At 50.2% G+C, this 55,814-nt stretch overlaps 2 protein-coding genes across 2 annotated transcripts; one reads left to right on the forward strand and one right to left on the reverse strand.

Moving 5' to 3' along the window:
- Positions 1-21,282: 21,282 nt before the first annotated feature.
- Positions 21,283-37,579, forward strand: LRRN2 (leucine rich repeat neuronal 2). The gene is given in 8 exon segments (XM_054294517.1): positions 21,283-21,535; positions 35,272-35,737; positions 35,739-36,119; positions 36,121-36,714; positions 36,716-37,120; positions 37,122-37,216; positions 37,218-37,444; positions 37,447-37,579. Coding segments are annotated over 7 exon segments (2,133 nt in total). The 5' UTR covers positions 21,283-21,535; positions 35,272-35,428; the 3' UTR covers positions 37,569-37,579.
- Positions 37,580-39,583: 2,004 nt separating this feature from the next.
- On the reverse strand, positions 39,584-54,089 carry MDM4 (MDM4 regulator of p53; the record flags this gene model as incomplete). Its single annotated transcript, XM_054294516.1, is given in 15 exon segments — positions 39,584-40,543; positions 40,998-41,492; positions 41,495-41,605; positions 41,608-41,649; positions 41,652-41,708; positions 41,711-41,822; positions 41,824-41,898; positions 43,293-43,382; positions 43,877-43,956; positions 43,959-44,022; positions 45,761-45,924; positions 47,619-47,642; positions 48,273-48,344; positions 49,086-49,148; positions 54,040-54,089. Coding segments are annotated over 14 exon segments (1,138 nt in total), but the record flags the coding sequence as incomplete, so codon positions are not given.
- Positions 54,090-55,814: the final 1,725 nt, after the last annotated feature.

Here is a 55,814-nt window from a genome sequence, read left to right on the forward strand (position 1 = left end):
GCCTCTGCTGGGCATGTCAGAATTCCAGCTTTTCCCGCAATTCCCGCATCCCCGGCACTGGGACCCGGCCGGGAACGGCCCGCGGTGACTTTGGGGAGTGCTCCTGAGCCATGCCAGGGAGCTGACCTTGAGGAAGGAGCTCAGAGGCAGCATTCCAAAGGGAAAAGCCAAACCCACCCGAGCCAGACGCACCGGTTTTAGCAGGGATGAGGTTTTTTTGGCAAAACCTCCGTTTTCTCACCCAAACCTCCTCTGGGTGCGAATGCGCGTTTTCCCTGCTCCCTGCCCTCCAAGGAGCACCTGAGGCCATGGAAAAGGGAGGACCCCGCTCCATCCCCGCTCCATCCCCGCTCCATCCCTCTCCCCCGGGCCCCAGCGCTCCCTCCTCGCCCTCCTCATCCCATTCCCGAGCTCCTCGCGGCCGTGGAGAGCCGGGATCCCAATGATTCAGCACTTTCCCCGCTCTTCCCGGTGGAGATCGATCCCCGGCAGCGGCTGCGGGAGGATGCGGATCCCGCGGCCGCCACTCACCGCTCGCCGCCGGGGCCCATCCCAAGCCCAGGTGCGTTTTCCCGATGGATTTTTCGGGCCCAGGATGTTCTTCCGGAGGGAAGGCGACAGGAAAGGAGCGAGGCGAGTCCCCCGCAGAGCAATCCGCCCTCCCCTCCTGCTCTCGGCGCCCCAAAGTTGCGCTGTCACCCCAAGGTCCCCACCCGGGCTGCGCTCCCCGTGCCCCCGCACTGCCACCGCGGGGTTTTGTCACACGCAGGGACACGGAGCCGTGACGTAAGAGCCAAAATCCCATCACATGCCCCAGCTCCCCCCTCCCGGGGTCCTGACAGCAAAAACCGGCAGGTTCTGGGGGTCAGCGAGCGGGTTTAGGAGCCCAAACCCGCGCTGAAGATGCGCGGATCCCCCTCCGTGCGCATCCCCGAGCATCCCCCGAGAGATTCCCGCATCCCGGCGCGTCCCCATCCCGGTTTGTCCTTACCCGGAGGAGCTGAGGTGGCCGCAGCCGGGGCTCGGTGCGGGCTCGGTGCGCCGCACTGCGCGCTCCCGGGCGCGGCCGCGCCGCACTGCGCGCTCCCGAGCGGGCGGAGAGCGAGCGCGGCCCGGCAGCGGCAGCAGCGGCAGGAGGAGGAGGAGGATGAGGCAGGGAAAGCAGGGAGGAAGGCACGGGCTGGAGGGGAGGGGGCAGAGCAGGGGGAGGAGCTCATTAGCGGCGCCCTTAATGAGCAGCCGCAGGCGCTCAGCGCGGGGCTGAGCCCTGCCAAGGCTGGAGGCGCAATCCGGGGATAGAAATGCGAATTTTGGGCAAGGAAAGGAGGAGTTTGGGTCACCCCGAAAAACTGACCCCTCCTAAAGCCTCGCACGCAATTCGGGTACAGAAATGCCAATTTTGGGCAAGGAGAGGACGAGTTTGGGTCACCCCGAGGGTGCGGAGGGTCCCTAAGGGCGAGGAGCGGCCCCCGGTGCTGCTGGAGAGGAGCGCGAGTGGCACCGCGAGGCTGGGGGAGACATCGGCTGCTGGCGCTGGTGACAGTTGGTGGCACTGGTGGCACCGGTGACACTGCTGGCATTGGTGGCACCGGTGGCACCGGCGGCACTGCCGGAACCGGCGGCACTGGTGGCACTGGTGACACTTCTGGCGCCACTGACATTTCTGGCACTGCTGGCACCGGTGGCACTGTCCCCTCGTGTGACCCCTCGGAGGTGACCGAGCCCGGACGTCCCCGCAGCCTCTCGGCCATCAGAGCTCTCGGTTTAATTAAAGCTCCCCCCGCCACTCCCAGCGAGATTTGTGGCCTCGCCTTCCCGGGGTTTTTTATTGAATTCCCGATTTTCTGCTGAGGCTGCAGAGCTGGGATTGATGGAGGTGAAATGTCTGGGAGCGCCAGAGGGAGCCTGGGTTTCGTCTCGCTGCTGGATTGAATATAAAATATGAAATATTTGATTATAGAGATGGATTAATGTATGAATTAAATATATCGAATGTGCCAGTGGAAATCGTGGAGTCAGGAATCAGGGAATAGGTTGGGTGGGAAGGGTCCTTAAATGGATCCAATTCCATGGAATTGCATTCCATGATCCCAGGTTTTTCCACCCTGCCCTGGGACACTCCCAGCCACAGAATTCTCTGGGAATTCCATCCCCACCCTCCCAGGGAAGGATTTATCCCAATATCCAACTGAACTTTCCCCTCATTCAGTCTGAGCCCATTCCCCCTCTCCCTGTCACTCCTTCCCTTGTCCAAAGTCCTTTTCCATCTTTCCTTCACTCCCTCAGCTCCTGGAAGGCCACAGCTGGATCATCCCAAAGCCTTCCCTTATCCAGATGGATCAATCCCAATTTCCCAGCCTGGAATTCCAGCTGAGGGAATCTCACCTGAAGGGGTCTCACCTGAGGGGGCAGAGGGGCTGAATCCGCCCCCTCTCCTGCTCCATTTTTATCCCAAAAATCCATTTCCAGGTCTCACCATCCCATGGAAATGAGGGAGGAATTCCCGGGGCAGAAATTCCATGGGGATCCCTGCGTTTGTTGGATCGCCAGAGGGGGAAAAACTTCCTGGGGGGATGTGGGGACACAGCTGGAAAATCCAGGTTTGGAAATCCCAATTTCTCTATGGAATAACAGATCCAGGGAGCAGCTGCTGGGAAAGGAGGGAGATAAATCAATCAGGAATATTCGGGGATGGAACAGAGTTCCAGACACCCGTGCCCAGCTGCTGGGAGCTGGGAAAACCAGGGAAAAGCCATGGGGAAAAACAGGGGAAAGGCAGGGGGAAAATGAGGAAAAAGCCATGGGGAAAAACATGGGGAAAACTGGAAAAAAAAAATGGGGAAAACTGGGAAAAAGCCATGGGGGAAAATGGGAAAAAACATGGGGGAAAATGAGAAAAAACATGGGGGAAATCGGGGGAAAAAACATGGGGAAAATTGGGAAAAAGCCATGGGGAAAATCAGGGAAAAGCCATGGGGGAAAATGGGAAAAAGCCATGGGGAAAACAGGGAAAAAGCCATGGGGAAAGACAGGGAAAAGCCATGAGGAAAACTGGGAAAAATCAACGGGGAAAACTGGGAGAAAGCCATGGGGAAAACCAGGAAAAAGCCATGGGGGGAAATGGGAAAAACATGGGGAAAAACAGGGAAAAAATTAGGGAAAACTGGAAGAAAAACATGGGGGAAATTGGGAAAAAGACATGAGCAAAACCAGGAAAAAGCCATGGGGGAAACTGGGAAAAAACATGGGGAAAACCAGGAAAAAGTAATGGGGAAAAACTGGGAAAAAGCCATGGGGGAAATTGGGAAAAACTCATGGGGAAAATCGGGAAAAAGCCATGGGGAAAACTGGGAAAAGCCATGGGGAAAACCGGGAAAAAAACATGGGGGGAAAAAAAAATCATAAGGAAAACCAGGAAAAAGCCATAGGGAAAATTGGGAAAAAAACATGGGGGAAACTGGGAAAAACCAAACCATCCTCAAGGATCAGCAACAAAGGACAAAAAAATCCATGAGTTAAATTTGGGGACGTTTTTCCACGGATGTCACCAAAGTCAGGGATCTTGTCCCTGATGCTGCAGCTTTGGGAACATCAGATTTCACCAGGCTGTGCCTTTTCTGCCTGGATCCTGCTGGATTTCGGGTGGGAGAAGGGAATTTCACTCCGGAGCTGCCTCTCCAGCAGTGCTGACTGCTCCTCCAAGATGCTGATCCCAGAGAATTCCAGAGGGATCCAAGGACACACTGCACTTCTGGAGATGCTCAAAACCTTGAAAAGCTTTTCCCCCCTTTTTTCCCCCCCTTTCCCCCCCTTTTTCCCCACTTTCCCCCCCTTTTTCCCCACTTTCCCCCCCTTTTTCCCCTTTTCCCCCCTTTTTCCCCTTTTCCCCCCTTCCCCCCCCCTTTTTCTCCCTTTTCCAGTCTTTTCCCCCCTTTTTTCCTCTTTTTCCCTCATTCCCCCCTTTTTTCCCCCTTTTTCCCTTCTTCCTTTTCTCTTCTCCCCCATTCATGGCCACAAATGCCTGGGAAGGAATTAAAATATTCCCTTTTTTTGGGGGGCAGTTTCAATGGAAAATCCCATCTGGAAAAGGCCACAGCCCTCACAAAATCTGATTTACACCACAAAAAAATCTGATTTGCACATCACAAAATCTGATTTACGGGGCTGAGCTCTTTGGGCTGTGAGCCAAAATTCCTCATTTTTCCATGTGGATACCTCTGGAAGAGGGAGAGAGCAGGAGGAAAAACTTGGAATTTGCTTATGGAGGAAAGAAAACCGGGATGTGTCTCCTGGCCTTATTGGAGCAAGCAAATCTGGTGTAAAAATGATCAAAACTCCTCAAAAAAAATAGTTGGAAAACACCAAAAAATCACATAAATGGGATGGAAAATGAATCCTGAAATTCCAGATTTGTTTGGGACAAGGAGGGCTGGGATCAGATGGAATTTCAGCAGGGAAATCCCTTCCCAGATCCAGCCTGGATCTTCATCCTCACCCCAGACCCTGTGGAAGGTCCCTTCCCTTGGCTTCTCCCTGGAGATTCCCAGCAATCCAATTATCCCAGTGAATCACGGGATGGAAAAGCGGGAAAATGAGTTCCTCCAATCTCTTTGGGAAAATATTGATCAGCCTGAAAGCCTTGGGAATGATGGATTTGTGGGGAGGCTTTAGGGACAGATGGTGATGGATGCACATCCCAGGAACTCGGATTTTATGGATGCACTTCCCAGGAACTCAATTTTCATGGACACACATTCCAGAATCTTGGTTTTTATGGATGTGCATTCCAGGAACTCAATTTTCAGGGACACACATCCCAGAATCTTGGATTTTATGGATGTGCATCCCAGGAACTCAATTTTCATGGATGTACATCCCAAAATCTTATTTTTAATGGATGCACATCCCAGGAACCCAATTTTCATGAATGTACATCCCAGAATCTTGGTTTTTATGGATGCACATCCCAGGAACTAAATTTTATGGATGCACATCCCAGAATCTTGATTTTTATAGATGCACATCCCAGAATCTCAGATTTTATGGAGCTTCTCCTGCCCCAGGACACGGATGATCCCATGCAGGAATCCTGGGACACGGAACTTTTCCAGGAAATCCACAGGAACACGGGCAGAGGGGTTTGGCCTCATCCACTGTTTATTCCATGTTAATCCAGGAATTAAAACCTGGATTGGGATTTAGATTAACTCATCCCGAGTTTCTTATTCCAAAAAAAACCCAGCACAAATTCCAAAGTGGATTCCCTTGGGAGTAAAATTATTGGAATTAAAGGAGAGGGGATTGCTCCTTTCAGTGATCCAACTCCGGAGCTATTGGAATTCCCAATCCCAGAGGATGGAAAATCCCTTTTGAAATTCCCAAAATTCCCAAAAAGTTGCGGTTTGGGGCTGCCCGAGGTCGGGGAGTGCCACCTGCTGTCCCCGCCTGTCCCCGCTGCGGGGATTGATCCATCCCAAATCCCAGCACCGGGAATTCCCGGCCATTCCCAAACATTCAGGATGGGAAAATCATCACCTGGAAAAATCAGGGATCACAAAAATGTTCCCTTCATCCCACTGGGACAGCAGCAGGAATTTCCTCCTGGGAAAGGAGGAGTCCAGGATTTGAAAGGAGCTGCTCAAAAAGCTTTGGAATCTCGGCATTCCTGGAGGTATCCAAGGAATTCTTGGATGCAGCCTCAGGGTGGGGATCTGGCACAGGTTGATGATCCTGGAGGGATTTTTCCAGCCTCAGGAATCCGGGAATTCTACACGGCCACAGCTCCTGGATTCCATCCCTGCCAGGGTGGGATATCCAAAGGGAAAGACCGAAATTCCCAGGAGGGAGAGGCTGGGATGGGGCTGGAACTGAGCAGGATTTGGGAAAAGGAAAATCACCCCAGGGAAAAGGGAAAGAATTCCAGCAGGGCAAGGTCGGGGAGTGCAGGAAAAAGGGAAAAGCAGCAAAGCTGAGCTTGATTGTTAATTAAAAACCTGCCTCTAATTAAGGATATTTAAGGGGATGATCCAGAGCTGATCCCATGGCAAAATTCCCGCTTGGATTTGATGATCCAGAGCTGATCCCATGGCGAAATTCCCACTTGGATTTGTTTCCTGGGATGTGTCCGGAGCGTTTCTGGAGGAATCTTTGCCCAGGCAGGCTCCAGGAGAGGAGAAGGATTTGTTGGAGGAACTGGAATCTCTTGGATCCTACAGGAATCAGAATTTTCCTAGGAAAACAGGCCTGGAAAATCGTGCTTGGGAAGGCTGAATCCATCCTGGAGCCAATTCCAGGATCCTCCTTCACCACTAGATCGCAGCACATCCCCAATTTCTGCCTCCAGCGCATTCCCGGGCAGGGAAAAGGAGCCACTGGAACATCTTGGAATTAGTGGAGCAAAAATCCAGGTGGGAAATGGTGCGGAAAGAAGGACACGGCCGAGAACATTCCTGCCCTTAGGATGAATCCAACCTCCGGGAATTTCCTGGATGGGCTGGGAAAAAATGCCCTGGGCAGCATCCAGTGTGTCCAATTTTCCTTTTTCCATGGGGAAAAATGCTGGAATGGGATCACTGGGGTCTACTGGTCTCCCAAAGTCCTTGGGTAAACTTGTCAGCATTCCCAAAATCCCAGCCCTTGTCAAAACAACAATCCCTTTGGGAATGCTGAGCCCTCTCCTTGGAATTTGTGAGATTTGGTGGCCACAATCCTGGGAATGGCTCCAGAATCCCCCTCCTGTGGGGTTTTTTTGGGATATTTCTCCCATTTTTAACCCAGCTCCCATTAATCCATCTATTCCTCAGCAGGGAGTTGTATCCAGCTCCAAAATTCCATTTATTCCCGTCAGGAAGAGGAGAAATCCCAGGACATCCCTCAGTTAATAAAATCAACATTTAGAATATCGGGGGTTTATTCCCTTTTCCTCCTTTCCAAGTTGATATTTGGAGTCATTTCATGGAAAAGCCTCCGTGATTCCAATCGATCCCAACCCCCTTTCCAGCAGAACCCACGGAATTTAAAACACTTCCAGCTCTGCCTTTCCCTCCGGAGGAAGATGGGAATAAATCCTGGGAGCCAACCATAAATCAAAAATTAATCTCCCCGAAGTGCCCGGCCTGTCCCGATCCCTCAAACAACAAAACAGCGGGAATTTATCACGGGAATTCATCCCGGTGCCTGCCAGGGGAGGATGGATGAGGGTGGAAAAGCAGGGAGTTAAAAAACATGGAAAAAAACCCATGGAAATCCCGGATTTTCCAAGGAAAATCTGTCCAGATTTTTGTTTGGATGGGAACAGCCCCGCAGCCAGCAGAGCTCCAAGGAATCCTTGGATTTTTTTGTGGGAATTTCGTGGGAAGGGGCAAAGGGGGAACAAAGATTTCCATGAATTCTCCGAGGCTCTCCAAGTGTTTACATCCAAGGAATATTTTTCCAGGGTAGGAAGCAGAGGAAAGCCCCAGGAGCAGCTCCGGAGCTGCACCTTCCTCATTCTCACATCCCAAATCCCAATGGATCCATCCCAAACTCCGGCAATTTTCAAGCTGATTCCTCTGAATCCCAAAATAGCTTTTCCCTCCCCACAATTCCCAGCCTTTTTCGCTGCTTTTCCTGCAAAAAATTCCTTTTGATCTTTATTTTTCCCTTCCCTCTCTTCAACAAACGAAACCCCAACTCAGCAGCAGGAATAATTCCCACTGGAATTGCTCCGGGAACCTCTGGATCAGGATGGAGTTTTCCATCTCCTAAAAAATAAAAGATGGATGAAGAAATTAAAGGAATTTGTTAAAATAATTCCCTGGAAGTGGTTTTGGAGTCTCCTGGAGCGTTAGGGGACAGCTTGGACAATTCTCCCTCAAATTTGGCTTTTATTGGAGCTTCTCCTCCTGTTTGGAGCTGGGATTTTTGGGATGCTGCTCCCAAATATTGGAATATTTTAAGGAATGGGATTTAGAAAGTGTCGGGGCTCGGAGGCTGCCTGGGTCATTTCCAAAGGATCCATCCACTGCTTCCATTTCTTTACTTCCCACCTCAATTCCCACCAATTCCCATCCTAATTCCCATTCCTTCCCACTCATTCCCACTCCTTCCTGCCCATTCCTACCCCTTCCCACTCATTTCCCTTCCTTTCCACCCTTTCCCACCCATTCCCACCCTAATTCTTACCACCCTAATTCCTACTCCATCCCACTCATTCCCACTCTTTCCTGCCCGTTCCCACTCTTTCCCCACACAAATTCCCACCCCAGTTCCCACTCATTCCCACCCTAATTCCCACTCCTTCTCACTCATTCCCACTCCTTTCCATCCTGCCCATTCCCACTCATTTCCATCCCTTCCCATTAATTTCCCTTCCTTTCCACCAATTCCCATCTTTATTCCCACCCCAATTCCCACCCATTCCCATGCCAATTCCCATTCCCCCCCATCCATTCCCACCCCAATTCCCATCTCTATTCCCACCCCAATTCCCACCCATTCCCACCCCAATTCCCATTCCCCCCCATCCATTCCCACCCCAATTCCCACTCCCTCCCTTTCATTCCCACCCTTTCCCACACCCATTCCCAAGGATTTCCGCGCCACCATCCCACGTTAACCCTCAGAGCCTGGCACGTTCCTTTGCTGGATGCACAAACACGAACTCATTAGCAGCGCTAATTAGCAGCTCTAATTAGCGCGATGCTCCAAAGGGAAGGGAAATGAAGGAGAGGCGAAGGAAGAGACGGAGCAGAGGGGGGAGAGATTGGGAAGGGGGGGAAAATCAGGAATACAAAAGGCATGGAGAGAAAAGACCGGGATGAAAATGGAACCGGGGCTGTTCCGTGGTTCTGCTCAGCCAGGAACAGCTCCAGGAAGGATTCCTGATATTCCCAATATTCCTGATATTCCCAATATTATAAATATTCCCAATATTCCTGATATTCCAAATAATTCTGATATTCCAAATATTCCCAATTCCCAGCTGGAGCTCAGCATTCCAGGGAATTCAAACTACCGAAGAGGAGTGACAGAGAAATCCTTCCTCTCTCTCCTTCCCTCATCCTCATCCTCCTTCCTTGTCTTCCTCCTCTTCCTCCTCCTCCAGATACAAAAATCTGGAGTATATAGGATCCAAATTCCAGCCGGGATGGGATGGGATGGGATGGGAATGGGATCCATGGGATGGAGTGGGATGGGATCAATAGGATGGAATGGGATGGGACTCATAAATTATGGGGTTGATGTTTTCCCTGGGTTTTTTCCCTGTTTTTTTCTTTTTGTCCTTGTCCCTGTTCTTTTCCCCTGTTTTCCCTGGGGTTTTTTCCCTGTTTTTTCCCCATTTTCCCTGGGTTTTTTCCCCTGTCCTCATGCTAGAGCTGCTCCAACAAAACCGTTGGAATGACAAACGCTGCCCTCGCCTGCGATTCCGCTCACGGCGCACGCAAAGGATTCCTGACCTCAGGACCCTTTTTGAAGGCATAAAAATCTTTATTTCCATCCCTCCCGATAACTCCACAGCCATCAGGGCTGTTAATTGCCGAAACATTCCAAAGGTTGACAGAAAATTGCTGGAATATTCCAAAGGTTGACGGAAAATTGCGGATCAAGGGCTTCTCCCGCCTCGCCAGAGGAATAACTGGGGACCTGGAGGCTGCCCCACGTGTCCCAGCCCAGCTCATCTTTCTGGATTTGGTGGCTCGGTGTCACAATGAGAATGTGGATATAAATCAGTGGGAATGAGGCAGGGAATGGGAAAGTTGGGATTTTGGGATTTACGGCATGGTCTGTGATGTCCACAGGGGTTTGGGATGATCCATATGGACACAGATGCAAACGAAACCAATCCTGTGGCTTTATTCCAAATAAAAAAGCCTCCCATCAGGATGGCTGGAAAGTGGGATTTTCCCATTGCTCCAGACCCTAAATTGGTCCAAAAAATCCCATTTTTTGGGGGAAATTGGTTGGGACTTAATTAGGGAGAAAAATTGCATTAATAAATCTAATATTTCGCCCTGAAAATGCCTGTCCCATTGGATCAGGGCTCTCTCCTGCCTTTCCTGTCGGATTTGGATTATTTTCCTGCATTTCCTGTAGGATTAGGGCTCTTTTCCTACTTTTTCTGGACCCCCCAGCAGGCCTGGAGTGAGGATTTGATTCCCAACCGGAATCTGAGTAGCAGCAAATCAAGGATTAATCAGGTGCTATGAATATCAGCGTCCCTCTCCCATTCCCTTCCAGCAAACCTCAGGATCTGCACATTCCCAAAAATCCCCTCGGATCCCTCCCAACCTCCCTTTATCCACCTTTTCTCATTCCACATTTTTCCACGGGAAGAGAGGGGGAATTTCCATTCCCAGTTCCCGGGCACTGTGGGTTTAACAGGTGGATGAACTTCCCCAGGCTCCTCCAGGTGGATGAACTTCCCGAGGATATTCCAGAGCCCTTCATTATCCCGGAATTCCTGGTTTCCTGCATCCAGGAGCCCCTGGCGTGGCCATGGCAACTGGTTTTGCTTAAGTGCAGCTCGAGAGCAGAGTTAATTTTAGATGAAGTGAGGAGGGAGCTGCTGCAATCCTTGGATTTCTCCTCCCAGAATGATTCCCAGGAATTCCTGCACCACGGCAGCCGCCTAAACTTCATTATCCAGGGAATAATTCATTATCCGTGGAATTACAATGAGGTTTGGGTTGGGAGGGGCCTTAAAGATCTTGTTCTGACCCCAAATTATTAATTTGTGACTGATCTGTGGAGTTGATCCTGAGGAAAGAGAATTATCTGTTATTCCCTCAGTTCAGGGGGGACATTTTGGGGCTGGAGCGTGTCCAGGGAAGGGATGGAGCTGGGAAAGGGTTTGGAGAATCCTGAGGGAGCTGGGAAGGGGTTCAGCCTGGAGAAAAGGAGGCTCAGGGCGAGCTCTGGCTCCCAGCATTTCCCAGTGTCTGAATTCCCAACATTTGTCAATGGGTGAATTCTCAACATTTCCCAGTGTCCAGAAACTGAATTCCCAACATTTCCCAGTTCTCAGAGCCTGAATTCCCAATACTTCCCAGTTCTCTGTGCCTGAATTCCCAACATTTCCCAGTTTTCAGTCACCAATCCCCATGAAGGAGCCAAATTTCTGCTCCGTGAGCTCCTCCAACTCCATTTTTTTCCATTCATATTTTGCTGATGGATTTCTTGGCTCCCGTGCGGGAGCCAACAGCCAAATCCAAAGGAACTTTTGGAGAGAGCTTTCCAGAAAGTGCATCCAGAGCTGCCCGTCCCCAGCAATCCCAGAGCCATCCCACCGGGAAGGGGAAGGGAGGGAAGGAAAACGGAGCCAGAGCTCGGAGTTCATCCCAAAAAATCTCCTCCCGTGCATCTGCTGCAGGAGTCATTCCATCATTTATTTTTAAAATCCAAAGCTGCTCACAAGGAAATTTTCCAGGTGAAATTTGTCCATGGAATTATTTTCTGGGAGGAATTGTCTCCATTCCAGCCTTTCCTCAACAAATCCGAGCCGGTGCTCGGGATAATTCCATGGGAATAATTCCATCCTGAATGGTTTGGGAGCATCTCCAAGGACTTTCCATGAGTCCTGAGCTTCCCAAAAACCCCAGGGTGTCGTTGGATGCATGGAGCTGTCTCTTCCCAAGGAACACTCTGCAGGATTTGCCCTCATTAATCCTCACCCTGTCATTAACCACAGCATTTAATTAATAAATTAGCATCTGGTTAGGCACGGACAGGACGTGGATCAGCAGGAATGAGTCTCCTGAGGCCGTGGATCTGCTGCAGTGTTGGGAATACCAGGCAAGGACAGGAAAATCCCGTGGGAAGCGGCGTGAGATGGATCTGGGATGGTTCCACTGTGATCATCAGCCAGGATAATTCCTGGGTTCTGGAAAAGGAATCTTCACCAGGAGCTGAAGTGCCAGGACACAGGGAATGGCTTCCCACCGCCAGACGGAAGGGATAGATGGGATATTGGGAAAGAATTCTCAGCTCTGAGGGGCTGGGATGGAATTCCCTGAGGAGCTGTGGCTGCCCCTGGATCCCTGGAATGTCCAAGGCCTGGTTGGATGGAGCTTGGAGCAGCTTGGGACAGTGGGAGAGGTTGGGGGAGGAATAGGATGAGTTTTTGGGATCCTTCCTGCCCAACCCATCCCAGGACAAGGCCATTCCAGCCAGGAATGGAGCCTGGATGCATCCCAGTTCCAGCAGCAACATTCCCGTGCTTCCATCCCATTCCTGAGCTGTCACCTCTCCCCTGAGACCTCAGGATGATCCCAGCCAGGATCCCAACCCCATCCCGGATTTGGGATTAGCAAACAGGGGATTTGGGATTTATCCCTCTCCCTGCTGCATTTACAGCTCATTTCCCTTTCACCTCCGGCTTTCCTGGGAATGCTCTGCCGGTGTTACAAAACCCAGGAATTATTATTCAAGGGAAGGAGTGGGAGAGAGGCTCGAGATGCGAAGCGATCCTTAATCATCCCCATCATTAGCTAATTGCCGGAGCCGAGTCCATTCCGAGGAGAACATGGAATGCTAAATTTAGACGGAGCAACGGGATCTATTCTGGGGGATTCGTGCTCTCCCCGCCGCGGATTCTGCCTCCCGCTATTCCCAGGAATGTCAACACCGGGGACTGGAGTAGCAGCGCCAGCCTCGCCTCCCGTGGGCTCCCAGCAGGAGTTCCTGGGAATGTGGGAATGCGGCAGGGCCTGGGAAGTGGCTGGAAGGAGGATCCTGATGGATCCTGCACGTGGATTTTTGGGGGGAAACGTGTTCTGTGCACGGTTCTGATGGTGCCGTGTCCAAAAGCACCTTGGGATGGGATGGGATGGGATAGAATGGGATGGGATGGGATGGGATGGGAGGGGATGGGATGGCATCCATGGGGTGGGATGGGATCCATGGGATGGGCAGGACAGAATCCTGCCCAGTGCTCCACTGGAGAGGAAAGTATGGATCAATTTTCCTCCTTTTCTGGGGTCCCAGCCTGCTAGAATTCCTTCTTCTCCTCATTCCCTGCTCCCCATTTTCAGAGCCGTTTTCTAGGTCCTCCTGGAGACTTTCAAATGGAACTCCAGCACCAGAGCTGGGATTCTCCCACATTGATTCCTGATTCCCATTATCCTCCAAGAGCAGGGCTGGACTCTCCCACACCCATCCCAGATTCCCATTTTTTCTATCATTTTTTCCTATCATTTTTTCCTCCAAAGGGCAGCAAAGCCCTTTGGAGAGGAAAGGCCAATGAAAGGGAAATGAGGGGGAATGAGCTGTAAATGGAGCAGGGAGAGGGATAAATCCCAAATCCCCCATTTGCTTATCCCAAATCCGGGATGGGGCAGCAGGAAAGGCAGCAAAGCCCTTTGGAGAGGAGGTCAAAGCAGGATCTCCCACCTTGATCCCTGATTGCCATTGTTTTCCATCGGCAGGGCTGGGATCTCCCACACCCATCCCTGATTCCCATTTTCCTCCCAAAAATTTGCCTCCGTGGCCACGCGCCCTCCTCTCCCTGTTCCCCCACCTCAACCCACACATTCCCAATTTTTTGGGAGCCTGGCAGGAGCTGCGCCGCCCCTTCCCCTCACACCTCCCATCCCTTTGGATGCTGCAATTCCCGGGAAAACTGACAGCATTGGAGGGGGAGGGGAAAAGTCAAAACTTAATAAGACATTAAGACAACAGATTCATTAAAAAGTCGTTAATCCCTGTCAGGAGCAACTTTAATTAACAAATGCCAGGAACTGCGGCACTGCCACCGCTCCTGTGACCACCTGAGTGCCACTAATTAAATGCCAGTTAAAATTCCCCGGAATCTGGCAGCACATTTTCCGCCCGCTGCCAAGATTTTCTCCGCAGCCTCCGAGTTCACCTCGTTTGTCATTGTCCTCCCCGTGCTGGATCAGGGGGGTTCTTGGAAAACATTCTCAGCTTTCTCCTCCCCTTCCCAAGAAAGGCTGTTTGCTTCTCCACGTGTTTTTTTGCCAAATTTCAGTTTCTTCCTGGATTTTTGGAGCTGTGGGAGTGTTGGCTGTGCTGTTTTCCATGGAATATCATCCTGCAGGCGCTGGGATAAGGTTTAGCAGGAGATGTCCGTGCTCAGGGGCTCAATGACCTCCCTTCCAAACCATTCCATGATTTTGGGAAGATTTTCTTCATCCAAGACTCCTTCAGCATCCACAGCCAGGAAAAATCCTCATTGCTCCTCCTGCCCGTGGGTGACAGCTCTGGTGGGACCCTCATTCCCTGAGGATGCTCCTTGGCCTTCCCAAAAATCCCTTGGGGAGGAAATGGGGTACATCTGCCCTGTTGGGAATGTTGGGATTCCCTTCCCTTCCCTTCCCTTCCCTTCCCTTCCCTTCCCTTCCCTTCCCTTCCCTTCCCTTCCCTTCCCTTCCCCTCCCTTTTCCCCCTTTTTCCCTTTCCTTCCTTTTTCCCTTTTCTGTTTTCCCTTTTTCCCTTTCTTTTTTCCTTTTTCCCCCTTTTTCCCCCTTTTTCCCCCTTTTCACCCCTTTTTTTCCCCTTTTCCCCCTTTTTTCCTCTTCCCCCCCTTTTTCACCCTTTTCTCCCCTTTTTCCCTTTCCTGTTTTCCTTTCCCCCTTTTTTTCCCTTTTCTCTGTCCCTTTTTCCGTTCCCTTTCCCCTTTCCCTTTTTCCGTTCCCTTTCCCCTCCCTTCCTCCTCTGAAAACATTCCCAAAATAACAGGATTTCTTTCCCCACTTCCTGCCGACCTCTGTTGGCAAAATCAAACGGAATCGATTTTTCCACAGGGCTCCCGATTTCCCGGAGCCATTTTCCCTCGCCCTTTGATGTGACGATCCAAGGTGTCCCCTCAGCTGCACAAACTCCTCATCCATAAAATCCACGGCATTCCCACGCTGGGATTTACATAACGGGGACACAGGAGGCATCAAAAGGAATTGGAGATGAGGTCTAGGAGTAATTACGGATCCCGTGGAAAAAAGGGAGCGGGAAGGGGGGAACATGGCAAACACTGGGATGTTCCTGTCTCTCTCAGTGAATTTCTCCTGTTTTACCCCAAAATTCCAGCTCCAAACACCCCAAAGTGTCCCAGTTTTCCTTGGGAGTGGCAGCAGATGTGCAGGGACACATCTGGAAGGAGCATCCTGGGAGAATTCTTGGAATGTCACCAACCCAGCACAGGGGGCTGAGCCCCAAGGGGGGACAGGACACAGGGTGGTTCTTCCCGAGGGGATTTGCAGCTGGATACAGCTGGAAGCGCCTGGGATACTCCAGTGCTCCCGGAAGGGAATGAGGTGATGTTTAATCCCAGAAATCAGAGGATCACTCCATCAAGCTCCTCTGGAATTTAGGAAATGAGTTTGGAAAGCATTCCCAGCATCCAGCACCAGGGCCTGATCCAAATCCATCCACACACCCAAATTATTCCCAACAAAGCCTGGATTCCATGGGCCAGATCCCACAGTGGAATTCCAGGGCACATTTGGGATCACAGGATCCCTCAGAGGGAAAATTCCCCATAAACCATCCCAAACTCTCCATTTTTTGCTGCTCCAGAGGTGGAGCTGAGCCCCAGGGCTGGAATTTTGGGATTTCTCCTCTAGGATCAGAACTCCTGGACTCCCACACTCCTCTTCCTCACACCCCAACCCTCTTCCCACCCTCAAGGCTTTCCCTCAGCCTAAACAAACCCGGGGATAAATAATCCGAGGATTTGGAGATGCTCAATCGCCATGGCAACCCTGCAGGCCTCCTCCTCCTCTTCCTCCTCCTCCTCCTCCTTTTCCAGCCAGGAGCATTCCCAATCTCCCACCGCCTTTCTGGGAACTGGGACAAACTGGGAGCAAAACCTCGTCCTGCCCAGTCTGAGCCTCATCAGCCCCCCCAGGATGTGCCAAAGCTGCGGAAAAACATTTCAGTGCCCCCCAAAAAGCAGATCCCAGGGTTTTTCCCCTTTTTTTTTTTTTTTGGAAATCCCCATAATGAGCCATTCCCTGGTGAGCTGGGGCAGTGCCAGGATGGGAAGAACAGAGCTAGGGAATGTGAGTGAGGAGAAATAAATGAATTTGGGGGGACAGTTTTGGCCTGGTTTAGTTGGGATTTATCCCTGTCCAGCCTCCAGTGAGGGTTTGTGAGGAGACAGCAGGGCCTGGAGCTCTGGGATCATGGGAAGGGCTGGGAAAAGGAGAGGGAGGAAGCTCCAAGAATGGGAATGGGTTGGACTGGAAGGGGCCTAAAATTCCAATTTTAGGATTGCCAGTGATCCCATTCCATGGGGAGGGACATTTCCACCATCCCAGGTTTTTCCAGGCTGGCCTTGGACACGGGAAGGGGCCTAAAACTCCAATTTTAGGATTGCCAGTGATCCCATTCCATGGGCAGGGACATTTCCACTATCCCAGGATTTTCCAGACTGGCCTTGGACAATCCCAGGGATGGATCAGCCCCGGATTCTCTGGGAATTCCATCCCAGCCCCTCTCCAGGGAGGAATTCCTTCCCAAATTCCACCCGGTTTGTGACACTCAGGTGTGTCCCCACAGCCAGGAGGGAGGGACGAGGTGGCTCCCGTTGCTATGGGAACGGTGGCACCGCCAGCGCGGGCTCTGACGCCCACCTGGAATGTCCCCAGGGGGAAAAATGTCCCCGAGCAGAGCCCCGGGGGAAGGGAGGGAAAACAGGGCTGGGGTGAGGGGATCCCTGGGACGATGACAACCCCGTGATGGTGACGGTGACACCCCACTGTCCTCTGTGACAGTGACATCCCCATTGTCCTCTGTGATGGTGACACCCGTGATGGTGACGGTGACACACCCGTGATGGTGACAGTGACACCCCTCTGTCCTCTATGATGGTGACACCCCCATGATGGTGACAGTGACACCCCATTGTCCCCTGTAATGGTGACGCCCCTGTGATGGTGACAGTGACATCCCATTGTCCCCTGTGACAGTGACATCCCGTTGTCCCCCATGATGGTGACAGTGACACCCCATTGTCCCCTGTAATGGTGACACCCCTGTGATGGTGACAGTGACACCCCATTGTCCTCTGTGACAGTGACACCCCTGTGATGGTGACAGTGACATCCCATTGTCCCCTGTGACAGTGACATCCCGTTGTCCCCCATGATGGTGACAGTGACGCCCCTCTGTCCTCTATGATGGTGACACCCCCGTGATGGTGACAGTGACGCCCCATTGTCCCCTGTAATGGTGACACCCCTGTGATGGTGACAGTGACACCCCATTGTCCTCTGTGACAGTGACACCCCTGTGATGGTGACAGTGACATCCCATTGTCCCCTGTGACAGTGACATCCCCTTGTCCCCCATGATGGTGACAGTGACGCCCCTCTGTCCTCTATGATGGTGACACCCCCGTGATGGTGACAGTGACGCCCCATTGTCCTCTGTAATGGTGACACTCCCATGATGGTGACATCCCATGGCCCCTGTGACACTACACATTGTTCATTAAAAAATCCCCACATTATCCATAAAAAATCCCATGTTATCCATTAAAAATTCCCCCCCATTATCCATCAAAAATTCCCCCCCATTATCCATTAAAAACCCCCCATGTTGTCCATAAAAAACTCTTCATTATCCATTAAAAAAATCCATGTTATCCATAAAAAAATGCCATGTTATCCATAAAAACCCCCTCATTATTCATAAAAAAACCCATGTTATCCATTTAAAAAAATCCCATGTTATCCATAAAATCCCCCATATTTTCCACAAAAAATCCCATGTTATCCATAAAAAACTCTCATTATCCATAAAAAGACCCTCCATGTTATCCATTAAAAAATCCCATGTTATCCATAAGAAGCCACCCCATCCTATCCATAAAAAAATCCCATGTTTTCCATCAAAAATCCCATGTTATCCATAAAAAATCCTCATTATCCATAAAAAAATCCCCCCCAAGGTTATCCATTAAAAAATCCCACGTTCTCCATAAAAAAACCCCATAAATGGGAGACCCTACCAGGTGTGCTCACCCTGGAATTTCCTCCCAAAGTGGGCCTGAAGATGTCTGGAAATGAGGAAAGGATAAATCCCAGCCCTGGCAGAGAGAGCCGCTCCCATCTGGGCTCTAATTCCAGTTTTTCCTGGTTTTTATGGGATCGGCCCTGATTTACGGGCAGCTTTTATGGCAGCCATAAAGCAGCCCCAAAATGCAGGGAGTAAAGGGAGCGGAGGAACATTTCCCATTCCTGGATCATGGAAATTCCAGAGGATTCCAAGATCTTTCCATGGGGGAGGTGGGGATTTGGGGAGGCTGCTGTGATTTGGGATTGGGGTTAAAAATGGGATTTGGGAAGGGGAAAAAAGGAGGGGAATTCTTGGGATATGGGAAGGGAGAGGGACAGCCCTGAATTCAGGGCTCTGGATTTGGGAATTCACCTCCAGCTGGGGAAAGGGGACAGGATCCCATTCCCATCCCCGCCACAGGGGTGACCTTGCCTCATCCCAAACTTATGGGAATTAAATTTGGGATGGGGGAGCAGAATTAAAAACGGGATTTGGGATGCCTGCAGGGTTCCTCCATCCATGGGGTTTTCCTGACCCAGAAGGGAATAAAAGGTGCTGGGACCCTTTTGTTCATCCAGGTCTGGTAGAGCTGAGCTTGGCTGAGCCTGGCTTAACCCCCTAAATCCCGTGGTTCTCCAGGAAAATTCCTCAGTGCACTCCCCCAGGACCTCACCTCGCATCCTAAGGGATAAAAGAATGGGAATCTCACAACCTCACAAATGTGAGAGGGAAAACCCCACTCCAGACTCCGAGATTTTATTTTTTTCCCGGTTTTAAGGAACATTTTTAACCCTTTCCCAGGGAATATTCTCCAGGTGGATCCCAGAGCCGGCCGGGGGAGAAGCGCTGGCGCAGCAGGGAGGATAAATCAGAGCCATCTCGGCTGCAATCCCACGCAATTAAAACCTGGATCGGGATGTGCTCGGCAGCCTGAGGAGCATCTCGGGAGCCTCGGGAATTACTCAGCCTCTGCAGCAGCGCGGCAGGAGCGGGGCGAGGCCGGATGGGGCACTGGCAGGGCTCCGGGACACCTGGGAGCGGCTTCCCCATCCCCCGGGAATGCCCGGAGCAGCCAAAATCCACCTGGAGCATTCGAAATCCACCTGGAAGGGCTTTTCCAGGAGCTCCACAGAGCCTTCCATAGGAATTTGGGACATTTCAAAGGGCATTTCCCTGCCAGCCCCACAGCACAGGGGGCTGCAAACCAACCCAACCTCTGCTCCAGGTGCCCCCAGCCCTGGCAGCGGGAACGGGCACAAAATCCCCCTGGAAAGGCTTTCCCAGCCCTCCAAATCCCCCTGGAAGGGTTTTCCCAGCCCAGCCGGAGCTCCTCAGCAGTTTCCACAGGATGCTAAAGGGATCTGGGAAAAATAAACGGGAATTTCCTCCCGTGACCCAGCTCCGATTTTTCCTTTTGCTGTTGGACAATCCTGGAGGGGCCGGTGCAGTTGAGCCCCCCGACCCCGGGGACGCTCTAAAGCAAAGCCCGGCTTTAGTGAGGCTGAACCCGAGCCCAGCTCGCGTTAGGCGCCTGCGGAAGGGCTCTGCCGAGGGGGGCGGGCAGCGACTCGATGCCATTGAAGTGCTGCCAATTAAATCAGGTCACTCCGAGCGCTCTGCGAGCTCTGCTCGGCGTGTGCGCGGCCCCGCTCCAGCCCCGAGCTCCAGCCCTGATCCAGACCCCAGCCCCAAATTGCAGCCCTGCTCCAGCCCCGAATTCCAGCCCCAAATTCCAACCCTGATCCAGACCCCAGTCCCACTCCAGACCCAAATTCCAGCCCCGAGTTCCAACCCTGATCCAGACCCCAGCCTTTTTCCAGCCCCAAATTCCAACCCTGATCCAGACCCCAGCCCTGATCCATCCCCAAATTCCAACCCTGATCCAGCCCCACTCCAGCCCCAAATTCCAGTCCTGAGCTCCAGCCTAGAGTTCCAGCCCTTATCCAGACCCCAACCCAGCTTCAGCCCCGCTCCAGCCCCAAATTCCAATCCTGATCCAGCCCCCAGCCCTGCTCCAGCCTAGAATTCCAGCCCCGAAGTCCAGCCCCGAGTTCCAACCCTGATTCAGCCCCCAGCCCCACTCCAACCACGCTCCAGCCCCGAGTTCCAGCCCCGAGTTCCAACCCCGAGCTCCAACCCTGATCCAGAACCCAGCCCCACTCCAGCCCCAAATTCCCACCCTAATCCAGACTCCAGCCCCGAGTTCCAGCCCTGATCCAGATGGCGGCCCCGAATTCCAGACCCGAGCTCCAGCCCCAAATTCCAACCCTGATCCAGACCCCAGCCCAGCTCCAGCCCCGCCCCACACACAATTCCAGCCCTGAGTTCCAGCTCTGATCCAGACCCCAACCCTGTTGCAGCCCCGAATTCCAGGCCCGACTTCCAGCCCCGAGTTCCAACCCTCATCCAGCCCCCAGCCCCTCTCCAGCCCCGCTCCGTCCCCAGCCCCGGGCTGGAGCCAAGCCCCGGCTCCGCTCTCCAAACCCAGCATGAAACGGGCGCTCGATGGCCGCTGTCACCGCGCCCCTCCCAGGGCCCTCTGTCCCTCTCCGGGGATGGGAAAAGCTTTTCTGGGATGCAAAAATAAAGCTGAGCCTGCTCTGCTGCCCGCATCCCAAATCCTGCCCTTGTCCCAGCCCCACAGCTGCCGGTGACAGGTCCTTGTCCCCATGTCATGCTGGGTGTCACTGTGGGTGACCCTCTGGGTGACACAGCTGGGGTGACAAGGGCAAAATGCAGATTTTCCCCAGTTTTTTCCCAAGGTTAAGATTTCTCTGAAAATCGCTTTTTGGGGAAAACGAGCCCCTGGCAGCGCGCCCTGCTTGGGGACAGAGCCGGGGAACTCGCGGGGTGGCCTCGCTGTCCCCTCGGGGAGGGACACGGGGCTGGCGGGGTCATCTTTGGAAATGCCGAGAAATCCCGGTGGGCAGGAGGAGATCTGGGACACAAATCCTAAATTTGGGACGCAAATCCCAAATCCACCGAGCGTCCCCTTCCCCTCGCAGCCACCCCCGCAGCCCCCGGGCTGGGCGACCCCCGTGTGCGGGGAGGGGGCGGCGGTGGCGCAGCGGGAGCGCTGCGGATGCCGAGGGCCGGATCAGCATCCTCGGGAGAGCCTTCATCCCTCGGCATCATCCCCCAGGAGAGGCCGGAGCCGCAGGGGTTAAGGCAGGAGCTGCCTCGGGTGGGTGGCACGCCGTGGCGACAAGGCTGGAGTGAGGAGGAGGAGGAGGATTGGGGAGGGAGGGGAGAAGGAGGAGAGGGAGGAGGAGGAGGAGGAGGAGGAGGGGGAGCGGGGACGGTGCGGCTGCGAAGGCGCCGGGCGAGCCAAGGGTGAGGAGCTCTCCCCGCCGCCTCCAGCCCTGAGGGTGGCCGGAGGGTCCTGCTGGCCCTGTCGCCGTCCTCAGCGACAAGGACAGACCCCGCCAGCGGTGACAGCTCCGGAGCCAGCCGGCCTTTTGTCTGCCAGATGTGCGGGCAGCTGTGGCGGGGGGCGGCAGGCGGTGACAGCGGCGCCGGGGGACGGGGACAGGCTCGGAGGGTGAGCTGGGGGCCACCGCCGCGGTTTGGGGGTTTTGGGGCCGGGGGTGACTTTGGGGGGGCTCCTGCGCGCTGCAGCAGCGAGCCGGCGCCTCCAGCTCGCTCGGGGTTGTTTTTTTGCCATTCCAGAGCTTTGCTTTCCCTGCTCGATGCCGGGTTTGAGGAGAAATGGTGCGTTTGGAAATAAACGGGGTGGGGGAAAAAAAATAACAGGGAATGGATGGAGAGCGGCGCTTCGGGAGGGGTTGAAGCGACGGGAGGAAGGCAGGGATGGCTCCCAGGTACCGCGGGGTGGGAGCTGCATCCCCGCTCCTGGAAACTCCTCCGGGATCCGGCGGATCCTCGGCCCGGCGCGGGTGGGAGCGGGGGGTGAGGGCGGCGGGGCCGGGGGTGATGCGCTGGTCACGGAGCCGCCGGCGGGGCCGGGATCCAGGGATGCTGCCAGGATGCGATCCGGGCGGGAGCGGCGCTTCCCGGGCGTTAACCCCTGGGTGCCCGAGCGACGCGGAAAATGTGACGGGAGGGACGTTGGGTGTGAAAGAGAGGAACAACGCGGTCCTTGGGGCTCCTGGCCAGCCCTCCTCCACCTGGGGACAGCCGGCCGAGGAGGGGGGAACAGCAAAGGTGATGGCAAAGGACGCGTCGGGAACAATCATTTTGGTGTCATTTTGGTGTCATTTTAATGTCATTTTCCTGCTTTCTGTACCGGTGCCGTGTTTACCTCCCCCCGCTGCCCAGCTCTGCCCCTCCCCGCCGCGGCTGCACCCGTCCGCAGTGCCCGGGTCCCTGTGCCAGCGCCCAGCCCTGCCCGGGGCCGTGCCCAGCCCAGCCCTGCCCAGTGCTGCCCTGCCCGAGGCCGTACCCAGCCCTGCCCGGGTCCCTGTGCCAGCGCCCAGCCCTGCCCGGGGCCGTGCCCATCCCTGCCCGGGGCCGTGCCCAGCCCAGCCCTGCCCAGCGCTGCCCTGCCCGGGGCCGTACCCAGCCCTGCCCGGGTCCCTGTGCCAGCGCCCAGCCCTGCCCGGGGCCGTGCCCAGCGCTGCCCGGGGCCGTGCCCAGCCCTGCCCTGCCCGGGGCCGTGCCCAGCCAGCCCGGAGAGCCCCAGGGTGATCCCCGGGAGCCGCTCCGGGAAAGGGCTCGGGGCAGGCAGGGACCCCGCGCTCCGTGTGCGGCTGAGCCAGCGCTGCCCTCGCCTCCCCCGGCGCTCAGCCCGGCCCTGGCTTCTCCCAGAGCCTGGAGAAAGGGATTGGAGGCGCCCAGGAGGAGCGGGAGAAGCCCTGGACACGCAGGGCCGGAGTCCCCGGGAGCGGCGTTCCCGGGGATGCTGTGGCTGGAGCTGCAGGTGGGCGCTGCCGTCGGGATCCGCTCCCTCCAGCCTGGATGTGCCGGGGCTGTGGCAGCTCCGGAGCGACGCGCGGGTGTCACCCCTGTCCCCTCTTGTGTCCCCTGCGTGTCCCCTCCCTGTCCCCTCCGCGCTGGTGCCGAGCCAGGACCCAGCCCTGCCTTTCGCAGAGCCCCGATCCTGCAGCCTGGGCACGGGCAGAGCCCCTGGAGAAGCCGGGATGGGAATGGCTCATCCCAACCTCCCTCATCCCCAGCCTGCGGTGGCTCCGGACACGATTCCCTGTCCTGGGAATTGTCCTGGGAGGTCCCTCAGGTCACTCCAGGGACACCGGGCAGCATCTCCCGGCTCCAGCCCTGGCTCGCTGTGCCGGAGGATCCCGATTCTGCCCTGCTGAGGCTTTTCCTGGCATTCCCGGCTCTCTGTGTCCCCTCTGAGGGCAGCAGGAGCGGCTTTGTCACCTGCTGGCGCCGCTGGAAGTGGCAGAGCAGGATTGGGATCTGAGGGCCGGGCTTGGCCTTTGCTCCTCGGCCATTCCCAACCCTTCCCTTTGGCTGGAATCTCTCCTCCCATTCCCAACCATTTTCTTTAGCTGGGATGTCTTTCCATTCCCAATCATCCCTTTGGCTGGGATCTCTCTTCCCATTCCCAACTCTTTTATTTAGATGGGATCTCTCTTCCCAATCCAACCCTCCCCTTTGACTGGGATCTCTCTTCTCATTCCCAACCCTTTCCTTTAGCTGGGATCTCTCCTCTCACTCCCAATCCTTTTCTTTGGCTGGGATTTCTCTTCTTATTCCCAACTTTTCCCTTTGATTGGGATCTCTCTTCCCATTCCCAACCCTTCCCTTTGTCTGGAATCTCTCTTCCCATTCCCATTCCCATTCCCATTCCCAACCCTTCCCTTTGGATGGGATCTCTCTTCCCATCCACAGAGGAAAACCGGGAGCTGAGCCGTGCCCAGAGCCCTGGCAGAGCCCTTGGGATCCCTCTGGCACAGGGAAAAGAGCCAGGAATTCTGCAGGACCCTGATCCAACCCCATCCCAACCCCATCCAACCCCATCCCGACCCCATCCAGCCTCAGCGGGGCTGCAGGAATTCCCTTTTCCCAAAACCGCGGGTATTGAGCTGGAATTGCCCCCTCGGGGGTTCAGAGGAGTTGTTCCCATTCCCACGGAATCTCAGATTCCCAGGGAATTCCGATTTCAATTCCAGAGCACTCCTGCCGCCCTGCCCAGCCACGGCTCCTTCTCCTGAAGCTCAGGGATCGTCCCACTCCTGCTTTCAGCTGGAAAAACACTTCCCTGCCGTTCTGGGATGTGATCCTGGATTTCCTGGCTAGGACAGGGATCGGGGGGATGCTGGGAATGCCCAGAGCCGGTGCAGGGGATGTTGGGAATTCCACCTGTGCAGGTGAACCCCAAACATGAGGCTCTGCCCCTTCATTCCCAGATTTCCTCCTGGATCACCCTGGTCATTAATTCTTCTTCCCTTCCACGGGAGATTCCATGGGATGACATTCCCGATGTCCCAAAAGGACACAAAAATTCATCACCGCCCCCCTTTTGATCCCAAATCCCTTTTCCAGGACATGAAGGAGCTGTTCCCACTGTTTGTTCCCAATCCCAAGCCTCTGGAATGAGGGCTGGGATCTCTCCCTCCCCCATGACTTTGATTTTATGGGATTATTCCCAAGGGAATAATTCCCAACCCAGTTTGGGAAGGAGAATCCCAATCCCAGTTGCTGCTTCCCACCAGGGCACCGGGATAAGCAGGAAAATGGGATGAGTCCAAAATTCCTGAAATTTTGGGGAGTTCCCTGTAGATAAAACCCCGCACTGGGATTTTGGGGTGGAATTTTGGGATCAGGATCGCCGCTCCTGAGTCAGGGGATAAACCTGGATAAACCTGGCCACTTCCAGCATCCATTTATCCAGGACCCAGGCAGCCTCTGGAATTCCCAGCAGCATTCCAGGCCATCCATTTATTTATGGAAGGCTTTGGAAAATGCGGATCCAGCTGCTGAATTTTAGGATTTTTTTGGGAAAACTGCCTCGGGAGCCTTTGCTGTCCCCTCTCCATCCAGCCAGGACTTCTTGAGGACCATTCCCATGAAAATTCCCACAGATTCCAAGGTGGGATAGGGGCTGGAAAACCCCCTCCAAATGCTGGCAGTGGGAGCTGTTTGCAAACACTCGGGAAAAGCAGGAATTGTGCGGCGGCTCCGTTTGGAGCGCGATCCCGGGGAACAAATAAAAATGGGAAAAATTGGGATCCGTTCCCAGACAATTCACAAAGGCATTAATTGGAACTGAAGTCTGGGGCTCCTCTCACCCAGACTAGATCCATAAATTATTCGGGAATAAATTATTTGGGATAATTATTCGGGATAAATTATTTGGGATCAGTTATTCACCAGCTCTGCTTGGAATTAAGGCCGGGTTTTCCCCTCTAGGAATGATCCTGGATTTTCCTGACCCTCTCCAGGCTCAAGTCTCCCAATCTCTGTTAAAAATCCCATTTTTAATGGAATTTATAACGATCCTAACAAAAATAATCAATCCCAGGTGAAATCTGAGGGTTGGTGCTTTGTCCTTCCCAGTGGACAAAATGAGAAGAAACCAGGCTGGGAAAAAAATTGGGTTTTTTTGGGGAAGAGAGAGGCTTTAATAAGGAATTTTAAATGAGGAATTTGGAATCAGCAGGAAAAGGGGTTTTGCATCTCAACCATCTTTTCCCAAAGGATCAGAGCAGCCAGCTCCAGATCTTTTTTAGGAAGGAAAAGCAGCAGCTTTGCTTCCCTGATTCCCAGCAGGACCTTTGGGAATAACGACGGGGGGAAAGCATTAAAAATACAAATTCTACCTGGAAAAAAAAGGGGATTTTTCCAATTTATGATCCATTAAAAATGCACCAATTCGGTCTGTGCCAGGAGAAGCTTTTCCATCCTGTGGTTGTCACCCTTCCCAGGATGATCCTTACATTTCAAGGAATATTTTGGCTGCTCCAAGCAGCGTTTGATGCCTCATCAAAGCCTCTCCCTTGCCTTGAAATCCCCCCCAAAAAAAGGAAATGGGGTGGAAGCTTTGATCCCGATTGGAAAATTGCTGTAGAGCCCGTTTTTCCCAGGAATGTTTGGATTCCCATGGAAAATTTTGAGCCCGGTCCCATTTCTGAGTCACTTTTCCCAACTCCCACGAGCTCCCGGGATTGGTTGTCCCAATCCTGGCTCTGGGGAGCTCCGGCATTCCTGAATTCCTGGAGTTTGGTGGGATTCATCCCTTTGGAAGCACCCAGGGCCAGTCCTTCAGAATTCCAGGTCCCTGAATTTCCATCCACCCTGGAATTCCCTTTCCATGGAATTCTTGTTTAAAAAAAGGGATTTCAGGAACATTTTCCAGCTGTTTTTACGGCTCTTTAATAATTCCTTGGCTCCTTTTTTTCCCAGTAAAATCCTCTTGGGCAGAGTTGTCCTCCCTGGCTTGGCCATGGATTTTCCCAGTTTTCCTGGAATTCTCAGGATGCTGAAAAGATGGGAGAGCAGGAATTTCTCCTGCTGTGCCCACACTCATGTTGGGAAACGGATTTGGGAAATAGATTTGGGAAATGGATTTGGAAAAGGGATTTGGGAAATGGATTTGGAAAAGACATTTGGGAGATGGATTTGGGAAATGGATTTGAGAGATGGATTTGGGAAATGGATTGGGAAATGGTTTTGGGAGATGGATGTGGTTCCATCAGCAGCCCTCAAGGTCTATTGGGACAGGGATCAGCTTTTCCTGCTGCATTTTCCAGGTTTTCCCATTTCCTGCTGCAGAATCCCTGGAAACTGAGGGATTTTTCCATGGGAATGAGGGGGATGAGCAGCTGGGATGTTCTTTGGCTCTCCAAATCTTTTCCTTCCTGCTCCAGAGCCATTCCAGCTCCAGCTCCAAGCCCAGCGGTGTTTGAGCTCATCCCAGTTTTTCCTCCATGGATAAATCCCCTTTCCCCTCCTCTCCCAGCTCTCAGCGGGATGATTTCATTCCAGATAAGCTGGAAATGGAATTTACCGGGAATCAGGGAGGGATTTTCCACCCGGTGGGCGCAGCATCCACATCCCGCTGGAAAACCCCTCTCGGGGAGCGCCGGGAGCGGCTCAGCCCCCAAAATCCCATAAAAGCAGCGCGGCTCCATCCCCTCCCCGGCTCCCCGAGCCTTCCCAGAGGGATTCGCCTCCATCCCACGGATCCGCTCCGTGCCCGGGGAGGGGGTGAGGCGGCCCCGCAGCCGTGCCTGCCAGTTGCCATGGCAACCGTAGGTTTTCCTTAGGATTCCTGATGACTCCTCGGCATCCGCGCCGATCCGCGGCTTTTCTTCGGGGATGCTGGGGGTTGTTCCCTTTCCTTGGCGGGGCTGGATCCGCTGGAAAAGCCTGGATTTGATCTTTTCCTGGGTTTTTTTCTACTGCTAGAGCTTCCCTCCTTTCCGCCCTGACCTGCAGCCAGCGATTCCAGGCTTGGAATTTGTCGGGAATTGGGAGCTGGGGCACCTTTGGTTGTCCCCTGGCAGCAGGACCTTGTGTCGTTGTGGAATTCCAGAGTCCTGATGGAATTCCAGGGTCCTGATGGAATTCCAGAGTCCTTGTGGAATTCCAGAGTCTTTGTGGAATTCCAGAGTCCTGGTGGAATTCCAGAGTTCTTGTGGAATTCCAGAGTCCTGATGGAATTCCAGAGTCTTTGTGGAATTCCAGAGTCCTTGTGGAATTCCAGAATCCTTGTGGAATTCCAGAGTCCTGATGGAATTCCAGAGTCTTTGTGGAATTCCAGAATCCTTGTGGAATTCCAGAGTCCTGATAGAATTCCAGAGTCTTTGTGGAATTCCAGAGTCCTTGTGGAATTCCAGAGGCCTCCTGGCCCTGGAGGGATCCCCAGGACGGGATCAGCTCCCCCAGGAGAATCCCAGATCCTGCAGACACGGCTGGGATGTGATTCCAAGGGGTTTGGTCATTCCAGGCCTTTCTGGCATCCAAGGAGGCCGGAATGCTCCAGGAGAAAAGCAGGGAGAGACTTCCCTGGGATTGGGAATGGCTCTGATCCCACAGGTGCCGCCCTGAGCTGGAATTCCGTGGGAGCAGCTCTGGAATTCAAACCCTTTGACATTCCCAGGAACTCAAACCCTGTGACATTCCCAGGAGCTCAAACCCTTTGACATTCCCAGACATTCCTGTCCTTGGAGGCGGAAGGGAAAAGGGGGAGGTTTGGGGGGAGCTGCTCTGCAAATGAGGCGGCGTTAATGAGGAATTAATTATCCATCGTTCCCCATCCGCTGGGAAGGTCACGGGGAATGACACAGCGGCGTCCCTGCTGTGCCCTGCATGAAGCAGCGCTCCAAAATTCCAATTTTATGGAATTCTGGGGGGCTGAGCCCTTCCCTGGGCTCCCACAGAGGGATTTTCCAGCGGGATGTGGATCCTGAGCATTCCCGCTGCACCCACGGGATGCAAAAACGGGGCCTGATCCCGGCAAAATCCCACAGTTCCTTTGGGGAATGGGATGGGATCCATGGGATAGGATCCATGGGATGGGATGGGATGGGATCCATGGGATGGGATGGGATGGGATGGGATGGGATGGGATGGGATGGGATCCATGGGATGGGATGGGATGGGATCCATGGGATGGGATGGGATCCATGGGATGGGATGGGATGGGATGGGATGGGGCAGGAATGCTGGGGGCTCCCAGCTCCCCACAGTTCCCAGTGCAGTGATTGGAGCAGCGCTGATCACAGAATTCCCCAAAATCTGGAAGCAAATTCCACTTGGAGGCTTTCCCTGGAACCCTCAGCGACGGCTTCCAGAGGCTGAAGGGCTCTAAATTATCCCTTGGGAAGGAAATCCTGGGGATGGCTCAGGAAAAACCAGGCAGGAACAGCCGGGAAGGGCGTGGAGCAGGAGGGGAAAATTTTTGGGATATTCTGGGAATGCACCTGTGACCTCCCTGCCTGGATAGGAAGGGGCTGGACGGGAAAATTCCATGGAATTCTGTGTGGGAGGAAATACGAACCAACGCTCTGCAAATCATAAAAAAAAAAAGAGGTGGCAGGGTGATAAATACCCCAAAAATCAGTTTTTTCCTCCTTCCCCACCCAATTTCTGCCTGGAATGTTCTTATCTGCCGTTGGAAATGTGGGATTTGGGAGCGGGGATCCGCAGGCACAGCCGGAGTTCAGCTCCTGCTGCAGCCCGGAGCCGCTGCCAGGAGCTGGAGCTGCTCCCAAAAACGCAGAGAGCTGCAGCCCAGCGCGGCTCAGGGGGGGTGAAAAACCTGGATTTTCCACAGGGAAGGACAATCCAGCTGAAATTCCACCTCCCCAGCCCCGGATTTCTCCAGGGGCAGAGCTCAGCCAGCTTTATCCCCCCATGGAATTTGGGCAATTCCAAATGCTCCAGGTTAACACCATGGCCTGAGGATCAGGGATAAAATGAGGTGGTCCAGGGGCTGAAAATCATGGATTTGAGACTTTCTGGGCTGAAAATCAGGGATTTGAGTCTTTCTGATTGAAAATCATGGATTTGAGGCTTGTCTGAAAATCATAGTTTTGAGGCTTCTTGTCTGAAAATAATGGAATTGAGGCTTCTTGTCTAAAAATCATGGATTTGAAGCTTCTGGGTTGAAAATCAGGTAAATCTTCCTGTCTGGAAATCATGGATTTGAGGATTCTGGGCTGAAAATCATAGATTTGAGGCTTCCTCATTGAAAATGAAAGATCTGAGGCTTCTTGTCTGAAAATCCCTGGGGATTTATGAACTTTTGAAAAGGCCAAACTCCAAAAGCTGAATTTTGGAGAAGGGACCCCCAGCCCAGGGACCTGAGCATCTCCAAATCTCCTTTGGGATGGGATGTTCGATCCTTAGGGAATGACTGCGGCATCCAAACCCCTCTGGAATGTGCAGTTTGAGGCCGGGAGGGCCAAATTCTGCCCCTTTTTCCAGGCTGGAGGCTGAGCCTGGATCGGGGATGCCACAGGAACCTGCGGGAGCGTCTGGAGGGGGAAAACCACAAACAAAACAATTCCAGAGACAATTCCAGAGCCGAGACAACAATTCCAGAGGCGAGACAACAATTCCAGAGGCAAGACAACAATTCCAGAACCGAGACAATTCCAGAACCGAGACAACAATTCCAAGGCCGAGACAACAATTCCAGAGGTGAGACAATTCCAGAGGTAAAGCAATTTCAGAGGCAAAACAATTCCAGTCAAGACAACAATTCCAGAGCCGAGACAATTCCAGAGCCGAGACAACAATTCCAGAGCCGAGACAACAATTCCAGAGCCAAGACAATTCCAGAGCCAAGACAACAATTCCAGAGCCGAGACAACAATTCCAGAGCCAAGACAACAATTCCAGAGCCGAGACAACAATTCCAGAGCCAAGACGACAATTCCAGAGCCAAGACAACAATTCCAGAGCCAAGACGACAATTCCAGAGCCAAGACAACAATTCCAGAGCCGAGACAACAATTCCAGAGCCAAGACGACAATTCCAGAGCCAAGACAACAATCCCAAGCCCGGGAGCGCCCGGATGAGCACACCAGGCTGATTTCCCAGCCCTCCTCATTAAAATCCAGCCGGAGACAGTCAGAGAAGCACCGAGATAAGAGATAAGAGGCGGCTGCTGCCCCCGGGTTCCCGAGCTCTTCACTGCTGCTCCCGGCTGCGTTTTTATCTCCCGGCTGCCTCCCAGACAAGCAGGAATAACAGGAATCACGTTATCACCCTCTCCCTGCCCGCCGAGATGCAGGAGGATGAGAAAAAAAAAAATAAAAATCCCATCCTTGTGCACAAAACAATGATTGAGAGGAGAAATCGCTGGAAAAGGGAGTTTGGAGCGGATTCTGCCCATCCTGGTGGCTCCAAACCCTGTCCAGCTTGGCCGTGGACACTTCCAGGGTGGGGGAAGCTGTGCCAGGGCCTCGCTGCCCTCATGGGGAAGGATTTCTTCCCAAAATCCCATATAAACGCACCCTCCTTCTGCTGGGAAAAGCTCCAAGGAAACGCTTCCAAATTTGCTTTTCCCGAGCAAAAATCCCAGCTCAGACCTCAGCAGGGACTTTGCCAGGTGTTCCCCGACTCCTGGAAATGGTTTTTTTAGGGAATAACATCCCGAAATGGCAGCTGGAGGCTGCTGTGAGGGACACAGGGTGGCACACGATGGGGACACGTGTGGGGACATCGCGTCACCGTCGGGGGTGGTGTTGGGTTTAGGGGGGTGAAGCTGCTGGAAAAAGGGGTGGGAATGGCCTGGTATCCCAGGAAAACCCTCGTATTTCAGGAAAACTCTCATATTCCAGGAATAGCCTGGTATCCCAGGAAAACCCTCATATTTCAGGAAAACTCATATTCCAGGAAGAACCTGGAACCCCAGGAAAACCTTCCCATCACAGGAACAGCCTCATAATTCCAGGAAAACCCTTGTAATTCCAGGGAAACTCTTATACTCCAGGAACAGCCTCGTATCCCAACAAAAACTCTGATGTTCCAGGAAAACTTTCATATTTCAGGAACATCTTCCCATCGCGGGAAAACTTCGTATTCCAGGAAAAGCCTCCCATCCTAGGAAAACTCTCCCACCCCAGGAACAGCCTCAGTATCCCAGGAAAAACCCTCATATTCCAGGAAAACCCTCCCATCCCAAGAAAACTTCCATAAGGAACACCTTCCCATCGCGGGAAAAACTTCGTATTCCAGGAAAACCATCCCATCCTAGGAAAACTCTCCCATCCCAGGAACAGCCTTATATCCCAAGAAAAACCCCCATATTCCAGGAAAACTCATTTTCCAGGAAAACCTTTCCGTCCCAGGAAAACCCTCCCATCCCGGCAACGTCCACCTCGGGGAACACGCACCCCTCAACTGCCGAGCGCCAAAACCCCCCGGAATTCCTGAAAACGCCCCAAAGCCACCGAGTTTTCCCTGTGGCAGCTCCTCAATCCCAACTCCCATCTCCCAGGCCGGGGTTCCGGGAGCTCGGGGTTTCCATGGAGCCGCGGCGGCCGCGGGGCTCAGCCCCGGGCATACAGATGAGGGGCGAGGGGGGGGCGGTTGCCACGGAGCCGGCGACACTCGGGGCCCTTTGTCCCTCTATTTATTTCTCCTTTGTCCCTTCATTTATTTCTCCTTTGTCCCTTCATTTATTTCTCCTTCGTCCCTTTATTTATTTCTCCTTTGTCCCTTTATTTATTTCTTCTTCGTCCCTTTATTTATTTATTCTGTAAAAAATAGGTTGGAAAACTAACAGTGCATGCTTAACAATTATCAACTATTTTACAACAGTTTCCAACCTATTTTTAACAATTCTGTCTTCCTCTATTTATTTCTCCTGCATCCCTTTATTTATTTCTTCTTTGTCCCTTTATTTATTTCTCCTTTGTCCCTTTATTTATTTCTTCTGTGAAAAATAGGTTAGAAAACTAACAGTGCATCATTAACAATTCTCAACTATTTTACAACAGCTTCTAACCTATTTTTAACAATTCTTCGTCCCTCTATTTATTTCTTCTTTGTCCCTTCATTTATTTCTTCTTTGTCCCTTCATTTATTTCTCCTTTGTCCCTTCATTTATTTCTCCTTCATCCCTTTATTTATTTCTCCTTCATCCCTTTATTTGTTTGTTCTGTGAAAAATAGGTTAGAAAACTAACAGTGCATGCTTAACAATTATCAACTATTTTACAACAGCTTCTAACCTATTTTTAACAATTCTTTGTCCCCTCTATTTATTTCTCCTTTGTCCCTTTATTTATTTCTCCTTTGTCCCTTCATTTATTTCTCCTTCATCTCTTTATTTATTTCTCCTTCATCCCTTTATTTGTTTGTTCTGTGAAAAATAGGTTAGAAAACTAACAGTACATGATTAACAATTATCAACTACTTCACAATGGTTTCTAACCTATTTTTAACAATTCTTCGTCCCTCTATTTATTTCTCCTTCATCCCTTTATTTATTTCTTCTTTCTTCATTTATTTCTTCTTGTTCCTTAATTTCTTCTTTGTTCCTCTATTTATTTCTTCTTTCTTCATGTCTTTCTTCTTGTCGCCTAATTTCTTCTTTGTCCTTTTATTTATTTCTCCTTTTCCTTTGTATTTCTCCTTTGTCCTTTTTTATTTCTCATTTTTGTCGCTTCATTTCTCTTTTGCCCCTTCATTTTCTCCTTTCCCCCTGTGTTTCTCTTTTTTCTTGCATTTCTCCTTTATCTCAGTATTTCTCCTCCTTCCCTGTATTTATTTCTTCTTCTTCTTCATTTATTTCTTATTCATTTCTTCTTCAGTTTGCTCCTTTCCATTAATTTTGGTCCCAAGTTTTCCCAAATCCACCATTTTCCCTCAACTTCCCATCCTGTGACTCGCACAAACCCCTGGATTATCCCACATCCAGGATTTCTCCCAGCCATCCGTGCTGCAACCCTGCCCTGTGCTGGGAAAAAAGGGAAAAAAATCCAATTATGGATGAAACCAGCAGGGTTGGAACCAGGTGCCTTTCCCAGGATTTTCCCCCCCTCAGCAGGGATCACTCACTGCTAAAGCTCTTCCTTTTCTCCCAGTTTGTTCCTTTCCACGAATTTCGGTCCCAACTTTTCCCAAATCCGCCATTTTCCCACAAGTTCCCATCCCGTGACTCACACAAACCCCTGGATCATCTCACATCAAAGATTTCTCCCTGCAACCCTGCCCTGTGCTGGGAAAAACGGGATAAAATCCAATTATGGACGAAACCAGCAGAGCTGGGGAGGTTTTCCCTGGAAAACCAGGGTTGGAACCAGGCGCCCTTCTCCAGTGTTTCCTTCACACCTCAAAGAAAACAAATAAAACTCCTCCAAATTCCTTCGTAATATTTTTTTTTACGGAGAAAAGATTCGAGAGATATTCGAGCAGCTGGAGACTTTTACAGACCCGCAAACGCCGGAGCACTTAAAAGGAAAGGTGTGGATCCATCAGAGGGAAGCGGGAATCGATGGATCCATCCTTTCCTTTCATGCTGGTTCTGCAGGAGCTGCTTTAAAAGCAGCGGGGAAGGAGGGAAAAGAGCGGGGATCGATACGGGAGGAGTTGATGTGGAATAAACTCGGCTCAGGAGCCCCTTTCCAGGGAGAGCACGGCGGGGATAAAACTGAAACTTCGCTTTTCCCGGTCTTTTAATGTTTTTTTTTTTGTTGTTTTTTCCCCTGCTGGGTGAGAGGCTTTTAAGGGAAGAAAAGGTTGGATTGGGGTCAGCGTGGGGTGGGAGAGCTGGAGGAAATCATGGAATCAAAGGCTGGACTGGGAGAGGGGCAGGAGGTGCTGGAGGGGGTTCAAACCTATCCCAGATCCCCCCAGAGCATTCCCGGCGTTTGGGGGATGTTTTTCCCTAAGGAATATCCCATTGGAGGGCTGCAAATGGGGCTGGAGCTCCTGCATGGGGGGATTTGGAGCTGGGGAGGATGAGGAGCAGGAAGATGATTCCCATGGGATAATTATTCCCATGGAAATTTATTCCCAACTCTTGCAGCTCTGGCTCTGCTCAGCCCTAGATCCAGGGGCTGCTGGGCAGATTCCATGGGATAATTCCACCAGATTCTCTGGGATGAGAGGGCACAGAAAATGCCATGGATATAAAATGGAATCCATGGATTTGATTTGGGAAGATTCTATGGGATAATTCCACGCAGATTCTCTGGGATGGGAAGACACAGTTCAATCATGGATATAAAGCAGAATTCATGGATTTGTTTGGAGGGTCCTGGGCAGATTCCATGGGATAATTCCACCAGATTCTCTGGGATGAGAGGGCACAGAAAATGCCATGGATATAAAATGAAATTAATGGAGTTGTTTCGGGAATTCTGGGAAGATTCCATGGGATAATTCCACCCAGATCCTGTGGGATGGGAGGACACAGTTCAATCATGGATATAAAGCGGAACTCATGGATTTGTTTGGAGGGTCCTGGGCAGATCCTACAGGATAATTCCACCCAGATTCTCTGGGATGGGAGGGCACAGTGAATGCCATGGATATAAAATGGAATCCATGGATTTGATTTGGGAAGATTCTATGGGATAATTCCACGCAGATTCTCTGGGATGGGAGGACACAGTTCAATCATGGATATAAAGCAGAATTCATGGATTTGTTTGGAGGGGTCCTGGGCAGATTCCATGGGATAACTCCACCCAGATTCTCTAGGATGGGAGGGCACACTGAGTGCCATGGATATAAAATTGAATTCATGGATTTGCTGGGCAGTTTTGAAGGCACTGGGGGTCCTGGTGGTGCCATCCTCAGGTTTTTACCTCCCCAACCTGTCCCCTGTCCCTGCCCCTTGCTCCCCACGAGCCCAAATCCTCCTCTAACCCACCTTTGCTGTTTTCCCAGGAATGACCTCGAGGAGGAGCCCAGAAGATGCAGCCGAGCACGGGAACAACTCCTTTGGGGAGGAAGAAGAGGGCCCATCTCTGACTGAGGCGCCCCCAGCACTCTGAGCTCCCATTTCGGGGGGCACCAGCAGGGGCCGACCCTTCCAGGGGCTCGCATGGAGCATCTCCCCCCACGGGCGCCGTCCCCACCTCGCCGCCACCGCTGTCACCCCCCCCGTGGCCAGCTCTGGATGCTCCCTGTGACCTTCAGCAGCCCCAAAATGAGAGGCCTCCAGCCCAGCTGCCTCCTGCTGTGCGTGGTGGCCGCCAGCGCCATGCCCACGGTGCCCTGGCGGGTGGCGTGTCCCCCGCGCTGCGTGTGCCAGATCCGGCCCTGGTACACGCCCCGCTCCGCCTACCGCGAGGCGGCCACGGTGGACTGCAACGACCTCTTCATCACCTCGGTGCCCCCGGAGCTGCCCGAGGGGCACGCAGACCCTGCTGCTGCAGAGCAACAACATCGCCAGGCTGGAGCAGGGCGAGCTGGGCTACCTGCGGAACCTGTCCGAGCTGGATCTGTCGCAGAACAGCTTCTCTGACGTCTGGGATTTCGGGCTCAGGAACATGCCCCAGCTGCTCAGCCTGCACCTGGAGGAGAATCAGCTCTCTGATCTGCCCGACAGCAGCTTCCCGGGCTTGGGGAACCTTCAGGAGCTCTACCTGAACCACAACCGGCTCCGCAGCATCGCCCCCCGCGCCTTCGCCGGCCTGGGCAGCCTCCTGCGGCTCCACCTCAACTCCAACCTGCTGAGGACGCTGGACAGCCGCTGGTTCCAGATGCTGCCCAGCCTGGAGATCCTCATGGTCGGGGGGGAACAAGGTGGACGCCATCCTCGACATGAATTTCCGGCCCCTGGGCAACCTGAGGAGTTTGGTGCTGGCGGGGATGCAGCTGCGGGAGATCTCGGATTACGCCCTGGAAGGGCTGAGGAGCCTGGAGAGCCTGTCCTTCTACGACAACAAGCTGGCAGATGTCCCCAAGAGGGCTCTGCAGCAGGTGCCCGGCCTGAAATTCCTGGATCTGAACAAGAACCCGCTGCAGAGGGTCAAGCAGAGCGACTTCACCAACATGCTGCACCTCAAGGAGCTGGGCCTCAACAACATGGACGAGCTGGTGTCCATCGACCAGTTCGCCCTCATCAACCTCCCCGAGCTGACCAAGCTGGACGTCACCAACAACCCCAAGCTGTCCTTCATCCACCCCAAGGCCTTCCAGCACCTTCCGCAGCTGGAGACGCTGATGCTCAACAACAACGCCCTAAGTGCCTTGCACCGGCAGACGGTGGAGTCGCTGCCCAACCTGCAGGAGATCAGCATCCACGGCAACCCGCTGCGCTGCGACTGCGTCATCCGCTGGGTCAACAGCACCCGGCCCCGCGTGCGCTTCATCGAGCCGCAGTCCCACGCTCTGCGCCGAGCCCCCCGACCTCCAGCGCCGCCACATCCGCGACGTCCCGTTCCGGGAGATGACGGAGCAGTGCCTGCCGCTCATCTCCGCCCGCAGCCTCCCGGCGCGCCTGGACGCCCAGGTGGGTGACAACGTGGCCCTGCACTGCCGGGCGCTGGCGGAGCCGGAGCCGGAGATTTACTGGGTGACGCCGGCCGGGGCGAAGCTGCTGCCGTTCGGGGACGACGGGAAGTTCAAGGTGCACGCGGAGGGGACGCTGGAGATCCGCGGCATCGCGGCGCGCGAGGCCGGGCTCTACACGTGCGTGGCTCACAACCTGCTGGGCGCCGACACCCGCGGCGTCCGCGTGCTGGTCAACCGCTCCTTCCCGCTGGGCCAGGCCGAGCCGGAGCTGCTGGTGGGTGGACGTCCAGCCCCACCACGTCCTGCTGGCCTGGCGGCCGTGCCTCAACGCCGTCTCCTCCAACCTCACCTGGGCCAGCTCGGCGCCGGGCGCGGCGCCGGGGCTCGGCGCGGATCCCGGCGGGCACCCACAGCTTCAACATCACCCGGCTGCGCCCCGACACCGAGTACCGGGCGTGTCTGCACGTCACCTTGGTGGCGTCGCCGCTCAGGGTGGCCTGTGTGCGCGCCAGGACTAAAGAGGCCAGGCAGGGCATGCCGTGGGGACAGGGGACGCTGGTGACGGCGCTGCTGCTGTGCCTGCTGCTCCTGGCGGTGGCGGCGAGCGGGCGGATGGCGGCGGGAATCGCTCCGTGGCGCTGGGGCCGGTGCGCGTGGTTTATCCCGTGCAGCCCCGGGGACACCTCCTGGCCGTGGAGGTGCAGGCGGCGCCCCTGGAGTGCTGAGGGAGGATGGATTTTGGGGGGGTTCGGTGGGGTTTTGGGGTGGGTGGGGGAGGGGGGGAAAGGGTTTTTTACCAAAAAAAAAAAAGGACAGGTGCTGGGAAAAAATTGGATTTTCTGGACATGACCTTGAGGAGCCTCAGGGTCCATGGGAGAGGAGCCTCTGGTGGTCCTGGATTCGTGTGGAGGGGCTGGATTTGGCCGTGGATCCCAAACAAAGATGGGAGGGGATGGAGAACGCTGTGGGGGACGATGCCCCGAGTGGGTGAAGAGCCATAAAAGGAACCCCAAACCTGCGTCCCCCTGGCACCAGGGACACCCCAGAGGTGTCACCTCCCTCGCTGGACAGTCCCCTGCTTTGGAAATACAGAAAAACCCTAAAAACCCCTAAAAGAAAGAAGTTTCTTCCTTTGGGATCTGTGTGGGGTCTGGGGTTTCTTTATTGGGGTTTTTTGGAGCCTTGGGATCATCAAACAAAGCAACCCCAGTGTCACCTCCCTCGCTGGACAGTCCCTGCTTTGGAAATACAAAGAAAAACCTAAAAAGCCCTAAAACAAAAAAGTTTTTTTCCTTTGGGATCCGTGTGGGGTTTGGGGTTATTTTTGGGGTTTTTTGGAGTGTTTGGATCATCAAACCAAGTGTCACCCCCTGCTCTGTCACTGCTGTCACCTGGGGGGAAGCAGGGGAGGGGAGGATTTGGGATGGAAGAATGGGAAATGGTGATGGTGACGCTTCCCTGTGGGGCTGGAGGGATCCTGGATCCCACAAGATCCCAAAACTTCTGTGGATAAAGGGGAAAACCAGGAAAACAAAATAAAGAAAAACAGGAAGAAAAGAGGGGAGGAAGAAGGAACAAAAACTGGGAATGTTGAGATGCACTTGGAGGGGTCCAGGAGGCATCACAGGGATTTGGGGGAAAACTTGGATTTGTGGGTTTGGGAAATCAGGAGAACCAACCCCCAGCCATGGGAAGGTGTCCCTGAGCTCCTTTTCCAGCCGGGAATGCGGATCCTGGAAGGAGGGAGAGCAGCAGGAGCTGGGCGTGGGTGCCCTCTAGTGAGCTCTGCCTTCCCCGGGATCGCTGATCCCAAAAAACAGCTGGAAAAGGGAGAAAAACCCCACTGGGAATTGTCACAGGGACGGGGTGGGGTGCGTGATCCCATGGGAATGTCAGGAAATGGGATTGGGAACGGGCTGGAGAACAAAGGTTCACATCCAGAGGATTTACTGCTGCCATTCCTGAGGGATTTCGCAGACATTGGAAGGGGAAAAGTCTGCCTGGAAAGGGGGAAAAAAATTCCCAAAAAGGGGAAAAATCTGCCTGGAAAGGGGAAAAAAAATTCCTAAAAAGGGGGAAAAGTCTGCCTGGAAAGGGGAAAAAAAATTCCTAAAAAGGGGGAAAAGTCTGCCTGGAAAGGGGGGAAAAAAAAATCCTAAAAAGGGGGAAAAGTCTGCCTGGAAAGGGGAAAAGAATTCCTAAAAAGGGGGAAAAGTCTGCCTGGAAAGGGGGGAAAAAAAATCCTAAAAAGGGGAAAAGTCTGCCTGGAAAGGGGAAAAGAATTCCTAAAAAGGGGGAAAAGTCTGCCTGGAAAGGGGGAAAAATCTGTCTGAAAAGAGGGAAAAATCTCTGCCTGGAAAGAGGAAAAGAAATGTATTTGAAAAGGGGAAACATCTGCCTGAAAAGAGGGAAAAATTTTGCCTGGAAATGGGAAAAAATTGCTTGGAAAGGGGGAAAAGTCTGCCTGGAAAGGGGGAAAAGATCTGCCTGAAAAAGTGCAAATGGGGCTTTAAAGGAATTATTCTATCCCTCAAAACAATGTGTTTAATTTTTAAGCCAGTTTTCAAATCACTCAAAAATGAGGATTGTTTTAGCCTAAAGGATGGGCGAGGGCAGGTGGAACATCCCAAAATATCCCAGAGCTGCTGGAATTGAATCCTGCTGGACAGAGGTGACACAGAATAGATTTAAATACACAAAAAAGAGAAGAAATAGAAATTAAGGAGCCCAAAAAGAAAAATATAACATTATTATTATTATTATTATTACATCTCATTTGTGACCTGAGAGGTGTGGATTATAAACACAGATTTATTTCCCGTCTGGAAGCAAGGAATTCTTCACCCTGCCGACCTTAAATAATAAAAAAATTAGGAATAAAGTTCTTCTTCTGCTCTCCAAAACAAATCCCCTGGCCACCCACCATAAATATTTATTTCTGTTTTTAACTCTCAGTTCCAAAGGAATTGCACAAATCGGGATTTATGGAAAAAAAAAAAACATTCCAAAGGTTTCACTTTTTCCCAAATCTGCTGTTCTTGGTCAGGAGAAAGAATCCCAGTGGGAAATTGGGAAAATTTCCAAGCTGGGGTTTTGATCTCGAGGTGAATTCCATGGAAAAGCGGATCCTGAAGAGGATTCTCGGTGGGATTAAATCTTGGTACTCTTTGGTTTCAGTGGCTGAGCGCTGGAATTGGGGTTTGAGTGCAAAAATCTTCATTTTGGGGTTATTTTAGGTGCACAAGGTCCTGCTGTCCCATAAAGATCCTGATGGCCATCTTGATCCTGCACACCAAACTCTGGAATTGGGGTTTTTGTGCAAAAAAACCTATTTTTGGGGTTATTTTAATCCTAGAAGGTCCTGCTAGGCCATGAAGATCCCGATGGCCATCCTGATCTCCTCCTTTCTGCACAAACCAAAATTGGGATTTGAGTGCAAAAATCCAAATTTTGGGGTTATTTTAAGAAGACCCTGATGACCATCATGATCTCCTTCATGCACATACTGTAATGGAGGTCTGAGTGCAAAAATTCCAGATTTTGGGGTTATTTTATGAAGATCCTGATGACCATCGTGATCTCCTTTCTGCACACACTGAAACTGGGATTTGAGTGCAAAAATTCCAGAGTTTGGGGTTACTCTGGGGGCAGAAATCCTCCCTACCCCATGAAGATCCTGATGACCATCCTGATCTCCTTTCTGCACACACCAAAATTGGGATTTGAGTGCAAAAATCCAAATTCTGGGGTTATTTTATGAAGATCCTGATGACCACCGTGATCTGCTTTCTGCACACACTGAAACTGGGATTTGAGTGCAAAAATTCCAGATTTTGGGGTTATTTTATCAAGATCCTGATGACCATCTTGATCTCCTTCATGCACATACTGTAATGGAGGTTTGAGTGCAAAAATTCCAGATTTTGGGGTTATTTTATGAAGATCCTGATGACCACCATGATCTCCTTTCTGCACACACTGAAATTGGGATTTGAGTGCAAAAATCCAGATTTTGGGGTTATTTTATGAAGATTCTGATGACCATTGTGATCTCCTTTCCGCACATGCTGTAATGGGAGCTTGAGTGCAAAAATTCCAGATTTTGGGGTTATTTTATGAAGATCCTGATGACCATCATGACCTCCTTTCTGCACACACTGAAACTGGGATTTGAGTGCAAAAATTCCAGAGTTTGGGGTTACTTTAAGGGCAGAAATCCTCCCTACCCCATGAAGATCCCGATGACCATCTTGATCTCCTTTCTGCACACATTGAAATTGGGATTTGAGTGCGAAAATCCAGATTTTGGGGTTATTTTAAGAAGATCCTGATGACCATCATGATCTCCTTTTTGCACACACCGAAATTGGGATTTGAGTGCAAAAATTCCAGAGTTTGGGGTTACTTTATGAAGATCCTGATGACCATCATGACCTCCTTTCTGCACACACTGAAACTGGGATTTGAGTGCAAAAATTCCAGATTTTGGGGTTACTTTGGGGGCAGAAATCCTCCCTACCCCATGAAGATCCTGATGACCATCTTGATCTCCTTCCTGCACACGGGACACGGCGATCTCTTCTTCTTCAGCATCCTGGCACACCTGAAGCAGGCCACCAGGTGAGCAGTCCTCCCGTGGACAATATTCCATCCCGAGGCCTGTGCTGGCACAGGAAGCAGGGATTCAGCAGGGTTTTGATGCTCTCCAAAGATTCCACCTCCTCCTCTTTCTTCAGCTTGGCAAAATCCCGATTTTTCCCTCCTGCGCCAAATCCAAGCGCTCGGTGGAGCCGCCCGGATCCACGCGGGTTTGGTTTCTCCCAGGAAAACGTGTTTGGCTTGGCCAGCCGGGGCTGAGATCGTCTCCTGCAGTCTGGGACGTCCATCCTCTCATCCTGCTCCTGGTTTTCCATGGAATTGATGTTGGAAAGGGACAGGGAATGGGGCAGTTTGGGGCAGTCCCTGTACCAGTCCTTGCGCCAGGGCCCAGCAGCGGAAGCAGTACCTTTTCCCCGGGGAGTTGAATTTCCTGCACTTGGAGCATTGCCAGCAATCCTGAGGGATTTAAGGCAAAACAATTCAGCAAAAAAATCAATTTATTTTTGGGTATTCCTTGTTTCAGCCGTGTGGGAAAAGCAGAAAGGAAGTCTTGTTAAAAAATTTTATTTACAACATTTTGTGGCTTGGGATTGATTCATCCCGGATCTGTCCCTCATGAATTCCTCTCCTTCCTCTCTCCAGCCCTCTGGAAGAATCTAAGTTGGGGCAGTTAACTTTTATTTAATTTCAAAAGAATTTTCAAGATTTTGCTCAAAATTCAAGGGGAGAGCACTTGGAGCACTGCCAGCAATCCTGAGGGATTTAAGGCGAAAAAATTCCAGCAAAAATCAATTTATTTTTGGGTATTCCTCATTTTACTGTTGTGGGAAAAGCAGCAAGGAAGTCTCGTTAAAAATTTTTATTTATGAGTGATTTATAAGCTGGAAAATCAACATTTTGTGGCTTGGGATTGATTCATCCCAGATCTGTCCTCATGAATTCCTCTCCTTCCTCTCTCCCAGCCCTCTGGAAGAATCTAAGTTGGGGCCAGTTAATTTTTATTTAATTTCAAAAGAATTTTCAGATTTTGCTCAAAATTCAAGGGGAGAGCACTTGGAGCACTGCCAGCAATCCTGAGGGATTTAAGGCGAAAAAATTCCAGCAAAAAATCAATTTATTTTTGGGTATTCCTCATTTTACTGTTTGGGAAAAGCAGCAAGGAAGTCTTGTTAAAAAATTTTATTTATGAGTGATTTATAAGCTGGAAAATCAACATTTTGTGGCTTGGGAATAATTAATCCCTGATCTGTCCCTCATGAATTCCTCTCCTCCTCTCTCCCAGCCCTCTGGAAGAATCTAAGTTGGGGCAGTTAATTTTATTTAATTGCAAAAGAATTTTCAATATTTTGCTCAAAATTCAGGGGAGAGCTCCTGGAATATGACAGGATTTATTTTCCAGGCTCACTCATCACTTACCAGCTTTGAATCTGCACAATTAATGGATTAATTAATTAATTACCTCACAGAAAAGGGCAGGACAAGTGCACAAGTGCAGAGCCAGGACTCAGCTGTCCAAAGCCAGGGACATGCCCATTTTTTCCAGGCAGGAAAATTCTGCTAAAATCATTAAAATTCTGCTAAAAATCATTACAATTCTGACTTTGTTTGAGTGACTATAAAGTGCTACTTGAGATTTCCAAGTCCTTCTGAGGACAATTCTCCAGATTTCCATCCAGAGGACAACATGGAATTAAAATCTTATTAAACCATGCCTGGGTATCAACATAACTTCACCCCAGCCACTTTTTCTTTTTGGAAACCCACACGAAAATCAGCTTTTCCCACCCCAAAACCAGCAGCAGAGGTGGGATGAGCCCTTCCAGCCCCAGGTGATCCCAAGGAATTCCCACCTCAGAAGCAGCCTCTGTGTCCGTGTCGTCACTCAGGCACTGGGAATCCTCCAGCTCATCCAAGCACACATCCTCAGGCACCTGGAATTCCTAGGAAAGCATGTCAGAGGGTGGGAATGTTGGAATATTCCCTATTTATAATTTGCCTGGTGCTGCAATTCCCAAATAAAGGATTACAGCATCACCTGCTCATTAAATCACTTCTAAAAGTGAATTAAAACTGGTTTTTGCAGTGGTTCTTTTGCATAATGTTGGTAACTTTTGCTGGTTTACCATGATCAGACTTTCCTCTTTGAGTCTTTAGCTGGACTCAATTTTTAAAAGCCTTTTCAAACTTAATTCCACGATTTTTGATTTATAACTCTTGCAGATATTGGTTAGAAACCCACTTAAGTCGCTGCGAGAAGTTTAACTCATTTTCAATTGATTTTATGCCTTGAAAAATTGAATTTAAACCAAACCCAAGCAGGAAAACCATCAAACACATGAGGAACGGTGACAGCTTTTTCTAAACAGGATTTAGCCTCTGGATGGGAACAGATCCAGCTTTTCCAAGGGCAGCATGGGATGAATTAAGAACAAACTGTGCCAGAGGTACTTGGTGTCACCTCTGCGACCTCCTCACAGTCCAACACTTCCACCTTGAGCCCAGCAGTGCCCTGGTCAGGGGACACTCATTGAGGAACCACAGGTCATCAGTGGTGTCTGAAACTATGGCAGTGTCAATGTCCTGAGGAAAAAAACAGGAAAAATCATTTAGGAGCAGCTCCAGATCCAGCACTGTCCTCGTTTTCCCTCCAACAACCTCCAAGCCCCAGGCACCTCACTGCCCTCAGACATTCGTTCTGAAAATTTCTGCCTCACAGGTCCCCTTCTTCTCAGTTTTCACCTCACAAGCCTCCATTTTAAAATTTTCCCCTCACAGATTCCCTTTTTTTCAATTTCCACATCACAGGCTCCCCTTTTCCCAATTCCCACCTCACAGGCTCATCTTTCCCCAGTTTTCCCCTCACAGGCTCCCCTTTTCCCAACCTTTCCCCAATTTCCACCTCACAAGCTCCTTCTTTCTCCCTCACCAACTCAGTTTTTCCCAATTTCCACCTCATAAGTTCCCCTTTCTCCAATTCCACCTCAAAAGTTTCTCTTTTCCAATTTCTTTCTCATAGGCCCTCCTTTTCCCAATTCCCACCTCACAGGTGTCCATTTTTTAAAATTTTCACCTCACAGATTCCCTTTTTTCCACTTTCCACCTCACTAGTCCTTTCTTTTTCCAATTTCCCCCTCACAGGCTTCTCTTTTCCCAATTTCTGCCTCACAGGCTTCCATTTTAAAATTTTCACCTCACAGATTCCCTTTTTTCCAATTCCACCTAACAGACTCCCCTTTTGCAACCTTTGCCCAATTTCCACCTCACAAGTTCCCTCTTTTCCCAATTTCCCCCTCACCAGCTCAGGTTTTCTCAATTTCTACCTCACAGGCTTCCATTTTTTAAAAATTTTTACCTCACAGATTGCATTTTTTTCCAATTTCCACCTCCCAGGCCCTCCTTTTCCCAATTCACACCTCAAAAGCTTCCATTTTTTAAAATTTTCCCCTCACAGATTCCCCTTTTTTTCAATTTCCACCTCACAGGCTCCTCTTTTTCCATTTCCACCTCTCAAGTTCCCCCTTTTCCAATTTCCACCTCACAAGTTCCCTTTTCCCAATCTTTTCCCAATTTCTACCTCACAAGCTTCCATTTTTAAATTTTCACCTCACAGATTCCCTTTTTTCCAATTTCCACCTCCCAGGCCCTCCTTTTCCCAATTCACACCTCACAGGCTTCCATTTTTAAAATTTTCCCCTCAGAGATTCCCCTTTTTTCCAATTTCCACCTCACAAGTTCCCCTTTTCCCAATTTCCACTTCACAGGATTCCATTTTTAAAATTTTCACCTCAGATTCCCTTTACCCAATTTTCACCTCACCATTTCCCCTTTTCTCCAATTTCCACCTCTTCCAGCTCAGCCACCACCCTACAATGTTCCAATTTCCACCTCACAAGTTCCCCTTTTCCCAATCTTTTCCCAACTTCCACCTCACAGGTTTCCATTTTTAAATTTTCACCTCACAGATTCCTTTTCCCAATTTTTACCTCACAAGTTCCCCTTTTCCCAATCTTTTCCCAATTTCCACCTCACCATTTTCCCTTTTTCCAATTTCCACCTTTTCCAGCTCGGCCACCACCAATGTTCAACCCAATAAAAAAAAAAAAAGGGGCAACTCCTGAAATCCAGGCACCTCTGAGGGCCTTGAGAAAAGAGTTTTGTTGATTTAAAAACCCTTAAAATTCACCAACCACCCAAAGAGAAAGGCCCAGAGTGGGAAAAAGGCTGGAAATCGTGGAGTGGGAAAGGAAAAGGGAGAAAAAAACTGAATATTTGATTTCCTTGATAGCCAAAAGAGGAGACAAAGAAGACAATCTTTCACACACCTGGTTAGTCTGATATCCGTGGATCCGTTACTCCTGGATTTGTAATTGCTTCTGAGATTCCCTAAAAACCACCACGGCAGCCCAGCCACATCCCATTCCTCAAAAACCAGGTCCAGCTTGGGCTTTTTGCTTTTGGAGAGGTTTTCTATCAAATCACTGTCTGCAAGAGCCAAGCACAGTCCAAGTCATTGGGTAAGAGACACCAGCACAGAAAAATATTGGGCTGAAATCTGATTTTTTGACTCCTTGCATGAGGAGAGCTCTGGGGTTTGGATGTCCCATCTGGCAAAAATCCCTGTAAAAGTCAGGAACATCCCAGTGTTCCCAGTGCCCTGTGCTGGGACAGGCTGAGTTTAAATTAAAGTTTCACCACAGAAACACAAACATTTCCCCAGCCAACCCTGAGGGGATTTCTGGAGTGACTTAAAATGCAGAAAGGACTGGTTGGAATTCTGTTTGCAGCTCCTGGATTCCCAAGAAGCGGGATCCATCCTCCCCGTGCTCCAGCCTGGGATCCCAAACTGAGAATTCCAGGATCACCTTGGAATTCCCTCCTCCAGGGCCTGGAGTTGCCAAGGCTGAACCATGGTTTGTAAATCCAGGGAATTTTCCAAAGGTTTCCACATCTGGTTTGTAAATCCAGGCGAATTTTCAGCTCTCCCATTTGAGCTGGAAACAAGGAGCTGCCTTTCCAACTGAGGTTCATTGATAAGAGAGAATAAAACGTGGAAAACCAGGAAAATTGCTCCCAAAACTTGTGAAATCTCCATGAGTGACGCAGCAATAAAAGCCCACAGGGGAAATGTCAAAGTGAGACAGATCCACCCCAAAAAAATTTCATTTTTTGTTCAGTTCCCTGCTTGGTTGCAGGGAATGACTGCAGCCAGCCCAGGCTGGGTTCTGTGAGCTCAGGAGCCTCCCTTGGGAAGGGGGATGGATCCAAAGATAAATTCCGGCATTTTAAACACCTTCCAGCAAGGTCTGGAAGATTTTTTCTCATGGCATTACTCAGGGAGAGATGGGATTTTGGGGCTTAACCTGCCACTGCATTCAGAGCATTTATTTATAACCAAAAATTAAGAAAATACTCGTGGTGAACTTCGCAATTTCTCAATTTTTAGCACCAAGATTTTTAATTATTCTATTCCAAACCAGGCGGTTTTGAGTCTCACAACTCTGTCCTCCAGCATTCTGCTGCTCTGTGTCCCACACAGGTGGTTTGTAAGTGCTGTGATAATGCAGAAATTTGTCCCTCACCTTCACAAGTGTCACATTTGGGCTCTGAGGCAGCAGGAGCTGAGGTTTTGCTGTCACTCCACCATCCCAGAGTCTCAATCTTTAGCACCAGATTTTTAATTATTCTGTTTCAAACAGGGGTTTTTTTTGAGTCTCTCCTCCAGCATTTTGCAAACATTGTGATAATGCAGAAATTTGTCCCTCACCTTCACAAGCGTCACATTTGGCCTCTGAGGCAGCAGGAGCTGAGGTTTGCTGTCACCCTCCACCATCCCAGAGTCCCAAACTTAAGCACCAAGATTTTTAATTATTCTGTTTCAAACCAGGGTTTTTTGAGTCTCTCCTCCAGCATTTTGATGCTGTGTGTCCCACGTTTGCAAACATTGTGATAATGCAGAAATTTGTCCCTCACCTTCACAAGTGTCCCATTTGGGCTCTGAGGCAGCAGGAGCTGAGGTTTTGCTGTCACCCTCCATCCCAGAGTCCCAATCTTTAGCACAAAGATTTTTAATGATTCTATTCCAAACCAGAGGTTTTTTGAGTCTCTCCTCCAGCATTTTGATGCTGTGTGTCCCACATGTTTGCAACATTGTGATAATGCAGAAATTTGTCCCTCACCTTCACAGGTGTCACATTTGGGCTCTGGGTAGCAGGAGCTGAGGTTTTGCTGTCACCCTTCATCATCCCAGAGTCCCAATCTTTAGCACCAAGATTTTTAATTATTCTGTTTCAACCAGGGGTTTTTTGAGTCTCTCCTCCAGAATTTTGATGCTGTGTGTGCCACATGTGTTTGCAAACATTGTGATAATGCAGAAATTTGTCCCTCACTTTCACAAGTGTCACATTTAGCCTCTGAGGCTAGCAGGAGCTGAGGTTTGCTGTCACTCCACCATCCCAGAGTCCCAAACTTAAGCACCAAGATTTTTAATTATTCTGTTCAAACCAGGGGTTTTTTTGAGTCTCTCCTCCAGCATTTTGCTGCTCTGTGTCCCACATGTTTGCAAACTTTGTGATAACGCAGAAATTCGTCCCTCACCTTCACAAGCGTCACATTTGGCCACTGAGGTAGCAGGAGCTGAGGTTTTGCTGTCACCCTCCACCATCCCAGAGTCCCAAACTTAAGCACCAAGATTTTTAATTATTCTGTTTCAAACCAGGGGTTTTTTTTGAGTCTCTCCTCCAGCATTTTGCTGCTCTGTGTCCCACATGTTTGCAAACTTTGTGATAACGCAGAAATTTGTCCTCACCTTCACAAGCGTCACATTTGGCCACTGAAGGTAGCAGGAGCTGAGGTTTTGCTGTCACCCTCCAGGATCCCAGAGTCAGATCCTTCCTCCTGCTGAGCTGCAGGAAGGAAAATGCAGGAATGAGCCCAGCAGAGCTTGCAGGGACAAGGGATGCAGCACTTCCATCCCCAGGCACCAGCTGCAGGATGAGACCAAGCAGGTAGGAAGAGGAAATAATTGAGAATAAAAACTACAAAATATTTCTCTTTAAAGCCTCTGGAATCAGCAGGAACAACCAAGGAAAAATCTTCAGCTTGGAAAAAACCCTAAAGCTGGTGTTTTTCATGCAGTAAAAGTTGATTTTGTGACTCTCTGACACCTCCCAGCCTTCATCACACCCCAAACCACACCTGGAAAAAAACTCTGGAGACACCAAGATTTTTCCTCGGTTTTCACCTCTGCCTGAAAAGCTGCTGGAAACAAATCCTAACTAGGCACAGTGAATTCTTTCTTTGGCAATTCCTAGCGGGATAAAAAGAGTGGGGGGAAAAAGCAGGAAACAACAGGGCTGGAGAAGCTGAGGGCTGGAAGTGCTGCACCCCAGAACAACGCGCTCAGAGACTGGCACTCTGTCACGAGGAGAGAACAGAGAAGGGGTGGCTCTGTCCTGCTCTGTGGATTCCAGAACTTTTTACATTTTGGGGATTTTTTTTTTCAGGAAAAAAGGCGAGGAGCAGCACAACACCAACAAAAAAAAAAAAAAAAACCAACCAAAAGTTCTGGCAGTCCACCATGCAGAGGTACAGAGAAGGGGGCGGCTCTGTACAAGAAAAGAACCCACTGGGGCAGTGGGGTTTACCTGCAGCTGGTCTGGGCTGGGCCTTAGCGACGCTCTGCTCCTTTGGGAGAGTCTGTGCAGCATCTGCAGATGGCAGGCAAAACACAAGGAAAAGCCTTCCCTGGAATTCCACTCTCACAGCACACCGGGGCCGGGGCAGGCAAACAACCAGGCAGGCTGGGCACCGCTGGGGGCTGGGCACCGCTGGGGGCACTGCAGGGCAGGCTGGGCACTGCTGGGGGCACTGCAGGGCAGGCTGGGCACCGCTGGGGGCTGGGCACCGCTGGGGGCACTGCAGGGCAGGCTGGGCACCGCTGGGGGCGCTGCAGGGCAGGCTGGGCACTGCTGGGGGCACCGCTGGGGGCTGGGCACCGCTGGGGGCACTGCAGTCAGGCTGGGCACTGCAGTCAGGCTGGGCACTGCTGGGGGCGCTGCAGGGCAGGCTGGGCACTGCTGGGGGCACTGCAGTCAGGCTGGGCACCGCTGGGGGCACTGCAGGGCAGGCTGGGCACTGCTGGGGGCACTGCAGTCAGGCTGGGCACCGCTGGGGGCGCTGCAGGGCAGGCTGGGCACTGCAGTCAGGCTGGGCACTGCTGGGGGCACTGCAGTCAGGCTGGGCACCGCTGGGGGCACCGCTGGGGGCTGGGCACTGCTGGGGGCACTGCAGTCAGGCTGGGCACTGCTGGGGGCACTGCAGTCAGGCTGGGGCACCGCTGGGGGCGCTGCAGGGCAGGCTGGGCACTGCAGTCAGGCTGGGCACCGCTGGGGGCACTGCAGTCAGGCTGGGCACCGCTGGGGGCACTGCAGGGCAGGCTGGGCACCGCTGGGGGCACTGCAGTCAGGCTGGGCACTGCTGGGGGCACTGCAGGGCAGGCTGGGCTGCTCGGGGCGAATGGGGGGATTTGGGGAGAAGGAGCTGGAGGGAAAATTCAGAATATTCTTCTCAAAAGGAAATATTATTCTTCTTGCTATGGCCGAATTCAGAATTCTTCCCTGAAGGGGAAAATGATTCTTCTTCTATGGCTGAGTTCAGAATTCTGTCCCTAAGGGAAAAATAATTATTTTGCTATAGCCAAATTCAGAATATTCCTCCCAAAGGGAAATATTATTCTTCTTGCTATAGCCAAATGCAGAATTCTTCTCTAAGGGAAAAAGTATTCTTCTTGCTATGGCCAAATTCAGAATATTCTTCCCAAAGCAAAACATTATTCCTTTTATAATAGGAATCCTTTTATAATAGGATGTTATAGCCATCCCAAATTCAGAATATTCTTCCCACAGGGAAAGGTTATTCTTATTCCTACAGCCATCCCAAATTCAGAATGTTTTTCCCAAAGGGAAAGATTATTCCTTTTGCTATGGCCAATTTCAGAATGTTCTTCCAAAGGGAAAAATTATTCTTCTTGCTATGGCCGAATTCAGAATTCTTCTCTAAGGAAAAATTATTATGTTTGCTATTGCCAAATTCAGAATATTCCTCCCTAAGGGAAAAATGATTCTATTTGCTACGGCCAAATTCAGAATATTCTTCCCTAAGGGAAAAAATAATTATTTTTGCTATAGCCAAATTCAGAATATTGTTCCCAAAGGGAAGCATTATTCCTTTTGTTATAGCCATCCAAAATTCAGGATATTCTTCCCAAAGGGAAAAATTATTCCTTTCGCTATAGCCGAATTCAGAATATTCTTCCTAAAGGGCAAATATTAATCCTTTTGCTATAGCCAAATTCAGAATATTCTTCCCACAGGGAAGTTATTCTTATTCCTACAGCCATCCAAATTGAGAATATTCATCCCAAAGGGAAATAGCATTCCTTTTGCTAGAGCTAAATCAGAATATTCCTTCCCAAAAGGAAAAATTATTTTTTGCTATGGCCATCCCAAATTCAGAATATTCTTCCCAAAGGAAAAAAAACTATTTTTTTGCTATAGCCAAATTCAGAATATTCTCCCAAAGGGAAATATCATTCCTTTTGCAATAGCCAAATTCAGAATATTCTTCACTTAGGGAAAAATAATTTTTTGCTATAGCTAATTCAGACTATTCTGTTTTTCATCCTTCCAGCTGCTGGGGTTTAATCCCTGATGGAAAACAAGAGCCAGGATCTGCAGGGAGGTGGGAACAGGGAGAAATCCTTTCCAAAATCTGATTTTCAGGGAGTGGAAATGCTCCAGGGGCTGGAAAATTCCAGAAAAATCAGCCTGAAGTGAGGAATCCTAAATGCAGCCTGGGGGAGTCAGACCTGGGAAAGTGGCCAAGGAAGGAAGGAAGGAAGGAAGGAAGGAAACATGGGTGGGAAATTAAGGAAAAAAGGTGGGGAAAAAAAAAGGAAAATGGGAGGGAAAGGAAGGAAAAGAGCCAGGAAAAGGCAGGAAAATGGGAGAAAATGAAGGAAAAGAGGTGGAAATGAAGGAGAAATGGGAGGGAAGAGGGGGGGAAAGAAGGAAAAGACCCAGGAAAGGAAGGAAAATGTCGGGAAAAGAAGGAAAATTGGTGGGAAAGGAAGGAAAAGAACCAGGAGAGAGGCAGGAAAATTGAGAGAAAAGGAAGGAAAAGAGGTGGAAAAAAAAAGGAAAATGGGAGGGAAAGGAAGGAAAATAGGGGGAAAAGAAGGAAAATGGCTGGGAAGGAAAAGATCCAGGAAAGGAAGGAAAATGGGGGGGGGGGGAAAGAAGGAAAAGAGGTGGCAAAAAAAGGAAAAGAGGTGGGAAAAAAAAGGAAAATGGGATGGAAAGGAAGGAAAATGTGGGGGAAAGAAGGAAAATGGGTGGAAAAAGAAGGAAAATGGAAGGAAAAGAGGGGGAAAAGAAGGAAAAGACCCAGGAAAGGAAGGAAAATGTCGGGAAAAGAAGGAAAATTGGTGGGAAAGGAAGGAAAAGAACCAGGAGAGGCAGGAAAATTGAGAGAAAAGGAAGGAAAAGAGGTGGAAAAAGAAGGAAGGAAAAGATCCAGAAAAGGAAGGAAAATGGAGGGGGGGGGAAAGAAGGAAATGGGTGGCAAAAAAAGGAAAAGAGGTGGGGAAAAAAGGAAAATGGGAGGGAAAGGAAGGAAAAGAGCTGGGAAATGAAGGAAAATGGGGGAGGAAAGAAGGAAAATGGGGAGAAAAGGAAGGAAAAGAGGTAGGAAAAGAAGGGGAAAGAGACGGGAAAGGAAGGAAAATGTAGGGGAAAAGAAGGAAAAGAGGTGGGAAAAGAAGGAAAATGGGGGAGGGAGGGAGGGAGGGAGGAAGGGAGGAAGGAAGGAAGGAAGGAAGGAAGGAAGGAAGGAAGGAAGGAAGGAAGGAAGGAAGGAAGGAAGGAAGGAAGAAGGAAGGAAGGGAGGGAGGGAGGGAGGGAGGGAGGGAGGGAAGGAAGGAGTGGCGGAAGTGGCGGAAGTGGCGGAAAGTGGCGGAAGGAAGGAAGGAAGGAAGGAAGGAAGGAAGGAAAAGATCCAGGAAAGGAAGGAAAACGGGAGGGAAAGAAGGAGAAGAGCCCGAGGCCCCTCCTGTGCCCTCCCTTGCCCAGCCTGCTCTGGGTGCCGCTCACTCCCAGGGCAGGGAAGGAGCGAGGGCGGCTCTGCACACACAGCTGGGACGGGAGCAGCACTCACACATCTCCTACAGCCTAAAACCCAAATGGAGCTCAAAATTCTGCTGGAAAATAAATCGAAATTAAAAAAGAATCGTCTGTAAAAAATCCAAGGCAGCAACGGCCACGGTTTTGATTTGAATTTAATTTTCATTTAGTTTAATTTTAAGTTTTCCACACGTGCCTGAGCGCTCCTAAAGGTTTAAATCCCGTTTAAAAAAACGGGGAATGTGGCAAAAAATTCCATTTAAAAAATGGGAAAGGTGGCAAAAAAATCCACAATTATGGATCAAATCCAATTGTGATTTAGCTGTTTGAAAAATGGATTACGTGGCACAAAATCCACAGCCGTGGATTAAATCCAATTTACCTGTTTTAAAAAAAATGGGAAATGTGGCCAGCAAATCCCACAACTACGGATTAAATCCATTTTATGTGTTTGAAAAATGGGAAATGTGGCACAAAGTTCACAGCTGTGGGTTAAATCCATTTTTACCTGTTTAAAAAACGGGAAATGTGGCAAAAATTCCACAATTATGGATCAAATCCAATTGTGATTTACCTGTTTAAAAAATGGATTATGTGGCAGAAATTCCACAGCCGTGGATTAAATCCAATTTACCTGTTTAAAAAAATGGGAAATGTGGCACAAAAATTCCCCAGCTCAGGCAGTGGAGTTGATTTTTTTGGGAATAAATTCCCATTTGGATTTGAGTTTAATTGAATTCCCTCATGAGCTGGGGAAGTTCAAGGTTAAAACCCTGCAGAATTTTGATCAAAATATAAAAAAAATGAGATGAGAGCAAAAAAAATTGCAGCTCTGAAGGTGAAAAAAAAAAATCAAAATATCGATTTTAGTCAAGGAGGGGATTTCAGGATTCAAGAATCTTTTTTTTCGGTTTAAAAAATGGGAAAATGTGGCACAAAATTCCACAGTTGTAGATTAAAACCATTTTTTCTGTTTCAAAATTGGGAAATGTGGCACAGCTCAGGCAGTGGAGTTGATTTTTTGCAATAAATTCCCCATTTGGATTTGAGTTTAATTGAATTCCCCTCATGAGCTGGGCAAGGTTCAATTGCAGAATTTTTGGCAATGATCAAAATATAAAGAAAAAAAATGAGATGAGAGCAAAAAAAATTGCAGCTCTGAAGGTGAAAAAAAAATCAAAATATCGATTTCAGTCAAGGAGGGGATTTCGGGATTGAAATTTGGGGTTTTGGGCAGCACTCAAACAGCTCCTGGCACACAGAGAAGACACAAACTCAACGAGATTTCCTTGGCAAAGGTTTTTCAGAGCAGTTTATTCCTCCTGGATTTGGGATTTTCTTGGAATTTTTGTGATTTTTTTTTTTTTTTTTGGTACTTACCAGGTGAGAGCAACATTTGTGGAATGGGGAGCAACCTTACCTGGGAGGGCAGCAGGGCTCAGGTTCCTCTTCAGCATCTCGTACACGGGGCTGGGGAGCAAAAAATCCCTTCAGTGGTCACAGAAAACCCCAAAAAAACCCCCAGAAATATTTGTGATTTTATGGATTTCATTATTAATTCATAGGGAGTTGGTTTTCCTATAAAGCCCAGGAAATTAGGGAGGTTTTACTTCGAGAAATGGCTCAAAATCAGTGGGGTTTTTACTAGAGAGAGGACCCAAAAAAGTGTTTGGTTTTTCCTAGAAAAATCCCAAAAAATCACAGGGAATTCTACCCTGAGAGCCCCAAAATCGCACAGGGAATTTTTCCCTAAAGACCCCAAAAAAACAGAGATTTTTTTTCCCAGAAAGTTCCCAAAATGCCACAAGGAATTGTTCTCTAGAGATCCCAAAATCACAGAGGGTTTTCTTCTAGAGAGCTCAAAAAAATGTGGGGTTTTTACCAGAGAGACCCCAAAAAATGGGGTTTTTTCCCTAGAAAAATCCAAAAATCACAAGGAATTCTACCCTAGGAGACCCCAAAAACCAAAGGGAATTTTTCCCTAGAGACCCAAAAAACAGAAAATTTTTTTCCTAGAAAGATTTCCAAATAAAAATGGGAGGTTTTCCCAGCTTTTCCAGGTAAAAAGTCCAATTTTTTTTCAGATGTTGTGGATAAAAGCAGAAAATTTTTTTGCTTTTCCGGCTAAAACTTTTTCATCTTTTCTGGATAAAAAATGGGATTTTTTTTTTTTTTAACTTTTCCAGATAAAAAGAGGAATTTTTTTTTAATTTCTCTAGGTAAAAATGGCACATTTTTCAGCTTTTCTAGGTAAAGATGGGATTTTTTTTCCCTCAGCTTTTCCAGATTAAAATGGGATTTTTTTTCAGCTTTACCAGATTAAAAATGGCAATTTCTTCCGGATTTTCAGGATAAAAAAAGGGTATTTTTTAATATTTTCAACTAAATATGAGCAGCTTTTCTAGCTAAAAACAAGAAGATTTTCAGGTTTCAGATAAAAATGGGAATTTTTCTTACCTTTTCAGATAAAAAATGGCAATTTTTTTCATATTTTCTGGATAAAAATGGGAATTTTTTCAGCTTTTCCAGCTAAAAATGGGATTTTTTTTTTACTTTCCCAGCTAAAAATGTGAATTTTTCTCACCTTTTCCAGATAAAAAGTGGCAATTTTTTCAGATTTTTTAATAAAAAATGGCAACCATTTTCTTTAGATTTTCCAGACAAAAATGGGAAATTTTTTCTCAGCTTTTCCAGCTAAAAATGGGAAATTTTTTTAAGCTTTTCTAGATAAAACCAGGATTTTTTTTCAGCTTTTCCAGGTAAAAATGAGAATTTTTCTCACCTTTTCCAGATAAACAAGCGGCAATTTTTTTCAGATTTTTTAATAAAAATGGCAACCATTTTTCTTTAGATTTTGCAGCTAAAAATGTGAATTTTTTTCAGCTTTTCAAGATTAAAAATGGCAAATTTTTTTCAGATTTTTCTGGATAACAATGGATTTTTTTTTCACTGTGCCAGCTAAAAATAGGAATCTTTCTCACCTTTTCCAGATAAAAAATGGCAAATTTTTTCAGCTTTTCTAGATAAAAAATTGATTTTTTTTTTCACTTTCCCGCTAAAACTGTGAATTTTTTCAGCTAAAAATGCGATTTTTCTTCACCGTTTCCAGCTAAAAATGTGAATTTTTTTTCAGCGTTTTCAGTTAAAAATGTGGATTTTTCATTTTTTGTGGATACAATTTATTTTTTTTTTTCC

The sequence above is a fragment of the Melozone crissalis genome, unplaced genomic scaffold (assembly GCF_028551555.1).
Source record: "Melozone crissalis strain CALT ecotype California unplaced genomic scaffold, PUWL_Pcris_2 ptg000253l_1, whole genome shotgun sequence".
In the NCBI taxonomy this organism is placed as follows: Eukaryota; Metazoa; Chordata; class Aves; order Passeriformes; family Passerellidae; genus Melozone; species Melozone crissalis.